At 46.2% G+C, this 71,568-nt stretch overlaps 2 protein-coding genes across 2 annotated transcripts; both read right to left on the reverse strand.

Moving 5' to 3' along the window:
• Positions 1-10,091: 10,091 nt before the first annotated feature.
• Positions 10,092-37,091, reverse strand: LOC142824006 (maestro heat-like repeat-containing protein family member 2B). Its single transcript, XM_075915764.1, has 13 exons — positions 36,961-37,091; positions 36,696-36,791; positions 35,760-35,864; positions 29,997-30,120; positions 28,501-28,610; positions 25,818-25,970; positions 24,432-24,586; positions 22,732-22,894; positions 22,092-22,288; positions 16,615-16,752; positions 16,356-16,406; positions 12,498-12,563; positions 10,092-10,403 (listed from the first exon to the last, which is right to left on the reverse strand). Exons 1-13 carry the CDS (start codon positions 37,003-37,005, stop codon positions 10,382-10,384), a joined length of 1,425 nt encoding a protein of 474 aa, XP_075771879.1. The 5' UTR covers positions 37,006-37,091; the 3' UTR covers positions 10,092-10,381.
• A 161-nt stretch (positions 37,092-37,252) lies between these two features.
• On the reverse strand, positions 37,253-41,555 carry LOC142824008 (maestro heat-like repeat-containing protein family member 2B). The gene is made up of 5 exons (XM_075915766.1): positions 41,378-41,555; positions 40,995-41,117; positions 39,687-39,839; positions 38,050-38,172; positions 37,253-37,635 (listed from the first exon to the last, which is right to left on the reverse strand). The coding sequence occupies exons 1-5, from the start codon at positions 41,516-41,518 to the stop codon at positions 37,552-37,554; spliced, it is 624 nt and encodes a 207-aa protein (XP_075771881.1). The 5' UTR covers positions 41,519-41,555; the 3' UTR covers positions 37,253-37,551.
• Between the last annotated feature and the right edge of the window lie 30,013 nt (positions 41,556-71,568).

Here is a 71,568-nt window from a genome sequence, read left to right on the forward strand (position 1 = left end):
AGTGGGACTATTCAACAAGCATTGTTTCTCATAGAATGATTACTTACCAGCATAAAGATCCTAGGTATGAAGCTTTAGATGGCAAGGTCATGAGGTATTTTTATATAGGATTAAGATGCTTCATTGTGTGGAAAATAAATATTACAAAATAAATATTACAGAACAGCTTTTAGTCTAACATGCTATCGCTTTCAATAACTTTCATCTCCGAGGTTGAAATTTCCCAATTTGGGGCCAGACTTTCTATTGCCCTCAGTTTCCATTAAGTACAGCAGAGTGAGGGGTGCTAGTGAGCTGGTTGTGGCTCCCTGATTCTCTGGTTCAGCTTTGGCCCTTGCCCCTGTAAGAGAATCCTAGATGCTGCTCTAATTAGTGTGGGCTAGTCATGGGCTTCATTGACCTTGGAATTTTTCTGATTTGTATGAGGAACAAGATCATTTCCCTGAATGACATTTCCTCAGAATGACAGAGCACAACGTGGCTTACATCTGTCTTTTAAGTATCACCCATTTTCAGCTGTGCCAAAGCACAGCTCAGCCACAGGCATCTTTGTATTAGCTTCAGTCAGAATAAAATGGGGCCCTAGGGGCCCTCTTCTGCAGTTAAATACACGCTTAACTTTATGCATGTGAGTAGTTCCATGGTGAAATACAACAGATACCTCTTACGCGGTCACAGTGCCAGATACTGCTGGGAGGAGGGCTATTTCTCCTTGTGCTGCAGCTTAGCTCCATTGTCACTAAGCTGTGCACCCAAAATGCAACAGTACGCTGATATTTGGCTGAAGTACCCTATGAAATAAATTCATCCATTGCTTGCTGTAGCATTCCATGGAGCGCAAATGAGGCCTGCTGCTCACTGAAATCCACCATAACTGAGTACGGCTCCTTACTCTTCCGTAGAAGCATCTGGGATTTTTTTCCACATAGGATAATTCTAGCTCCTTTATTTTATACTAAATAATCCTTTTTAAAGACTGATTCATCAGAGCTCATCAGATTTGAGGTCAAAAAACTTTAAGGGACTCCATAATCTTTCCACATATAGAAGTGGCCAGATTCAGAGCTTAGTTAAATCTGGACAAACCTTATTAGCATCACTAAATTTCCTCTGGATTTTCAGAATTTGTACTAGAATGCTTAAATAGAAACTTTCACACGGGCAGGTATTACAAAGCATGTAGTTTTCAGTGATTTCGCTCGCACGGCACTTACACTTATGTAGTCACGTCCTCTGCAGTCAATCAACACATGTAGACTAGATATCAAGCCAGAAGTGTGCTGCAATGTGCATTAATGGCACCAAGGTAATGTTGGAAAGCTGAGATTGGTCAGCAAGCAAATGTGTTGACTGAGGTTAAGAAAACTAACATCCCTCTGCCCCTGTGGTTTTTGCACCTGAATCATATGAAAGGAAGATAAAGAAAGTTGGCTGCTCTTAAATATCTCCAGAGATGGAGATTCCACAACCTCCCTAGGCAATTTATTCCAGTGTTTAACCACCCTGACAGTTAGGAAGTTTTCCTAATGTCTAACCTAAACTTTCCTTGCTGCAGTTTAAGCCCATTGTGTCTTCTCCTAGGCTACGTCTACACTGGCCCCTTTTCCGAAAGGGGCATGGTAATTTCAGAGATCATAATAGGGAAATCCGCGGGGGATTTAAATGTCCCCCGCGGCATTTAAATAAAAATGTCCGCCGCTTTTTTCCGGCTTTTTTTGCCTCATTAGAGACAAACACAAATACAACAGAGCTTCTTTCCACTGTAGTCCAACGCAAGGGGGACTATTTTGGATTACAGTTTTATTTTAGGCTTCCAAGAAGTCTGAAAGGGGGAGAATGTGTGTGTATACGCAGACATGCACATACTTTAGTTCCTCTCTCACTACAACTACAGGGCACCCCTCTTTCACAAAAGCCTATGCAACTGAAGTACTGATTAGCATATTGTCATGCTTCATTTGCATAATTCATTAGTGGCCATTTTTGCGCAAGAGTCTTTGTGCAAAAAAGAGCCATCTACACAGCTCCTTTTTGCACAAAAACACCCTCTTGCGCAAGAGCTATTATTTCTGAAAAAATTGAGAAGAATGGCTCTTGTGAAAGAGGGTGTTTTTGCCCAAAAAGGAGCTGTGTAGAGGGCTACTTTTTGTGCAAAAGCCTCTTGCGCAAAAATGTCCCCTGATTAATTATGCAAATGAAGCAGGGAAATATGCTAATCTGCACTTTGTTTGCATAGGCTTTTGTGCTAAAGAGATGCAGTGTAGACATACAAGTGTTAGTCCTCCTCTTAAGTGCTGTTTACACTAGATTTTTATTTTGATAAAGCTATGTCCCTCGGTCGGCTGTGTGAAAAATCCTGACCCTTGAGAGTCATCTATACTAGCCAGTGTAGACTAGTGCTAGGTCAAGAGGAGACTTCTCCCATTGACCTAGCTACCCCTTCTTGGGGAGGTGATGTACCTCCACCAAGGAGAGAACTCCTATTACTGTGGGCGCTACTTATGCTGAAGTGCTACAGTGGTGCAGCTGTAGCATTCTGAGTGTAGCCAAACCCTTAAAGATTCATCCCCAAACATCCAATAGTACAATAATGTTGTACTGTCTTCCTGGGTTATGAATTTTTGACAACTGTCCTGCAAATCCTTGAATTCCAGCAAGAAATTGTAGCCCTTCTTATAGGCAGAAGAGGAGAGTCAACCTTTTCCATCCAACCTCCAACTGAAGATCCAGACACCTCAGCCACTCTTACGGGAGATTCTAACAGAAGACACATTAAATTAGTTTACTAAATGAGAGGCTCAGTTTTTCAAAGCAGTGGTTCCCTAAAATCATGCACTTGAAGTAGTACAGATAGTGCAGGTAGCATAATCTATCCTTATTATTGCCCAATGCTGTCAATTCTAGGACCTTGCCTTCAGACGCTTATAACTTTGCAAAACTTAAGCCAGACATTTTCTCACTTGGTTTCAGCCTCAGGCTGAAATTTTGGAAAGTTTCAGAGAAGATGATTCAGCCATTGCTGAGAAAATGCCCTCCATAAGACAGAAGTCCATGGGAAAAAATAGTTTGCAATCATGGAATTAAAAACTGGACCATAATGTGCACACACATGGGAGCTGAGTTCATTGAACAGGCAATCTTAAGTGTGACATTTCCTACCTTTTGAATGTTTCACTTTGCAACCTTAACATCATTTTAGTCTCATTTTAATATATTATTATCTACAATGAATAAAAGCAAATTCTAAACTTCAAGATATGTAACTGTGTTTAAAATGAATCATTGTGTTAATTGATGACATATTAATTTCCTTTCCTATGCAGCACACGGCGACCAGTCTCCCTTTGATGGAAGGGGGGGGAGGGAGTACTGGCTCATGCCTTTGCACCAAGCCCAGGGATAGGAGGAGATGCTCATTTTGATGAAGCTGAGAAATGGTCACAAAATCATATAGGTAAAGTATTTCCTGTGCCCTTCGCAACAAATTCAGCTCCTTCTACACAAAGCCCTGGCGTTTTCTTCCTATAACTGTTCGTCCCTCTCTCTTATATATAATGTAACATACTTACCTTTGCCTGCCATAGCATATATATAAGGTCTGTATTCTGTGGAGCTTAAATCACTTTACAAAAGTGGGAGAGCAATATTATCCTGGTGTTTTTGTAAGTTAGACACAACTTTAAGTGATTTGCCTATGGTCAAAAGGTGGGCCATTAACAAAAGGAGAGTCAGGAATAGATTGCAGGTTTCCTGACTTCCCATTCATGGCCTCTGAAAAATTCTTACTAAAACATGGGAGAGCAGATAAACTTAAATTAAACCTATAGGATTTCATCACAATGAAAAGATGTGAATTCTTCTGCTTGTGATTCTCTGTTCCATTGTATGTTAACAATTCTTTTCCTCTTTTTTATATATGAAAAATTTAGGAACAAATTTGTTCCTTGTTGCTGCTCATGAATTTGGCCATTCTTTGGGACTGGGTCATACAAATGTTCAAGGTGCTCTGACGTACCCTATTTATCGCTACTGGGATCCAAACACCTGTAAGCTCCTTTTCCTCCTCCGTGTCTTGGCCAAACCCACATACGGCCAGACCTTCAAATATGTTCAAACCATGTTCATATATGTTATGGACTGTTATAAAAAGAATGTGATCAACTGTTCTCCATGTGGACTGAAAGTAGGAGAAGTAGCAATCAGCTTAATCTGCAGCAAGGGAGATTTAGGTTCAATATTAGGAGAAACTTTCTAAGTAACTATAAAAATAGTTAAGTTACGGAGTAGGCTTCAAAGGGAGGTTCTGGAATCTCCATCACTGGAGGTTTTTAAGAACCAGTTAGACAAAAGTGTGTAGGAATACTTGGTCCTGCCTCAGCACAGGGAGCTGGACTAGGGGGTCTTTCTAGGTCACTTCCACCCTGCATGTCTATGATTCTCTGTAGAGCTTAACTGGTGATCATCACAGCGAAACTGACCCTCCAGCCTTCATCCAGCTCCCGGCCAATGTGAATTATTAACAAATGAGCTGGTCCCAGATATAGAGAAGTCATAAGACCAGTGAGCCTAGCAGCCCTGTCAGTGATATCTCAGGACAACCATTCCCTCATAGAATAGTGGGGGAAGCTAGGGGATCCAATCGTTCCTCCCTGATAAAGGTCTGCAAAGCACAAACAGGGACTTAGCTTAAAAAAGCAGAGATGCCTTCCCTCAATCACTATTACAGGCACCTATCCTAAGTCTGTAAGTAAACACATGGGCTACGTCTACATTGGCCCCTTTTCTGGAAGGGGCATGTTAATTTCAGAGGTCATAATAGGGAAATCCGCGGGGGATTTAAATATCCCCCGCGGCATTTAAATAAAAATGTCCGCCTTTTTTTCCGGCTTTTCTAAAAGCCGGAAAAGAACATCTACACTGGCCCCGATCCTCCGGAAAAAGCACCCTTTTTTGAATAAGTAGGAATAAGATCCTCCAGAAAAGGGCGCTTTTTCCGGAGGATCGGGGCCAGTGTAGACGCCCTTTTCCGGCTTTTCTAAAAGCCGGAAAAAAGCGGCGGACATTTTTATTTAAATGCCGCGGGGGATATTTAAATCCCCCGCGGATTTCCCTATTACGACCTCTGAAATTAACATGCCCCTTCCAGAAAAGGGGCCAATGTAGACGAGCCCATGCAGTTCTCAGATAGCCTTCTGACCCAGAAAGAGGCTAGACAAGAGGGAGGGTAACTCACCTGAACAGTCAATGCCACTTACAGCCCAGAATTCATCAGCAACACTGAATTCCCAGAAAGACAAAGTGAATATGATAAAAAAAACCAGACCCCGTATCACTAGCTATAGGGTTTAGATCTAGCTTGGTGTGTATCACAGAAGAGTGGTTAGAGACCCCCAAGAGGCACTGGACTGAGGGTCTTCTACCATCTTAGTGGAGAAAGGGCAAGGGAGAAAACCCTGCATACTGGTTACTTACAGTGGATCTTCTGGAAACCTCAACTTCTCTGAGGGTATGTCTTCGCAGCAAAGTTATTTTGAAAAAACAGCCATTATTTCGAAATAACTTCACTAGCATCTACACAGCCAAACTGCTATTTCGAAATTCATTTGAAATAGCGGAGCACTTATTCCAAATTTGGTAAACCTCATTCCATGAGGAATAAAGCCAAATTCAAAATAGCTATTTCGAAATAAGTGCTGTGCAAACACATCGAAATAGGGGGCCTCCAGCCTTCCCAGGGTGCCCTGGTGGCCACTCCAGCCTCAACCAAGATCACTCCTCTCCTTCCTCCCTCCCCGGAGCCTTTAGGGGTTGACTCTGGCCACAGTGTCTGTGCCAGTTCCAAGCCTGCCAGGCCAGAGCCAGCAGTCACTACCCCTGACCCAATGGCCCCAAAACATGAGCCAGCAAAGACTGGCAGCCAGCCCTCCACCACTCGCCAGGAGCAGTCTGCCAGCTCCCAGGAGCCTGACAGGGGCTGGAGAAGGCGGGCGCCTTCCTGGTCCAGGGTGGAGATCATGGACCTTATTCAGGTTTGGGGGGATTGCCCCCAATGTCCATGATCTCTGCACTAGAGAGAGGAATGCGGCCATCAATGGCAGGATAGCTGCCAGCGTGGCACTAAAGGCCACATGTGAACCCAGGAGCAAGTTTGCATGAAAATCAAGTTGGTCTGGAGAGCCCCCCAACCCTGAGCCTTGACCTTCCCCTCCCCTTTCTTCCCCTTGCTTCCTCCCCCCAAGTTTCCCCCTCCCCTCTCCCCCCCCTCTCTTCTCCCCTCTCCCGCCTCCTTTCCCCAGTCTCACCAGAGTTTCATTCTCCCTCCTCTCCCCCGGGGTTTTGTTAAATAAAGATAGTTTGTGTTCATGAAAATACGTGTATTTTATTTGACATCAGGAAGGGGGCTTAGGGAGAGGTAAGTGGAAGGACGTGAGGGAGGAATGAGGCACAAGCCCCCAGTGGGGCAGACCAGAGAGGCTCTGAGGGCTCCTCAGGATGGAAGCTCTCCCGCAGGGCCTCCTGGATACTGACAGCCCCCTGATGGACCTCTCAGATGGCAGCCTGCAGAAAGTTCAGACAGGTCCGCAGCAACGCGTCCACGAAAAGCACCAGAGTGCCCAGGGGCAGCTCTGGCTTCAGGTTGCAGAGTGCTGTGATGTCCTGAGTGAAGGCAACCAGAGCACACAGAGACAAAATGGTTTCCTGTCCCTCATGGAGGTAGGCAAGCAAGCAGGGAAACCTGAGAACTGGCTGTCCAGGGGGGTGCCTTTAAGCACAGGCCTCAGACAGCCTCAGGCAGCAGCCACACAAAGTAACTCCTGACCTGATGCCCTGCCGGACCTGGTTCTGTCTGGCCTTAAATGCGATTCACCGTCCACTCAGTGTGGACGCGCTATTTCGAAATAGCAAAACGCTATTTCAAAATGCATTTTGTGTATAGACGCGCTATTTCGAAATAAGATATTTTGAAATAATGCTGTAGTGTAGACATACTCTGAAAGAAGAAATCAGGCCCCTGAGTAATTGAAACAGATACTTCAAAGAGTTTAATTGGAAACATGTGCACAGTAAATACAAACACTATATTATTTACAGGGGAGGGTTATTTACAGGTGACTGTTTGTGAGACACAGCATGGCCAGCACCTGAGAAATAAACTTAAAGAGTCATCAGCATTTGTACAATGCCCCTTAATAAATATAATAACATGGGTTGGGATTAAGCTGCTGGATATGGAATGGAAAACAATGTCCAAAACAGGAAACACCACAAGATTAGGGGAACTCCTATTACCTAATATAGTGAATTATCAGAAAGTGTCAATTCAACAGGGGGTCTCCACTGATCCCCTTCCCATATTCAGCCATCACAGGAAGATTCTCTCCCCATTGAGAACCACAGACAATGATATCCCAGACCCCCTCAGCCTTTTACCCTCCTTTGCTTACTGTTGTCTGGTGACTCCTCATAGGCCCAGAACCCAGGAGGGCAAGAGTAAAGTGCTGAGAGAGACTAGAAACCTAACTATTCAGGAAACTTTTGCTATGAGGTGGAGGATCATAGCCTCTAAATTTGGAGGACGAATGATATCTGCTGAGTACCTTCTTTGAAGCGCAGAGTGTTCTGAACTCCCAACAACATCAGAGGGAGTTTGGGGACACTCAGCAACTTATGGGACTGGACAATACAAGCACAGTTAAAGGCCCTGGATATCTAAAGGAAATCACCCAAATCCACAGTTAGATGCTTAAATGCCAATTAAAGCCACCCTTAGTGAATTCCCCCGGCATGTGTAATCCCCTAAGTAGTACAAGGGCCCTACCATCAATCAAACGTTAGCCCTGCCCCCTGACCCCGGAAGTCCCGCCCCCTGACCGCCAGAATTCCCTTCTCCCCTGTCACCGGAAGTCCGGCCACTGGATGGTAGTACATCCAGGTCAAGAGGGACAGCTGACCGGGTGTCATGTGACCCCCGTTAGGCCCGTCCCCTGTCACCGGAAGTCCCGCCCTTGGGGGTAACACATCCGGGGTCAAGAGGGGCAGGTGAGCGGAAGTAAGGAGTGTCATGTGACCCCTCTAAGGACTCGCCCCGCCTCCCTCAACCAATCAGGAAGGGTTTTTCCCCTGTAGGACCGCCCCGTGAACCGCTTTGACCAAGCGGGGGGGGGGGGGGCAGTTCTGGGATCCGATGACTCGCCCAGCAGTGGGTCGTGTGACCCCTCTAAGAACTTGCCCCGCCACCCTCTACCAATCAGGAGGGGGTTTTTCCCTGTAGGACCGCCCCGCGAACTCCTTTGACCAATTGGGGGGCAGTTTTGGGACCGGATGACCCGCCCAGCAGTGGGTTGTGTGACCCCTCTAAGAACTCGCCCCGCCTCCCTCTACCAATCAGGAGGGTTTTTTCCCTGTAGGACCGTCCCACGAATTGCTTTGACCAATCCGGAGAGTGCAGTTCCGGGACCCGTTGACCATACCGGAGGCGGGTCGTGTGACCCCTCTAAGAGCTTCCTGTGACACCCTTTGCCATTCAGAGCATAGAACTTCCCCGTAAGTTCTAGCACCACACAAAAGAGGCCATCTTGTTCCAAGAGCGCGTGTTTCAGAGAGCGTGCAAACGCTGAGCAGAAACATGGCTTCTTTCACCAACTTTGTTTTGGTGCCGAGAAGAAAGCGCTACATCAGCGACAGTTCCGAGGAGGAAGGAGAAGTTGAAGGGAGCCCTTTGGCCCAGCCGCTGATGGATACTCCAATATCTGACGCCGAAACCCAACCGCTCACGATGCAGCCAGACAAGCTAGATGGCCTGGAGGAAGAAGGTGCCCATGGCTCCCAGGAGTCGGACAAGACGCATGGAAAAGAAGCCAAATAGGTAAATGAAAGATCGAAGTTGGGGCATCATGGGGTTAGGAAACCGGGATTTTGAAAACTTTAAAAAAAAATGACCAGAGCGTCTTACATTATTTTTTTCTGGCAATCTTTTGACAGCTTGATGATGCCTTTCTAGCTGACCGTCAGACCCGGGATAGCATTGCATCGGACGAGGAAGACGAACCGGGCCCACCTTGTTTTTGCTCAACACTGATACAAAGCATTGACGAGAACACCAAGGATGATTCTGGTGTATCCAATAGCAGAGGGGGCAAAGGGCCCCTTTTCGCCTCTCCCTTGTCCTCGGAACTGTTGCTGATGTGGCGCTTTCTTCTCATGTGGTGGAAGGCCCTCGTCACCAAAACAAACTCCAAACTTCTGGTGGGGGTGGTGAAGGAGTCCATGTTTCCGCTCAGCGTTTGCACGCTCCCTGAAACACGCGCTCTTGGAACAAGATGGCCTCTTTTGTGTGGCGCTAGAACTTATGGGGAAGTGCTATGCTCTGATTGACAGAGGGTGTCACGGGAAGCTCTTAGAGGGGTCACACGACCAGCTTCCGGTCTGGTCAACGGGTCCCAGAACTGCACCCCCCGAATGGTGAAAGCGATTTGTGGGGTGGTCCTACAGGGAAAAAAACCCTCCTGATTGGTAGAGGGAGGCAGGGTGAGTTCTTAGAGGGGTCACACAACCCACTGCTGGGCGGGTCATCCGGTCCCGGAACTGCCCCCCGATTGGTCAAAGCAGTTCACGAGGCGGTCCTACAGGGAAAAAACCCCTCCTGATTGGTGGAGGGAGGTGGGGCGAGTTCTTAGAGGGGTCACATGACCCACTTCTGGGCGGGTCATCCGGTCCTGGAATTGCCCCCCCATTGGTCAAAGCGGTTCGCGGGGCGGTCCTACGGGGAAAGCCCTTCCTGATTGGTAGAGGGAGGTGGGGCAAGTCCTTAGAGGGGTCACATGACACCCCTTACTTCCGGTCACCTGCCCCTCTTGACCCCGGATGTATTACCCCCAAGGGCGGGACTTCCGGTGACAGGGGACGGGCCTAACGGGGGTCACATGACATCCTTTTTTACTTCCGGTCACCTGTCCCTCTCGACCCGGATGTACTACCCTCCAGGGGCGGGACTGCCGGTGACAAGGGAGAAGGGACTTCCGGGGAGTCGGGGGGGGGACTTCTGGGGTCAGGGGGCGGGGCTAATGTTTGATTGATGGTAGGGCCCTTATACTACTCCCTTACCCCATAGAGAGCTAGCAGATATAGCATTCATTCACTGTAGCTGGCCGCATACCACCCATGTCTCGCTTCCCACCCGAGTATATGAGGTGCAAGCTGGAAACAGAAGCTGGCACAGACAGAGCACATTGTCCTCCAGCAATCCCCAGTGAAGCAATGGATGTGACAAGGTAGCAGGAGCTCTTTGTTCTATTTGTCTGTGCTTCATTCCCCGAGCACTCATCCAGGTCAGATGTCTCTTAGGACCTGAGTTGCCACCAGCTGGACAATGGGACCTGGGTCATTCTGTAGGACCTGGAGAGCTGGAATTACAGAAAATATGACTCACTTTTCATATAGTCACCTATGCCTGCAGTAGCTGGAGATTTAGTACCAGTGAGTACCAAGCTACAGAAGCTCTCTGTACAAACAAAGCTTTAGGTTCCTCCATTGGGATCCTTCCAAGCTCCAAACTGAGATGGAGGAGGGGGGAGAGGGGAGACCCTGACCCTACCAGAAACTCATCCAATTGGAAGGTGCTCCATTGACTCAATAGCTTCTGCTTTTAAGTTAGTTTACATCTCCTGACAGAAATAAATCTGATGGTGTGGAGTTTGGGGTAGCAAAAAGTGGCTCCCAGGGAGCCGATGGAGCCCAAAGAGTGGATCACACAGGTTGGGAAGAGGCATTGCCAGGATAGCCAGGAGATGCACTGACTTATATCACACTGGCTGCAGTTTCCTCCAGGTACGTCTACACTGCAAAGTTAATTCAAAATAACAGCTGTTATTTTGAATTAACTTTAATAGCATCTATACATGCAAACCGCTATTTCGAAATTAATTCGAAATAGCAGAGCGCTTAATTCAAATTTGGTAAACCTCATTCTATGAGGAGTAACACCAAATTTGAAATAGCTATTTCAAATTAAGTGCTGTGTAGACAATTAATTCAAAATAGGGGGCCTCCAGCCCTTCCCAGGGAGCCCTGGTGGCCACTCTGGGCACAACCAGGAAAACTTCCTCTCCTCTCCCCCTGGCCCCAGAGCCATTAAAGGGATAGACCCTGGCCCGTGCCAGATCCAAGCCTACCAGCCAAGAGCCAGCAGTGGCCACCGGGGCCCCTGAGCCAGTAGCCACAAAACGTGAGCCAGCAAGGCACTGGCAGCCAACCCTCCACTGCTCCTCAGGAGCAGTCTGCCAGCACCCAGGAGCCTGACAGGGGCTGGAGAAGGCGGGTGCCTTCCTGGTCCAGGGTGGAGATCATGGACCTTATTCAGGTTTGGGAGGGATGCCCCAGCATCCATGATCTCCGCACTAGACAGAGGAACACGGCCGTCAATGGCAGGATAGCTGCCAGCCTGGCCACCAAAGGCCACATGCGAACCCAGGAGCAGGTTTGCAGACAATCAAGTTGGTGCGGTGAGACCCCCAACCTTGGGCCCTGATCTTCCCTTCTCCTTTCTTCCCTTTGCTTCTCCCTTCCAACTTCCTCCTCCCAGGTTTCACCCTCCCCTCTCCCACCCACTCTATTCCTCTCTCCCACCTCCTTTTCCCAGTCTCCCCAGAGGTTCACCCTGTTGTTCAATAAACCCAGTTTCTATTTTTGAACATACATGTCTTTTATTTGACATCAGGAAGGGAGGCTAGGGAGGAGTAAGTAGATGGACGTGAGGGAAGAATGGGGCACGAGCCCCTGGTGGGGAGGACCGGGGTGGCTCTGAGGGATCCTCGGGGTGGACACTCTCCTGCAGGGCCTCCTGGATCCTGACAGCCCCCCGATGGACTCCCCGGACGGTAGCCTGCAGCAAGTGCAGCTGTGCTGATGGCAACAACCCTACGAGACCCACCGGTGTGCCCAGGGGCAGCTCTGGCTCCATGTGGCCGAGTGCTGTGGTGTCCCGAGTGCAGACACTCAGGGCACTCCAAGACAGGACTGCTTTGCTGTCCCTCATCGGGGTAGACAAGCGAGCGGGGAACCCTGAGAACTGTCTGTTCGGGGTGGGGGTAGGGTCCCGTGAAGCACGGAACTCAGTTAGCCTGAGGCAGCAGCCCCACACACTATGTCCTAACCCGATGCCCTGCCAGCACTGGTTCCGGCCAGCCTGAACTTCGGTTCAGGGTCCACTCAGTGTGGACACGCTATTTCAAAATAACAAAATGCTATTTTGCAATAGGTTTTGTGTATAGATGCATAATTCGAATTAGCTTAATTCGAATTAACTATTTCGAATTAAGCTAACTTGAATTAACGCTGTAGTGTAGACGTACCTCTTTCAGAGCAGACTAAAGCTGAATCTGTCCTTTGATGTGTGGCTGATGCACTTCACACCTGTGGTATCAGTTACTGCTTGCTTGTCAGCTAAATTTCTTTATAACTCACTAATAAATAGGATTTCACCTGTATTTGTTACTTACAGGTCAACAGATGTTCCATGTCCAGCCATTTCATATTTTTGGTGTCCGTATGTTCCAGGATGATGCCTAAATAAGCAGTGTAAAATAAACATCAATAAAAAACCTTCTCTTGTTAAGTGCAAGGTGATAACATTGGCCCTTTGGCTTCTATTGTGGGTCTAAGGTGAGTTGTAGGCAAGAAAATACTAGAAAAGTTTAGTGTCCACACTGAAGAGAATAAGAGAAAAAAATTAAGAATGTTTACATAAAACCTCATTTGCTTTAAACAATCTATGTTCCTCTTGCCACTGCTGTCAGTTATTGGAGATATACTAGGATAGTGTATTAATCTAGTGGTGTGAACAAAGGGCTGGGGCCAGGAATAAGTGCGTACTAAGCAAGGATCTCACATGGATAAATTAATTAGGCCACAATGCTTGCCTGGCTTGCATGGGTGTGCTAAGGAAAGGATGGCACAGGGCCAAAGGGGAGGAATCTAGTGCTTCCTGGGCAAGGCAATCAGGAACCTGCAACAGCAGGCACTGTGTGGCGGTGGCCTGCCTACCTCCCAGTGATGAAGCACCAGTAAGGAACAGTGAACAACACTGAGCTTAGGTCTATAGTTTGAGTCCACACTAACTCTGACTACTAAAAATAGAGTGCAGGTAAGATGACAGAAGCAGTCGGAGGAGCTAGCCACCTTGAGAACAGACTTTTGGGTTTGGATGGGATCATCCTTGGAATAGTTAACCCCTCCTGCTACTCCTGCCCCAGCTACTCTATTTTTAGCACACTAGTTTGATCGGAGAATAAACATACCCTACGTGACAGTGTGCCAGCCTCTGCTACTAAATGACTGCGCCATCTCAAAGCATTCTATTGCAAATTACAAATTCCTCCTAACACCACACTGGAGAAGTAGGAGAACATTAACATCTCCATTTATGCATGAGAAGTCACAGCACGGAGAGATTAATAGTAGCTCAGTGTTGCACACTGGGACTTTTTCTGTCTACCTCAAAGGGAATACCAAAAGGGACACGGCACACTTTCTCTCACCAGCTAACTTGGCTGCAACATTGGCATGATTTTGCGCAAAAGCAGCTGCCTGTCTACACTGGCGGGGAGTTCTTGCGCAAGAACACTGACATTCTAATGTATAAAATCAGTGCTTCTTGCTCAAAAACTATGATGCTCCCGCTCAGGAAAAAGCCCTCCTGTGCAACTGTTCTTGCGCAAGAGGCCAGTGTAGACAGGCCACATTAATTTCTTGTGCAAGAAAGCCCAATGGCTAAAATGGCCATCGGAGCTTTCTTGCGCAAGAGAGCGTCTACACTGGCACGGATGATTTTGCACAAAAGCGCCTCTTAGCGCAACAGCACATGCCAGTGTAGACACTCTCTTGCGCAAATATTCTAACGCAAAAACTCTTGCGTTAAAAGTATGGGTATGTCTACACTACAAAGTTAATTCGAACTAACAGCCGTTAGTTCGAATTAACTTTAATAGCGGCTATAGATATAAACTGCTAGTTCAAATTTAAATCGAACTAGCGTAGCGCTTAATTCGAACTAGGTAAACCTCATTCTACGAGGAGTAACGCCTCGTTCGAATTAGGTAGTTCAAATTAAGGGCTGTGTAGCCACTAAATTCAAACTAGTGGGAGGCTAACCTTAATCGGGTTGCCCTGATGGCCACTCTGGGCCAAGCCAGGGAAACTTTTCTGCCCCTCTCCTAGCCCCAGAGCCCTTAAAGGGGCACGGTCTGGCTACAATGCCTGTGCCAGTTGTAAGCCTGCCAGCACCCAGCCAGCAGACCCTGCACCTGGCATGGCATGAGCCAGCCACCCGCTGCCACCCAGCCCTCCGCCTCTTCCCAGGACCAGGCTGGCGGCTCCTAGGAGCCTGCCCAGGGCCAGAAGAGGCAGGCGCCCACCTGGTCTAGTGCGGAGATCGTGGACATTATCGAGGTTTGGGGGGGAGGCCTCCAGCGTCCATGACTTCCACACTAGGCACAGGAATGCAGCCGTCTAGGGCAGGATAGCTGCCAGCCTGGCCACCAAAGGCCACATCCAAAACCAGGAGCAGGTTTGCATGAAAATCAAGTTGTTCCAGTGAGACCCCCGACCCTGAGCCCTGCGCTTAGAACATAAGAACATAAGAATGGCCGTACTGAGTCAGACCAAAGGTCCATCTAGTCCAGTAGCCTGTCTGCCGACAGCGGCCAACACCAGGTACCCCAGAGGGGATGGACCGAAGACAATGACCAAGCGATTTGTCTCGTGCCATCCATCTTCAGCCTTCCACAAACAGAGGCCAGGGACACCATTCCTACCCCCTGGCTAATAGCACTCCACGGACCCAACCTCCATGAATTTATCTAACTTCTCTTTAAACTCTGTTATAGTTCTAGGCTTCACAGCCTCCTGTGGCAAGGAGTTCCACAGGTTGACTATAAGAAGAACTTTGTGTGAAGAAGAACTTTCTTTTATTAGTTTTAAACCTGATGTCCATTCATTTCATTTGGTGTCCTCTAGTCCTTATATTATGGGAACTAATGAAGAACTTTTCTTTATGCACCCTCTCCATACCACTCATGATTTTATAGACCTCTATGATATCCCCCCTCAGTCTCCTCTTTTCTAAGCTGAAAAGTCCCAGTCTCTTTAGCCTCTCTTCATATGGGACCTGTTCCAAACCCCTAATCATTGTACTTGCCCTTTTCTGAACCCTTTCCAAGGCCATATCTTTTTTGAGGTGAGAAGACCACATCTGTACACAGTTCTGAAGATATGGCGTACCATAGTTTTATACTTCCCCTCCTCCTTCTTCCCCTGGCTTCCCCCTTCCAGCTCCCTCCTCCCAGGTTTCCACCTCCCCTCTCCCACCCTCTTTCTTCCCTTCTCCCACCTCCTTTTCCCAGTCCCCCAGAGGTTAACTCACCCCTCCCCCGTCCCCAGTTTTGTTAAATAAAGAGAGTTTCTATTTTTGAACACGTGTCCTTTATTTTTTACATCAGGAAGAGGGGGCTCGGGAAGGGTAAGTGGAAGGAGGTGAGGGAGGAATGGGGCACGAGCCCCCGATGGGGAGGACTGGGGTGGCTCTGCGGGCTCCTCGGGGTGGAAGCTTTCCTGTAGGGCCTCCTGGATCCTGACAGCCCCCTGATTGACCTCCCCCGGATGGCAGCCTGCGGCAAGTGCAGCCGGGCTGATGGTCGAGTGCTGTAATGTGCCGAGTGTGGGCATTCAGGGCACTCCAAGACAGGACTGCTTTGCTGTCCCCATCGAGTTAGACAAGCAAGAGGGGAATCCTGAGAACTGTCTTTCCGGGGTGGGGGTCGGGTCCTTTTAAGCACAGCCCTCGGCTAGCCTGAGGAAGCAGCTCCAAACCTTAAGTCCTAACCTGATGCCCTGACGGCACTGGTTCTGGCCAGCCTTAACTTCGGTTCAGGGTCCACTCAATGTGGACATGCTATTTCGAATTAGCAAAATGCTAATTCGAATTAGTTTTTAGGTCTAGATGCACTCATTCAAATTAGCTTATTTTGAATTAACTAATTCGAATTAAGTTAATTTGAATTAGTGCTGTAGGTTAGACATAACTTATTTGCGCAAAATCTTGCCAATGTAGACGTAGCCTATCTATATCTTTCTCACTCTCTCTTAACCAGCAATTAGAATAGGCAGCTAGGAAAGGCTAGTATAGGCCCCAAAAATAACAAAGAGAAAATGATTAAGAAAGGTGTAATGAAGTTCCTTGTGAGATTTCCTTACAAAGGACACATTCTACTATCTAAAATGAATTCCTATGAACTGAACTGTACAACTCCTCAGAGAAAGGTAAACAACAGAAAACAGCCTAATGGTGGAACTGCTCATACCTGAGGCTCTGTATGATCTCCACTGTTATTAGTCCCGATCTTTGCAGAACACTGGAAGACAAAAGGAACCACTTATGGGGCAGACTGTGCACTTCAAAAGCTTAGCTGCTATGACCATACAACTCTAAAACGTAGGCATGGAAGCTCTGTGTTTCTCACCCAGGACACCCCGCACAAAGCTATACCTGAAAGTTCCCTGTCAGTCACTCTATTTGTTGTCGATCCCTGAGGATGAAATGCTGTCTCCTAGATCTCTTACCTCACCAGCAAACACACCCCCTCGTGGTGAGTCTGCGGATTTTCAAGAAGCATCCAAGTTCTCTGCTTCCAGAGTGTTCTTATCAGCTTCTCATTCACAGCCTTGAAAAGCACAGCCTCTAATGCTTCAATAGAAAGCCTGGGGGAAAAGAGGCACAGAACTGTAGTAACCAATAGAAAGGCACAGCCTAAGCAGTCAGGAAACCCCAGTTACTTGTCAGGTCTGTTGTTCATTGACAGTTCATCCATTGACAGTATCCTGGGGACCACTGTTTTTGGAAGGACTTAATCCCAGGAGGTATTTCAGTCTCATACATCTCATATTACTAGTGTTGCTATGGACAACATTTTGCAGTCACTTTCTCCAATCTGCAAGGCGTATGGGCACTAGCACAGTACAGTAATATGGAAAAAATTCACAATCAGACCCCAAAAGCTGGGACACAGAGGGTATGTCTACACTACCCTCCTAGTTCGAACTAGGAGGGTAATGTATGCATACCGCACTTGCTAATGAAGCCCGGGATTTGAATTTCCCGGGCTTCATTAGCATAAGCGGGGAGCCGCCATTTTTAAATCCCCGCTGCTTCGAACCCCGTGTAGCGCGGCTACATGGGGCTCGAACTAGGTAGTTCGGACTAGGGTCCTATTCCGAACTACCGTTACTCCTCGTGAAACGAGGTGTACCGGTAGTTCGGAATAGGCACCCTAGTCCGAACTACCTAGTTCGAGCCCCGTGTAGCCGCGCTACACGGGGTTCGAAGCAGCGGGGATTTAAAAATGGCGGCTCCCCGCTTATGCTAATGAAGCCCGGGAAATTCAAATCCCGGGCTTCATTAGCAAGTGCGGTATGCATACATTACCCTCCTAGTTCGAACTAGGAGGGTAGTGTAGACATACCCAGAGAGATTAGTGATCACTAATGGATATTTTGGGGCCTTATCTCCAGCGAGATGTGACAGGGTGCTGAGAGCTTGTACTTGGGGTCAGCACTCTGGTAACTACTACTACTAATTAGCTTCCCCAGAGAAAGCCTAATTGGATAGAAATGTACCTGATTGCCTGGCTAGAGTGGGGCTATAGAATCAACAAACCTATTATCCCATTAATAAGGAATCTGCCTAAAGGGACACACAGAGGAGTGTTTGAGGGAAACAGAGAGCAAAATGCTAGGAGAGCCTTTCAAAGGGAGTTCTCTGAATGGAAACACTTTCCCTCCATCTGGAGGAGGGACTAGAAAGCTGAGATATAATGTAACGGTAGTTGAAGCAAAATGCAGGACAATGTAGCACTTTAAAGACTAACAAGATGGTTTATTAGATGATGAGCTTTCGTGGGCCAGACCCACTTCCTCAGATCAAATAATTATTTGATCTGAGGAAGTGGGTCTGGCCCACGAAAGCTCATCATCTAATAAACCATCTTGTTAGTCTTTAAAGTGCTACATTGTCCTGCATTTTGCTTCAACTAATGTAACGGTGCTATGCATGGACAGGTGGATTAAAACACTGGAAATAGTCTACACATCGGTAGGTACAGACAAGAAAATCTCAACACGGGCTGTGTTCACGGAACACCTGTGTTTGTGGAAGACCTTTCCACCCTGTCCCAGCTGGGGGGGCTCATCCAGGATTTCCTTTTATCTATGCAAACTGAGAATGTGGCTGAGAAGATGTAGAAGTCTGGGTGCTGGAGAGAACACTGCAAAAGGGTTCTAGAGCAGCAAAGAGAGGTGTAGGACATGGGTTCTCAACCTCTCTTTCTGAGGTCCCCTCCAATATGGTCCCTTCCAGTTCTAGGAGATAGGCAATCTCCATTAATTTAATTTAATACTCCACAGCCCGGTTCCAAGCCTCTGTCATGCTAGGCACTGGGGCTTAGGACTTCCAGCTCCAGTCTGTAACCCCACAGGACATTGGGGCTCAGGATTTACTGCAAGGTGCTGAGCCTCAATGCTCCAGCCCATCTGGGCTCAGAGCTTCAGCTTTCTGCCCTGAGCTGCCGCTAGTCTAATGCCAGCCCTGCTTCTTAGCCCTTGAAATAAACCCAGTTGAAAATTGCAGGAGTAGAAGGCCCTGCAGACCTTCCAACAATCCCACCATGCAGAAAACCAGTCCTTGTTTGCCTGCTAGGCTTAGCAGCAAAAGAACCAGCAGGAATTTATATGGGAACAAGCCCAGGGATGGCAACGACTCCTCCGAAGTTTGGAGAGTTTTATGACAGGAAATGGAAACCAGCCACAGAAGGTAGCGTTCTGCAAAGTGGGGCCTGAAAATAACCCTGATGTAGTTTTGGCTACCCTTAAAAGAGCAGCAGGTGGACCTGCGAGACACAGAGCAATGTGTGCCCTTCAACTGACACCACACAGCAGTGCGGATGGGAGGAGCTGCTGGTGCAGGACACTGGTTCCCAGGCATGACAGGGCCATGCGCCTCTCTGTTGGTCACAATGGCTCTTGGGAGCAGAGCCCTGTGGATGTGCAGAACCCAATGTCTATCTGCAGATCTCCGTGTCCAGGGGTAGATGTTTGTATTCGCGCAGGGCTCTAACCATTTTTTGCCTGTATTCTAACTCATTATCACTGACATCTCTGTTCTTTGATAATATACCAGTTCTTGTTTTCCCTATAAATACATCTAAGTGTTGTATGTTTTCCAGAGCTGAGTTCTAAAGTATAAGTGTAAGCAGGGGCTGAACTACTGCTTGCAATCAGCCAGCGAAAAGGAGAGAATACACCACATTTTGGGGGTGGGCATGCTCACTCAAATTGTTTAGCCCTGTAAGATAATTAACTGTTGATATGTAAATACAGGCCTGTCTGATAATTAACTGCTTCATGCTGGGATGGGGAAGGAATCTGGAGTGTGGTTATATAAATCCAATTCAGCCAGGGCTCATGGAGGACTGGTTGTCAGAATGGAATGTGATGTATTGTAACTAATTTGGCTGTTGTGGGGTCACAAACCATGCTACCCCTAAATGTAGGAACTGTAAAATATGACACCAGTGCTTGCAGGAGAGACACCATCATTGTAAGGGGTCTCAGATAAACAAGCCTCCCCCTTCCAGAGCTGAGTGAACTGAGTTGGGGACAAAGGGCTTGAGCCAGCCTGCTTCATGCCTGCCAGGTGTCAGCTGTAAGGCTGGTTCAACCTGTCTCTCTCCTCCCCCCCCCCTCCTTCTAAGGGTAGACCTAAAGCAGACTCCATTAGGAGTCTTTTTGTTATTCCAGTGGAAGCTAGAATCTTTTTTCCAGCCTAGGTGGTAGCTAAAGAGTTGAAATCACCAAGAGCTGAAGTCACTGGTTTGGCCTGCAGCCAGACCCATTGCGGCCAGCAGAGGGGCTGGTGGGAGAGACCAGAGGGTGGCCAGCAGGGCAGCTGGAGAGGAGCAGTGGCAGGCAGCCAGCAGAGCGGCTGGTGGAGCAGCAGACCACAAGAGCAGCACGAAGGTGGCATGGCCTCAGGCTCAATGGGTGGAGTCATCAGGGTGATGTGTCTGGGACTGTACTGACAGAGCTGTAAGTGGGGCGTTTGAAGTGGGGTATGGAGAAAGTTTGGGTAGGTGAATGGGACCCTTAAATTGTTGGACTAGTGAGCCTGAGGGGCAAAGGACATTGCTCAATCCATTTGAGCTGGGATGGTTACTCGTGGGTTGGTTATGAACTCTGGCTGTGGTATTTTCCCAAGCTAATGCCATGTGACCTCTCTCGCTCTCTTTCATTAAAAGTTTCTTTTCTACACTCAGACTCTGTGCTTGCAAGTGGGGAAGCATTGCCTCTCAGAGGCGTCCAGAGGTGTGTGAATTTCCCAAGCTACTGAGTGGGGGCTCAAGACTGTTGTGTGTGAGATGGATGAAAAGGGAGTGTGTTTGTGTGTGTGTGTGGGGAGGGTTATTTGTTGTGTGCTGAGCTTGTGTTTCTCTGTTTGGTTTAGTTTGGTGTTTGTCTGTTTGTTTGTTTGTTTGTTTGTTTGTTTGTTTGTTTGAAGGAGCTTCTAAAAGGTTTGAAATCTAGAAGCCTATGTTAATTGGCTGAGCCTCAGTCGGGGGAGGGGCTACCAGAGCTATATAAGCCTGTGAGTCCGCGAACAGGGAGCTTGGAGAGGGACTTTGGAGTGGGAGTTTAGAGGGCACTAGTGACTTCTGATCTTCTTTAAACCTAACTTTTATAATAATCTATATTCCAGAGATTTAATAAGCCCAGTTTTTACTTAAATTTATTCATAAAAAAATGGAGACAGAAGCCCAGCAGCAGAGTGGGGGCTATCCTGTTTATTACGTCGAGTGTAACATGTATGATTACCTGCCCTGTGGGCGAGTGGCGTATGTGTGCACCTGTTGCAAGGAGCTCCTGGCCCTCAGAGACCGAGTTCGGGCTTTGGAGGCCAGGGTGGCTGAACTGGAGGAGCTAACAGAGGTAGAGAGCTATGTTGATGAGACTTTCCAGGACACTGTAGTACTGTCCCACCTCCAGTCTGAGAGTCCCAGTGCTCTTAAGGAGGATGAAAGTCTCAAGGGAACAGAGAATTCAATGGGAGCAGAGGGAAACCATCCCGTAGTTGGGACCCTCCTTCCCGAGGATGTTGCGGTATCCTCTCGCACCAACGATACCTCTGAGGGGGAGGGAATGCCAGATGTTAGGAAGAGGCAGGTGTTAGTAGTGGGTGATTCGATCGTTAGAAACATAGATAGTTGGGTTTGTGATGACCAGGAGAACTGTATGGTCACTTGACTGCCTGGTGCAAAGGTTGCAGATCTCTCGAGGTATCTAGATAGACTTATGTCTAGTGCTGGGGAGGAGCCGGTGGTCGTGGTACATGTAGGTATCAATGACATAGGGAAGGGTAGGAGAGATGTCCTGGAGGCCAAATTTAGGTTGCTAGGAAAGAGACTGAAATCCAGGACCTTTATGGTGGCATTCTTGGAAATGCTTCCAGTTCCAGGCGCAGGACCAGGTAGGCAGGCAAAGCTTCAGAGTCTCAATGCGTGGATGAGACGATGGTGTAGGGAAGAGGGGTTTGGATCTATCAGGAACTGGGGACACTTTTGGGAGAGGGGGAGCCTATACAGGAAGGATGGGCTCCACCTAAACCAGGGTGGAACCAGACTACTGGCACTAAACATTAAAAGGCCGTAGAGCAGTTTTTAAACTAAGAGATGGGGGAACGCTGATTGGTGCGGAGATGCACGTACATCGCAGGGAGACTTCTCTTAGAGGAGAATCCGTTGATAGAGATTCTCTAAGCTGTAGTCAGAAAGAGAGGACAAAGAGACTGAGGCCTGAGGAGGCCTAGATAGTAGTGTTTGTGTTGCCAGAGCTTGGTGGTTTCAGGGAACTGACCTATAGCAAGCACAAACAAGACTTTCTCATATTAAAAGCAGGTGATGGTAAGGTGCCTCATAACCCTGAGAACTCCTGGGGAGTGTCACACAAATGGACTGGGATTCTCTTTGTTTTGCTCCCTTTCTTCTAATTACCTGCAAGGGTTGCCCTCACATAGTTGTTGTCCTTTTCTGAATAACCTCCTTCGGCTGCTCATCCTGGGCAAAGGCATCTTTTGTCCTAGGGTTTGGCTGATCTGCTGCAGGAGAACAGTAAACAACTCCGGGAACAGCTCCTGCACAGTTTTGCTCAGCTGCAATGCTGACACCACTTCAAAGATGGCACATGTTGCCTGAAAGGAGAGCATGGTAAAAGAAGAGGTCTCTTCCTAACACTATCACACTCTCTCCCCTTCTGATACCTGCTGGACTAAATTCTCACTCCTGTCACTAACTTGATGAATGACCGAGAGCAATTCACTCCATGTGTGCCTTAGCGTCCCATAGCTGTAAAAATGTGTACGACCTATCAAAGCATGTTGTGAGTTGTACAAAACATCTGCAAAGCACTGTAAGAAATCTGATTCAAAGACTTTCTAATTGCCAGATAGTATTAAGTGAATCAGCCACATACTCTAAATCTGCCATCTGTTGTTCCACAGAAAGCACAGCTGGAATCCAGGAAACAGTACTTCAGAAAAGAAGTGCCCATATGACAATATTATACCACTCATCTAGCTTTCCATCAGCATGTTTGTCACAAGGCAGAGAAATACATGTCTGTCGTCTAACTTACTATGAGAGGTTCAGCAGCTGCTAAATGCAGGTCGGTTTCTGTCTCTGAGGTCATCCTTCCTTCTTGACTTGTTGGAGTCTTTATTCTTTCTATTAGGACCTTCAGGACTTGAGGGGCGAGCAAGGGATCTGTCCCCAGAGATCTCCACAGCTCAGTGGTGTCACTGCAATTTAACATAAGTTATATGTGACCCCTGGAGACTTTTGTGGCTCTGACTATATGCATCATATTCAAGTAAAGAACAAATTTTCTCCTTGACTATGATCAGGGCTCACCAACCGCGCTGTCCGGTGATCTGTGCATGCACAGATCGTTCTGCGCATACAAAGGTCGCCCGAACCTGGCTCTTCCAGGTTACAATCTACACGCCATGGGTGAGTAGATTGTATTATTTGTCAAGCCCTCCCTATGATGAGCAAGTTCAGAGTGCTGTCCTCCTTATATGGTCCTCATGTTTTACATATTGAGTTTCTAGTTACAGAACTAAGTTAAGTTACATTTCAGGTTACATTTCTACAGTGCATGACTGTTTTGGGATCCTGGAGGTATCCCGAAATAGCTACCCCACATTTACACAAGCAGCCCGTTATTTTGAAATATTTTTCAAAATAATGGGCACACTATTTTGCCATCCCAATAAACTTTGTTGCATGAGGGATAAGGGATGGCTTGAAATAGCACATTATTTCGACATTTGGTGCTGTGTAGAAGCGCCACATTTCAAAATAGGCTATGCAAAATATGATACGCAATTTGCGGAGTGCAAATTGTGCATCTTATTTCAAGTTTAGGGTGCTGTATAGACACAACCCTAGTCTTACTGCACCATAACCATTAATGCTAGACTTCAGAAGGAAAGGACACAGAGCTCTAATCACAGTTCCTGTTTTCCTACTTCTCAGTAGATATGGAATCATGAGCATATGATGCCCAAAGATCAGGGCCTGGGAGATAAGTTGAAGAAAGAAAAATGATCTTCCTACTAACTGGATGTACAACTACGAGAACAAATATTTGTGGCTAGCCCATGACCTCTTCACAAATGGCATTCCCTGGCCTCTATTTGCCAGAATGGGCATGTTCTGTTCACTCCCTATGGGGCACCTGGCATTGGCCACTGTCTGAAGACAGGATCCTGGGCTAGATGGACATTTGGTCTGACCCACTACAGCCGTTCTTATGTTCTTAGATTCCAGCACTGATGACTGATAATTCAGCTAGGGATGTTTGAATGAAATGATAGATATGCTTACCGCCCTGTCTTTAAGTACCAAGAATGACAGCTCCATTCCAGCAGCCATACCCTTGCTGATACCAAAAGCCTGGTGCCCTATCCTTGCTAATCAGCCAGGAATTTGGATTTGAAGCTTTCATGCTACCAGAAAACGAACAGTCACTGGCAATTTCCAGGGTGATGTTAGTTCAGGGGTCTGGAGAGGCAAAAATCCACTCCAGTGATGCCAGTAAAGGGAAGTCTTTAGGATGCCAAAGCAACTATTAATTAATGGAAACAGAATGACACTTAATTTCTCCCTGCACCCACCTTGACATGGTCTTGGACCTTTCTGCAGAAAGACCCAAGCTATTAACCTTTAGGAATTATCTCAAACTGTCTGTGGCTTAAATGAAGCCTTACATCTTCCAGTGAAGCCATGGGATCCATGGTTACCAAAATGAACACTGTAAGGAGCAGTATATACCTGTCCATCGGCAGACGTTTGATGAGGAGGCTGAAGATCACTGCCTCTAGGTGATGGTGAGCTAGAATGGACACTGACTCCACCAGGAACTGCCTCAAGCTACCCTGCTCGATGGTAGGCATATGTATATATATTATACTCAGGATATCTGGCACCTGGACAGAATAAAACCAGAAAAAATGTCCTTTTTCCATTCTCTCCATTCATTCTGCAGAACCAAAACGTTTATTTAGTCGTTTAGCAATTTGCTGTTCTTGTAGAAAATCCTCCCTTCAAAAAACAAGTATTTAGACATGGCTGCATAGATTTAACCCACAAAAATTATACATATCACTGCCCATACCTGGCTGCAACACCGGGTTAAAACATGCTGAGGCCCTAAGCTATGTCAAGTTAAAGAGGCCTCACTGCATTTCCAAAACAACATGTATTATTCTAACAGAAATGACAATGAAAATAGAAATAATAAAGTTATCTATCTATCTATCTATCTATCTATCTATCTATCTATCTATCTATCTATCTATCTATCTATCTATCTATCTATCTATCTGTACATAGGCAAAGAGGCAAGTAAAAACTAGCAATTTTGGGGTATTTTTAGAGACCCCTCATTATCTGAGGCCCTAAGATGTAGTTAACTTAGCTTGTCTCTTGGGGCCGGATATTCTCTTTTTGCATTTTACTCGGAGTCTAATTTTTCCAAGCCTTTCATGGCTGGAAACTGTGACAACAAGATAGACAAATAATCAAGCATCTTCCTTTTCACTTGGGGTACGGCTACACTAGCTTGTTAGTTCGAGCTAGGTAGGGTAATGAGGGCAAGCAGAGTTGCAAATGAAGCCCAGGATTTAAATATCCCGGGCTTCATTTGCATGTTCCCGGGTGCTGCCATTTTAAAATCCCCCTTAATCCGAACACCGTGCCCGCGGCTACACAAGGCACGGAGTAGGTAGTTCTAATTAAAGATCCTAATTCCATGAGGGGTAACGGTAGTTCGAATTAGGATCTTTAATTTGAACTACCTAGTCCATGCCGCATGTAGCCGCGGGCACGGAGTTCGGACTAAGGGGGATTTAAAAATGGTGGCGCCAGGGAACATGCAAAGGAAGCCCGGGATATTTAAATCTCGGGCTTCATTTGCAACTCCGCTTGCCCTCATTACCCTACCTAGCTCGAACTAACGAGCTAGTGCAGATGTATCGTTAGATTATCTCTGTCTTCTGCTGTTGATTCCCTCATTGCCTGACTCAGGATAGGAACACAGATGGAATTACCTTCCAATCCCAGGGGGAGAAACAGCAAGACTTGTATTCACTGCAAATGATGGCAAAGACCTGAAAGCCTGCAGGTTAGCCAGAAAAACCTCTCCAGCTTCTATTTTACCTCATCCAGCATGGCACCTCCACACTCCTTCAGGATGATTTTCATCCACAGACCGGCTGCTGTGGCACAGGAGGGGCTAGCAGACAGCATACCATCCAGTATGGCCTCAATAAAATCTGTGGCTTGTTCAGAGGGAAAGTACTTACTAACCACCTGTGGACAGATCAAAAACAGGAAAGATTGCAATGATAGTCGGCTCCAGTACTTTTCAGAAAGGAGGCCTAAGAGCTGTATAGGAAAATAATGTATTCATCAGCAAATTGCTAATTGGGCTCATATCTGGCAAGGCAGTTGCAATTAAAATTTTCTCTGTAATCTTTCTAGCTACCACATCTCTATTCTACACTAATAATATCAGGTTAGATCTTAGGTTATACAGTTAGCACAACATTGTATGGGACAAACAGGATGTAAATTTCCAGTTTATATTCTTTGATGTACATGACATCTTTTCACAAATTATAAAAGTATGCAATGAGATGCATGCACACAAATATAGGTTCAGGTAAACACACAAGGTGCCAAGACTGGTTTCTCAGCTTGATGTCCCGCTCACATATTTTCTCCCTGGATGGATGGATGGATGGATGGATGGATGTGCGCGCGCACTTGCATGGGCATGTTCATGCAACTGTCAGGAATCTGTTTTTTACATGGCATTCATAGCATATACCTATGAAAAGCATGTTACTGATTACCCACGAATGCCTCACTCCCATAGCTCGCTCCAAGTGTGGAAAGACATCACAAAAGCATAAAACAATCATAGAATCATAGAATACTAGGACTGGAAGGGACCTTGAGAGGTCATCGAGTCCAATCCCCTGCCCTCATGGCAGGACCAAATACTGTCTAGACCATCCCTGATAGACATTTATCTAACCTACTCCTAAATATCTCCAGAGATGGAGATTCCACAACCTCCCTGGGCAATTTATTCCAGTGTTTGACTACCCTGACAATTAGGAACTTTTTCCTAATGTCCAATCTAAATCTCCCTTGCTGCAGTTTAAGCCCATTGCTTCTTGTTCTATCCCCATAGGCCAAGATGAACAAGTTTTCTCCCTCCTCCTTATGGCACCCTTTTAGATATCTGAAAACTGCTATCATGTTCCCCCTCGATCTTCTCTTTTCTAAACTAAACAAACCTAATTCCTTCAGCCTTCCCTCATAGGTCATGTTCTCTAGACCTTTAATCATTCTCGTTGCTCTTCTCTGGACCCTCCCCAATTTCTCCACATCTTTCTTGAAATGCGGTGCTCAGAACTGAACACAATACTCCAATTGAGGCCTAACCAGCGCAGAGTAGAGCGGAAGAATGACTTCTCATGTCTTGCTCACAACACCCCTGTTAGTGCATCCCAGAATCATGTTTGCTTTCTTTGCAACGGCATCACACTGCTGACTCATATTCAACTTGTGGTCCAGTATAACCCCTAGATCTCTTTCTGCCGTACTCCTTCCCAGACAGTCGCTTCCCATTCTGTATGTATGAAACTGATTGTTCCTTCCTAAGGCTGTGTCCAGACTCCATGCCTCCTTCGACGGAGGCATGTAGATTAGCCACATCGGAAGAGGGAAATGAAGCCGCGATTAAAATAATCGCGGCTTCATTTAAATTTAAATGGCTGCCCCGATCTGCCGATCAGCTGTTTGTCGGCAGATCGGGAGAGTCTGGACGCGATGCCCCGACAAAGAAGCCTTTCTTCATCGACACAGGTAAGCCTCGTGAAACCAGGTTTACCTGTGTCGATGAAGAAAGGCTTCTTTGTCGGGGCATCGCGTCCAGACTCTCCCGATCTGCCGACAAACAGCTGATCGGCAGATCGGGGCAGCCATTTAAATTTAAATGAAGCCGCGATTATTTTAATCGCGGCTTCATTTCCCTCTTCCGATGTGGCTAATCTACATGCCTCCGTCGAAGGAGGCATGGAGTCTGGACACAGCCTAAGTGGAGAACTTGGCATTTGTCTTAAACTTCATCCTATTTACCTCAGACCATTTCTCCAATTTGTCCAAGTCATTTTGAATTATGACCCTATCCTGCAGATTAGTCGCAACCCCTCCCAGCTTGGTATCGTCTGCAAACTTAATAAGCGTACTTTCTATACCAATATCTAAATTGTTGATGAAGATATTGAACAAAGCCGGTCCCAAAACAGACCCCTGTGGAACCCCACTTGTTATGCCTTTCCAGCAGGATTGTGAACCATTAATAACTACTCTCTGAGTATGGTTATCCAGCCAGTTATGCACCCACCTTATAGTAGCCCCATCTAAGTTGTATTTACCTAGTTTATTGATAAGAATATCATGCGAGACTGTATCAAATGCCTTACTAAAGTCTAGGTATACTATATCCACCACTTCTCCCTTATCCACAAGACTCGTTATCCTATCAAAGAAAACTATCAGATTGGTTTGACATGATTTGTTCTTTACAAATCCAGGCTGGCTGTTCCCTAGCACCTTGCCACTTTCCAAGTGTTTACAGACGATTTCCTTAATTACTTGCTCCATTATCTTCCCAGGCACAGAAGTTAAACTAACTGGTCTGTAGTTTCCTGGGTTGTTCTTATTTCCCTTTTTATAGATGGGCACTATATTTGCCCTTTTCCAGTCCTCTGGACAAGGGAAAATGAATGGTGCACAACCATTAGGACAGTCACCTAGTGTCTGTTACCTTAGCCATTTTGCAAGAGGTTTGAAACAGAGCCTCAGGGTCTGGAGTTGTTAGTGCCTCACGGAGACATCTCAGCTCCTCGTCTGCTGATCCCAGGTTTGTGCACTGACCTAGGATAGAGAAAAGGAGAAAAAGTATGGCAACATTTAATAAAACTGAACCTCTGATCCATAGATAATCATACAGGAGGATCTATGGGGTATGTTATTACCAGCTGTGTGTGAAATTTTGGCCCCACTAAAGCCAATGACGAAATTCTTGTTGACTTTAATGGAGTCAGAATTTTACCGTCAGGCTATGTCTAGACTACATCCCTTTTTCGGAAAAGGGATGTAAATTAGATGTATCGCAATTCCTAATGAAGCGGGGATTTAAATCTCCCCCGCTTCATTAGCATAAAAATGGCTGCAGCTTTTTTCGGCACGGAGCTTTGCCGGAGAAAAGCACCAGTCTAGATGCTGATCTTGCGGAAAATTAAGCCTTTTCCGAAAGATCCCTTATCCCTCCGAAAAAGGGATGTAGTCTAGACGTAGCCCCTATGTCTGAAAGTTAACAGTAATGGCATGTGATTCATTCTGATTCATACAGGGTTAAACAGGCACTGTATTCTGTGTGGAGCCTTTTTCTCTGTATATCTGGTTTCAGTAGCCACTCTGCTCTCAGTATTTAAATCTAATCTCATAGTCAAGCAGAACTCATGTAGATTGATCTGAGGTTCTGATTTGGAGGAGAATTCCTCCACTGAACTCTCATTGTAAAAGAGATGGGGCTGACCAAAAGCTTAGGTAGGAAACCCAGGCTCTTCGCTCACTTCTAAATCATGAACTGTCTCTTTAAGGGAAAGCTGTCCTGCTCTGTCATCTCCCTCTCCCCACCCCACTCTGCAGAGGGGGGGGCATATGGGCATATGGCGGGGAGAGAGTGTGTGTGAGACAATGTGTGTGTGTGTGTGTATGTGAGAGAGAGAGAGAGAGAGGGACATGCTGGCTGCCAGAGAAATCTTAGAAACAGTGCACTGCCTCTTTAGATAGGCACTCTGTTACTCACCTGGAGCAGCACTATTGTATGTGTCCCTCTCCCCAAACTCTGCTCTGCAGAGATGATGACAGGGGCAAAGGAGTCACCCTGACTTCTGCACGCCTCCCTGCTCACCTCCCCTCCACACACCACTAGCAGCAGATAGGATGGAGCAAGGTCGGAGAGGGGCAGCTGAACACATGCTGCTGGCATGCTTGCTAATCAGCTGAGCGCTCCAGACAGAAATTCTGGGGAGAAGGGCAGATCTGGCCTGTGTGCTATATTTTGCCCACCCTCTAATATTTGCAGATTATTTATTATTTGTGCAGTTCTCTTCCAGCAATGTACTTACAAGGCCCCAATCATTCTGTTATATAAGTGTCGCTAACAAGACAGAAAGAATTACAGATGGAAAAAAGGGTCATTACAACAATGAAAGAAAGTGAAGGGTTACTTACACCTGCTCATGGTCTCCTCACCTTGTATATTGAGAAGACAGTTGATACAGTCAACCACCAACTGACGCGATGTTGTTACTGAAGCACAGGTATATGGTGCTAATAGCCCAATCAGATATCCAAACTGATGAAAAGTTTCCTGAGGCTAATTTAAAAAGAATGAAGAATGAAAGTTCTCCGGCTATACTGGACATTATTTGCCTTCCTTATTGTGAACTCCATTACTGTACCTGGGTACGGCACATTGGAAAACATAATCCTTATTGTACATGCAAATTGATGGGGTCTAAATTAGCTGTAGCACTCAAGAAAAATCTCAGAGTCATTGTGGATAGTCCTCTAAAAACATCTGTTCAACACGCAGCTGCAGTTAAAAATGCTAATGGTATGTTAGGAACCACTAGGAAAAGGGATGAATAATAATATGATAAATAATAAGAAATTAGCAGTAGGGATATATTACCGACCACCTGACCAGGACAGCGATACTGACATTGAAATGCTGAGGGAGATTAGAGAGGCTACCAAAATAAAGAACTCTATAATAATGGGGGATTTTAATTACCGCCATATTGACTGGATACATGTCACCTCAGGAAGAGAAGCAGAGATAAAATTTCTCAATGGCTTAAATGACTGCTTCTTGGAACCCACAAGGGGAGAGGCAATTCTCGATTTAGTCCTGAGTGGAGTGCAGGATCAGGTCCAGGATATAACCGTTACCGGACCGCTTGGGAATAGTGACCATAATATAATAACATTCAACATTCCTGTGGTGGGAAGAACACCTCAGCAGTCCAGCACCCTGGCATTTAATTTCAAAAAGGGGAATTACACAAAAATGAGGAGGTTAGTGAAACAGAAATTAAAAGGCACAGTGACTAGAGCAAAGTCCCTGAAAGCTGCATGAAAACTTTTTAAAGACACCATAATAGGGGCCCAACTTAAATGTATACCCCAAATTAAAAAACATAGCAAGAGACCTAAAAAAGAGTCACCGCGGCTTAACCACCATGTAAAAGAAGCAGTGAGGGACAAAAAGGTATCTTTTCAGAAGTGGAAGTCCAGTCCTAGTGAGATAAATAGAAAGGAACATAAACACTGTCAAATCAAGTGTAAAAATGTAATAAGAAAAGCAAAAAAAGATTTTGAGGAACAGCTAGCCAAAAACTCAAAAAGAAATAACAAAATGTTTTTAAGTACATTAGAAGCAGGAAGCCTGCTAAAAAAACTGAGGGTCCCCTAGATCAGGGGTCTCCAAACTTTTCAGCCCGAGGGCCGCATTAACTATCAAACAGCAGTTCGGGGGCCGCTTTCACGACGGGGAATTTCAGTTGCCTATTGCGCCCTCTGTCGCAGCGCGGCCGGTACTCTGACCATGCACTCCCTCCAGTGCTGAAGGGGAGGGAAAGGGGGGCCCGGGCCCACCCTCACTCACGGGCCCCAGCCCAGGGCCCTAAGGACACGGAACCAGCTGGCTCCGGTCCGGCTGACGGGGCTCCTGCCGTAACTTGTCAGCCCGCCAACTCTAACGAGTTCTGCCCTGGGCTGCTTCCTTTCCCTCCTCGTGTGACCCTCTACCTCCCCCCACCGTGGGGCGGTCACCTTTGATTCGTCCGTCAGGCTGACGGTCGTATATCCAGATGCCCACCCCTCCCGCCGGGGCTGGTCCTGCCGTCTGGGTGGCCGTCGGGTCTGGACTCCTGAGAAGGGGGGGGGGCTTTTCCCCCTGCTCTCCCCTTCCTCTGCACGCTGTCCTCCCCTCCTGCTTGCCACCGCTCACTCCTCCCCCCCCCCCCGGGCGGAAGGGGTCACCTTTTTAAAGTTCCCGCCGGGGTTCACGTTCCCCCGCACGTTGCCGGGCGGGCGTTACCACCACCGCCCATCCTGCCCCCTGATTGGCCAGCTGCCCTGTCAGTCTGGGCGGGGGAACGCCGCCCGTGCTAACCCCCGCCCCCTGCGCCGTTTGACGCCGCGCGGCCGCTTGTCAGCGGAGCGGCCCGCTTCTCCTGCCCCGGCGCGGCGTGAGTACACGCCGCACACCCCTGACAGGGCCCCCCCCCGCGGCAAGAAGGGCCCGTTCGGCGGCGCCCCAGGGACGGGCGGGGGTCGCCTCGTCACACCGGCACGCGGAAGGCGGGGCCAGACAAAAAGGTCTCCACGGGCCGGATGAGAGGGCCTCGCGGGCCGCATCCGGCCCGCGGGCCGTAGTTTGGAGACCCCTGCCCTAGATGATTGAGCTATAAAAGAAGCAATCAAGGACGATAAAGCCATTGCGAAGAAACTAAATGATTTCTTTGCTTCAGTCTTCACGGCTGAGGACGTTGGGGAGATTCCTGAATCTGCACCGTCCTTTGTGGGTGATGAATCTGAGGAACTGTCCCGGATTGAAGTGTCATTAGAGGAGGTTTTGGAACAAATAGAAAAACTTAATGTTAACAAATCTCCGGGACCGGATGGCATTCATCCAAGGGTTCTAAAAGAACTCAAATGGGAAATTGGTGAGCTATTATCTGTAGTTTGTAACCTATCCTTTAAATCGGCTTCCGTACCTAATGACTGGAAGCTAGCTAACGTGACACCAATATTTAAAAAGGGCTCTAGAGGCGATCCTGGCAATTACAGACCGGTAAGTCTAACTTCAGTACCGGGCAAATTAGTAGCAACAATAGTAAAGAATAAAATTGTGAAGCATGTAGAAGAGCATAATTTATTGGACAAAAGTCAACATGGTTTCTGTAAAAGGAAATCCTGTCTTACTAATCTGTTAGAGTTCTTTGAAGGGGTCAACAAACATGCAGACAAGGGGGATCCAGTAGATATAGTATACTTGGATTTTCAGAAAGCCTTTGACAAGGTCCCTCACCAAAGGCTCTTGTGTAAATTACATGGCCATGGGATAAGAGGGAAGGCCCTTTCTTGGATTGCGAACTGGTTAAATGACAGGAAACAAAGGGTAGGAATAAATGGTAAATTTTCAGATTGGACAGGGGTAACTAGTGGTGTACCCCAAGGGTCAGTCTTGGGACCAATCCTTTTCAACTTATTCATAAATTATCTGGAGAAAGGGATAAGCAGTGAGGTGGTAAAGTTTGCAGATGATACAAAACTGTTTAGGATAGTCAAGACAGAAGCAGACTGTGAGGGACTCCAAAAAGATCTCACCAAACTGAGTGATTGGGCAACAAAATGGCAAATGAAATTTAATGTGGATAAATGTAAAGTAATGCACATTGGGAAAAATAACCCCAACTATACATACAGTATGATGGGGGCTAATTTGGCTACGACAAATCAGGAAAGGGATCTTGGAGTTATTGTGGACAGTTGTCTGAAAACTTCCACGCAGTGTGCAGCAGGGGTCAAAAAGGCAAATAGGATGCTGGGAATTATTAAGAAAGGGATAGAAAATAAGACCCAGAATATCTTACTACCCCTGTATAAAACTATGGTACGCCCACATCTTGAATACTGTGTACAGATGTGGTCTCCTCACCTCAAAAAAGATATTTTGGCCTTGGAAAGGGTTCAGAAAAGGGCAACTAAAATGATTAGGGGTTTGGAACGGGTCCCATATGAGGAGAGGTTAAAGCGACTGGGACTTTTCAGTTTAGAAAAGAGGAGACTGAGGGGGGATATGATAGAGGTCTATAAAATCATGAGTGGTGTGGAGAGGGCTGATAAAGAAAAGTTATTTATTAGTTCCCTAAATAGAAGAACTAGAGGACACCAAATGAAATTAATGGGTAGCAGGTTTAAAACTAATAAAAGAAAGTTCTTCTTCACACAGCGTGTAGTCAACCTGTGGAACTCCTTGCCAGATCAGGCTGTGAAGGCTAGGACTATAATAGAGTTTAAAGAGAAGCTAGATAATTTCATGGAGGCTAGGTGCATGAAAGGCTATTAGCCAAGGGATAAAATGGTGTCCTTGGCCTCTGTTTGTCAGAGGCTGGAGAGGGATGGCAGGAGACAAATCGCTTGATCACTGTCTTCGGTCCACCCTCTCTGGGGCACCTGGTGCTGGCCACTGTCGGTAGACAGGATACTGGGCTAGATGGACCTTTGGTCTGACCCAGTACGGCCGTTTTTATGTTCTTATGTTCTTATGTTCTTATCATGCCACTGTTTCAAATCCATGGTACACCCACACCTTGAATACTGCAAGCAATTGTAGTCCTCCAACTTAAATAAAGTTAGGTTATAATTGGAAAAAGTTCAGAGAAAAGCAACAAAAATGATATGGGATATGGGATAACTCATACAAGGAGAAGTTAAAAGGACTGGGACCATTCATCTTAGAAAAGAGATGCTTACAGGGGGGTATGATAGAGCCATATAAGATGATCAGAGATGCATGATATGGGTGTCCCTATATCTCTGACTGCCTGGGGCTGGGACTGGACAACAGGGGAGAGATCACTCAACAATTGCCTTGTTCTGTTTGTTCCCTCTGATGCATATAACACCCACCACTGTCAGAAGACAGGATACATGAACCATTTGTCTGGGGGATCCAGAATGGCCATTCATGTTTTATGTTCTTATCTGATTAAATAGAAATAGAAATTCAACTTTAACAGCCTGAGAGTATAAGAAGGCATCTATGACACTGACACAGCCAACCTATGTGTGACCCACAATAACTTAACAAGCAGCACTGCAATTGTATCAAGACAAGTCACTTATATGTTATTTCAAAGGGTGTGTCTAGACTACTGAGTTTTGTCGACAAAACTATACTCAGCAGTTTTGTCGACGCTGGTAAACCTCATTTTACGAGGCATAACACCTTCTGTCGACAGATTTCTGTCGACAGAAGGTGTTATTGCATGTAGGGTTGTGTCTAGACTACAGGGTTTTGTTGACAAAGCAGATGGTATCACCCATTTACCAGTGTATGCATAGGAAATAGAAAATTAACTTCAAAACAAAGCACGACAGGAGATCTGCATGACCTATTCTTTCTCAGGGAGAGATCCTGCTTAGACAATTTCTGTGAGGAGGCTTGCCAACCGGCTAGAATAGCTATAAAAGACAAGTTATGGGACTGATCTTCTCTCTCCAGTCTGCTTAAACTTTGAACAGGGGACGTGTAAGCCATAGGACATAGATCTTCCAAATAATTATTTGGAATAGTCTGGGAAATGCATGGAAAAACTAACAGCCTTTGCATCTAAACTGGCTTTGGATGTTGACCGGTTAGCATGATTCCGGAGAGACTTTTACAAGCCAGCCGTTTATTCCACCATGGTTGTGATCCTGATCTATGAAAAGTGAAAGTCATTTTAACAAATATCTATCACTTAGCCATTTGTAACTCTCTTCCTTTTCCTTTTAACAACAAATCTGATATTCAGTTATTAAGGATTGGCTGATATTTTAGGGAAGACCTGATTCATATTAACCTAAGGATAAGTGTCTAGTCCTTTGTGATTGGTGATTATATTAGACTTAGTTGTCTAGATGGGAACCAAGATCTGGAATGCCTAAAGGGTACTATTGTTTGGTATTTTGTTAACCAGAGTAGAAGCTCTTTTCTTACTGGTTTGGTGAATCTAATTATAAAATCACTCGTCTGGGGAACTGCCTGCCCTGTTTCTTACAGTCTGGCCTGAGTGCTGTCACAGCACTCTTATGGAAACCTTTCTCTTATGGAAGCAGAGGGATCTTACTCACTTTGAGGCCCAACTGCAGGCCTAGTAGAATTTCTCATGCATTCACGTTGAATGTCAGATTTGATTTAAGTGGGGAAGTCAGCTCAAGGAAGAGTAGAACTATACTCACTGTGCTATTAACTATCTCCTGATAGGCAGTTAGCAGCCAGACGCTGGCCTGCAAGGCCCTTTCTCTCTCCCACTCCTTCTCTGAACTGAGCCAGGTCTCTAGTAGCTGTTGGCAAAGCAGGAGAATGGACAAAGTTAGTACCAAAAAACCCTTCCAAACGTTTCTTTTAAATAGGTTTGATTGTCACTAAAATCCCTCTCCAAAGCATTTAACTTCCATATAGCAAAAGATTTATATGTCTCCAAAAAGAGACCCAGGGACCAGATTCACCTCTGGTGTACGTAACTCCATCAAAGCCAAAGGAGTTACATGAGAGATGAGTCTGGCGCTGTGTATGTGAGGGCTTCTGTAGACTGTCTGATGGCAGCTGTCTAGCACATTGCATGCAGTTTGGGGTCCGGTGCTGTGTTCTCTTTCCTGGACAGCTTCTCCCATGCTGAGTGGCAAATGACAGAGAGGAGCAGAGAAGTCTCCCCAGGCCAGCTCCTTTTATAACTTTATTTTCATACCAACGTTGCACCTAAGTCCCCTCCCCTCAGCTCTTCAAACTATTCTGTTTATGTCTGAAGAGCAGGAAGTCTTTGGTGAATGAGTTTCCATACACAGAGCTTAACTCAATACTAATTCATTCCTTTTACAAGAGGTGATCAGTTCTCACTGGTCCTCTTGAATTTGGTTACTGCACTGATGAATTTCTTTCCTGTCCATGTAGTGTTAACTATACTGGAAAAACTAGATCTCAGTCCACCACTGGCATAAAATGGAACAGCTCCCATGGATTTCAATGGGACACATTCCCATTTACTTCAGGAAAAAATTGATGCTTTCTCCCTAAAATTCACCCGCTGCGGAAAATTCCTCCACAACAGAAGCTTGAGCATCATCCCTGCTATAACACAAGAAACAATTATCACCCTGGTCCTATGGGCTACTCACATGAAACATTTCCTGGAACCAGTCTGGGGTTGGTTCTTCCTCAAGCAGGATCTTCATTAGCTCACTAAGGGCTTCTAAGGAGCACTCATACATCAACTGAAACCAGAAGAGAAGGAGTGAGGCTCAACACCAGATAATTTCTGCAGGAGGTGGAGGTGAAGTTAGCCATGACTTTGCAGGGAGGTCATGTGTGGCTGCTATCACCCAGTGCTTGCTGGGCAGAGATCTCAGTGGAGTCTGCCAGAGGGGAATTGGTGTCATATACCTCTATGTGCAGAGTATCCTCTAGTTTCTTGCCTTCCTCTTTCATCTTCTCCAAGGGAGGAAGGGGAAATACACTTTTAAAACACAGATCAAGGATCTCACGGTTTTCCTCCAGGGTCAGAGATGGTTTGAGTTTGCTGTCCGAAGACAGAAAGAGAAGTCACGTGTTAGATTCAATACCATAGCCAAGTAAAAAATGGGTTAAATGAATAAAGATTATCCCAATCTAGAACCCCAAATGCAAACAGCCCTTCACTTTGCAGCTGTGCACCTCTTTGTACCTCTGTTAATTATTTGCTCATCTAGAAGTAAAGCTAAAACTTCAATTCCCTTTTTAGAGGAATCCACCAGCTTCCTTCCCCCTGCCAGCTAGCCAGACACCTCCATCCCCACCTGAACTCTTCTCCGTAGTATGGCATGCCCCACAACCTCCACTCTTGTGCCTTTCAAGCACAAATCTCCAAACAGACATGACGCATTCAAACCCTCAAAACAAAAACACCATGTGAGCATCAGCCTGCTCCCAACCTGACACTCATGAATTAACAAATGAGAAGACATCACAGTGCCAAGAAATATGGCATAGAATATCCTACCACAGTTGTCCAATCGCAAACATTGCCTCGTAACGAACTGGAGACACCAGGGAATCCAATGGTTCCTTTTTAATGAAGTCCTGAAATGGATGAACAGAGACATAAAAATAGGAAGTGGGTTTGAAAGGCAGAGAAGCCTCCCCCTCACCTTCTGAAACAGGGCTTTATGCCAGACCTGTAAGAAACAGACACTGTTTCAGTGGCTCTCTGCCTCAGAAATGGACCGTAGAGACATCTGCTATACACAGGTCAGCAAGCTGTATCCTGGTAACTCATCAGACACTATCCATTCCTTCCAGTTACAGCCCACAATATGCCAGCATCCCGGCCAAGCACAATGGACCCAGCATTCTGGGTGCCAGGCAGGTAAATCATGACACTGAAGTAGTATAGCTACTGCCAATGGAAAGAATAACATCTACCCGGACAATCAGTCTCATTACATAATAACAAAATCCCTTGTAGCTCAGGCTTCAAAGTTCCTAATCACTCACCATCATGTAATCAAGGAGCTCCAGTTTGTAAGAGAATTCAAATGCCTGGGAGTCTCCAGTCTTCAAAACTGCACAGCTAATCTCTGTTGCATTCTGGATGAGGGTTGATTTCAGGTCCATGTCCTACATTTCCAGGAAAAACAAGAGGATGTGGGTGAGAAACTGAGAGAATCAGATTCCAGAAGAGTAGAAATTAGATCTAGTCTCAGGAGAAGTGTCTGCAGACCCCAGAAGACAGAGAACCCCAGCTCTACACCCATCTCAGAAAAAGAAAAGGCCCAGGTTGATCAAGTAAACCCAGGTCCATTTACACAAAGTAGTCATGACTCCTGCTTGATGTGGGAGGGAAAACAAATTTTATGCAATTTAAACAAGAAACTTGTGCCTAGTAAATGCACAAGATACGAGGGCAGATTATTTAGAATTTAACTTGTTCGCAACATTGATCCCCAACACCTGAAAAACAAAATGTAAAACCGCTACTAGCAATTTCTATTGTGCCACATTATGCACATTCTACAAATATCCTGGTTAATGAACATGAAGTAGAGAGAAATCACTATTACTGACTCTTCCAAAAAAGCAGGAAATGTGCCCAGTCTGGGTGTGTTGCAGTGGACAATATCAGGGGCCATAGTTCTTAATATTTGTATTTGTGAACTACTGGAAAATGTCAACTTGGTTCATTTGTGATCAACTTTTTTTGACAATGAGAGTCTCAGTTAGGCTAAGTCTAGACTGCAAAGTCTGAAAAAGATACGCAAAGTATGAATCTTTCTCTGCTTTTCTTTCAAAAAAGGCTTTTTCGAAATTTGGAAAAACCTGCTCTTTCAAGCCATCCCTTCCTTCCTCATAAATCAAGGTTTACAGGGATGGTGAAAGAACGCATCCACTTTTCCAAAAAGTGGATGCGGTATTGCTTTTCTGGGATACCTCTGGGATCCCGGAAAAGTACTGCAGCCTAGACATAGACTTAGACAGAGTAGAATGGAATGGCAAAGTGATGTGGAGAGATTAGAACTATGCACTGAGACCAGAATCAGGGCTGGCAAGTGGACAGCCATATATCTAAGGAGCAGAAATAATGAGCAGGCAGACAAATAGGAAGACAGATATGGGGAAAGGGAAGTAGATAGTCCAAGAAACAGTGATAGCAAATAAACTAAATACAAGCACTATTCCAAAAAGTCCCTTAACCCTCGTGGAACAAGGTTTACAGGGATGTTGGGATAGTGAGCCCGTTAGATTTCAAAATAACGGGCGCACTCAAAAGATGCGGAATAGCTATTTCAGGATACTTCTGATACCCTGAAATAGGTTCACAGTGTAAACATAGCCTTAGAGTGTTATGCTGCACAGCCTGAGTGTGACTGCATCTGAAATACTATGTAACTATGACCTAGAGAATTTCAGAAGAACACAGAAAAACTAGAGAAAATACAAACAACAGCAACAAATAAGATATTTGTTACAGCTCACACTCCATCCATGAAGGTTTTAGATTTGATGCACATGACAAACGGTTGTTCAAAGGAGATTTTTAGAAAAATAAGCCCTCTCTTAGTAAACTCAGGTCCAGTGGAGGCACTGATCTAAGTTCAGAGTAATATCCCCAACACTTATGCAAGAACTCTTACTTGGCAACCGGTTCTATAATGGTGTAGGATGTTCTCTGTGATGTCTGCCTCCACCCGAGACAGAAGTTGCTCTTTTGGAGCATGCATAGCCACTTTGCTGTATGTCAGCATCAGCGTGCTGCGGGTCTTGGCTCTTTTCCCATGATGGTAGTCCTGGACAATTGGAAATGTCACAAGAGACAATTACTTCTGATTCATTTTGCCTTGAAATTCTGATCTGTTGCTGACTGAGGAATTGCTTTTGGCAGCGATAATAGCTTGTACTTGAAAAATGTATTTAAGCCAAACCATAACTGCGTGAGGCACAGAGGTATTGGTGTCTCAAACATACTGATTGGATAATTCTGACACAGAGAGCCCAAAGTTTTGACCCTACCCCAGTGAAATAAATGGGAGATTTGTCATTGACACTGATAGGCACAGAATTAGGTGCAAAATGATATGCCTAGATCTGCACAGTGAGTAAACAGCAAATCTGGCAATGGTGGCCAAGAGACCTAATATGCTGTTTTATCCTCTGGATAAATGGTTCTCAACGAAAGGTACGCAGAAGTTTTCGAGGGGGACAGATCAGATCATTTCGATATTTCCCTAGTTTTAGAGCAGGCTACCTAAAAAGCACTAGCAAAGTTACAAACTAAAATTTCATACACACAATGACCTATTTACACTGCTCTATATACTGTACATTGAAATGTAAGGAACATATTTATATTTAAATTCATTTATTATAATTGGTATGGCATATGAAAATGGGAAATTAAGCAATTTTTCAGTAATAGTGTGTTGTGACACTTTTTTGTATTTTTATGCCTGATTTTCTAAGAAAGAAGGTTTAAAATGAGGTGAAACTTGGGGCACACTAGACAAATCAGATTTCTAAAATGGGTATATTAGTGTGGAAAGTTTTAGAACCGCTGCTCTAGAGCACAGGGTCCATAACAGTTGTCCAGAGAGCAGGTTGGTTAGTCACATGTTGCTTGCAACACCTCCTCCTTTACAGCTACTAACCTGGATTTAAAAAACAGCTACAAATACATTCAACACTTTTCCATATAATTAACTGGTATAGTTCCTACACACTGTGCATAGGAGAGGCATTCAAGCCATGAAACATCACATGCTAAAAATCAGTTGAGAGAGCCACGGATCCAGACTGTGCTCCTCTCTGCTTAAATGTAAGCATCACACAGAGCACATCCATTGGGGGACAGTGTTAGCTGACCAATGAGACTCTACCGGGGGCAGGAGATACTGTCTCTAGTTTAGAGGGAGAGGAAGTTTGAGAGAACCCCCTGGCTCCTTTACCTTCAGGCAACCAATAAACCCAGAAATCGTAAGTTTGTTCATTGCTGCCCCAAACTCCTGAAGTGTGTTCAAGATGAGGTCCAAGTGGCTCTCGGCAGAGAATGCAAGGATGGAAATGACTCCCTGTTACTCAAGAAAAATATTGGTTAGTGAATCTGACCAGGTGCCCAATAGACCCCCACAAGTCAATTCCTTTCACCCAAAGTAGTGTAAAGTGCCAATTAGGCCTGAGACCCATGGGAGGGGGAGCAAAGGGTGAGTGAAATAGCAACAAAGAGGACATGAAGCAAAATGGCATCTGTCCCGGGACAACTGAGAGCTGAGTTGCCCAGGGGACATTCAGAGGGTACATGATAAGGTAGGGAAAGGGACAGGGTCCTTACCAGTCTATCAGGGGCTTCCATGTAATCTGTTTTCTTCAGAAACTTCTGAATCTGTGATTTAATATGGACCGGGTCCTGACAAACTGCCAAGCAAATTCCTAGTGCCTTATAGAGGAAACACTGAAAGAAAGAGGCCAGCATTGAGATATCAAGAACACCACATGCTTGTCAGTATAGAACCAACCCAGCAACACACACTGACACAGGAAAAAAAAACCGAGCCAAGACCAAGCACCCCTGCTGCAGACACATCCCATCATCTTCCGCCACCCAGTTAGGGAACAATTCAGTACCAATAGCTGCTCCAAGCAAATGCCAGCAGGGGAAGAGCAGGGAACAAGCAAACACAAATTTTATACACAAAAAAACCAATGAAGCAGAGAGAAGTCTCATGCAGCCCTCCAACAAGAATTCCAAGAGCAATTAACTAGAAACTAAACCTTAACAGAGAACAAACCTTCTCTTTGGAGGGGCTGGCATAGCCGGCCATCTGCTGGCTCAACTCAGAGCTTAGCTGGCTGCTCCAGGCATTGTCATTTATCTGCTCCAGAGATGTTCTGAGGAACTGTGTGTAAAACAAGAGCTGGTTTATTGAAAGAATTTTTGGTTGGGGATTGAGAGTTTTTTCCCTTCCTTGTTCTCTGTTGTAACCATTCCAATATTCAGGTGTCATAGGAAGATTATTTCCCTATTGAGAACTATGAGCATTGACAACCCAGACTTCCTCTGCCGGTTGTTCTTTAACCTTTGCCTTATGATTCTGCTCAGTCTCCAAACTCAGATGCACAGCAAATTGGAGAATGAGAACTGACCATTGATTTTATAGCAGACAGAGGATAGGTCTAGTGAACTTTGATCAATGGGCCATCATTAACAAAGAGCCAAGCACCTTCTCTGAAGTGCTACAGACTCTTCATAACACTTTCTGCGGGTATGCAGGGTTGTGAGGTATCTCACTACCACCTGCCCTTGGCATGAGGAAGCATTCTTTATGCCTGCCAGGTGTCAGCTCCTGACTCTGCCAGACACAGGAAATGCAAGCACACCCTTCTCACCCGGACCCAGCTTTGCTGTCCTGCAGATAAGCAATAGGCATGCTTCAATCATCACACCCTCTACATATTCCCAGAAGGTCCAGCCCCTGTTCCACTGGACACTCCCAGAATTCACAGGTTTACTACTTACCACCTTACTATTTTCACCTCAGCATCACTGATCCATTTAACACACCGCTCTTAGGTGCATATACAGTGAAAATAAGTAGAGTTTCATTCACAAAGAATGGAAATTTGAGAAGCAGCAAGCAGAATTAATGTAAACAAAGATTACATAAAAGTAAAATCACCACACACTTCCTAAAGGTTAAACTTAGATAACCAAACATTCCTCTGTCTCACAAAGGATAGCTCTCCCAGCTTGAAGCACCCAGAACAAATGTGATCCTCCTAAGTCAAGCAAGTTGGCAGCTTATTCCCTAGATGAAGGATAACTGGTACAGGATACCTCTGGACCTCCCAAAATAGTTTCAAGCATCTCACTAGTAAACAGGTATCCCCTATTGTTTGGTTTTCTTGGATAGAGTCTCCTCTGGAGACTTTGCAATCACTTAATTAGAATTTTCTCAGTCGATTAACATCCATTGTGAATAATTACTCAGTCTACATATAGCCAGACAAAGTTGCTTTTCACCTTCTGGTGACCAGCCTCAACTCATAGACCTCAAAAGCATAAATTTTCAGTATACATCCAGAAGTAGTATTCCCTCTAAGGCTACGTCTAGACTGCAAGCCTCTTTCGAAAGAGAACATCTAGACTGCAACCACTTATTTCAAAAAAGCGAGCCGTTTTTTTGAAAGAGAGCACCCAGGCAATCTGGATGCTCTCTTTCAAAAAAGCTCCATTTGCATTCAATAAAGCCTTTTTTCGAAAAAGCCCCATTTGCATTCAATAACACCTCTTTTCAAAAAAAAGGCATTATTCCTTGTAAAATGAGGTTTACCGTGGTCGAAAAAACAGCTGCATTCTTTCAATTTAATTTCAAAAGAATGCAGTGGCAGTCTATATGCAGAGGAAGTTTTTCAAAAAAAAGGCCACTTTTTTCGAAAAAACCCTGTAGTCTAGACACACCCTGAGATTTCCGATCCATGAACGGAATGAGTTTTGGCTTGTGCGCTGCTGTGGCACCTACCAGTTATTAACATACATATATATACTGTATATATATGCAGTCTTTTTCTTTCTTCAGACTGCCATCATATTCTCTCAAATCATAACTTTTTAAAAAGTGTGCAGAAAAGAAATGTCTGTTCTTTTTAAAGTTTGCAAAACATTATGGTGATACTTAAAATAGTGTGCATTCTAACCTACTTGAAAAAGCACATTTGTACAATTTAAAAAAAACCTCTTAAAACCCCCAAAGTAGTTGAAATTTTAAAAATTCAGGTTTTTTCAGAGAGCTGTAGTTGTGAAGACTCTTTAAAATGTGAAGCAAGTGCAACTAAGAGACATGGTGATAGCTGCACGTATTTTCAGAGAATCATAAAAAATAGCTCTGCTACACATGAATTGCCTTATTTGGGTCAATCATGAATTAAGTTGGATGCCCAATGATGATATTTAAATGTATTCATTGGTTATTGTGTTGCTCATACAAAGCATGTAATATAGTGAGGACATCATTCATAGCATATTCTGAAAGGCACTTCACTTTGGTCTAATGAGTGAGTGGCAGCTGGTTACCATAATTTATGTCTTCAATTTGACCTGTAAAGCCATCAAACCAGAAAGAAGGAACAGAGCCTGAGGGACTCTTGATCCCTACCAAGAGAAGCCAATCCCTCAGGGCCCAACAGAACTGACGAAACTGGGTTTCTGTGCCCAAAGTATCCAGTACAAGCCAATTCAGGAGCCAAGCTTGAGTAGCTCAGCAGAGCCCATACGTCTCAACATGAGGAAATTAAACCCAAGATGCTTGCCAGATCCCACTGCAGTATCCAAACTCCACTGAAGGGATAGCAGAGGACTGAGGTATTTGTGATGTTACTTGTTAGTGATGAAGGTGATCGGTCCTGCCTCAGCTTATTACTGGAAAGTTAGGAGGGCGGCCAAAGCCACCCAAACAGCCGCTGCTGGCAGCCACCACTGGCCACGCGGCTCGAGCCCCGGCCGTCCAAGCAGCTACCCCTGGCCACCTGGCCCCACCAACGGGGCCATGGTGGCCTGTCCACTCCAGCTGGAACTGGAGCAGCGAAAGCCTCACCATGCCCTGGCTCCAGCCGGAGCAAACAGGGGCAGGGCAGCCTGCTTGCCATCATGCGGCCCTGCTAAACTGCCTCTGTCACCACTCACCTTCCGATCCAGCAGGACAGTGAGAGGAGAGTGCTGCTGCGTGGCTCTGCAGGCGAGGTGTGTGGGCTTAAAATTTGTTGTGCGTAGCCATGCAGACACGCAGCTTGTAAGGCCTGTCCAGAAGGCCTTATATATTATCCATCCAGACATTTTGCAATGATTATGATGATCAGTGTGGCCAGCAGAGGCTTTACATGATACTCTTTGATGAACTGAAATGTAGAGATCAGCTCTAGAGGATCCTGGTAATTCTATGCACCCCGCAACCTCTGTCAGTTTCCAAAGTCATACCCTCAACTCCCATTGAAGTCAGCAGGAGATCCAAATTTTGAACAGCAGCCAGGTTATACTGGAAACCTCACAAGAGAGCCTTCATGGAGACATATATAGGTCCCTGCTGACCTACCGTCCATCCAGTTCCTTCATGCCAGCCTACTCTGACAGTGGGGAGGGGTGGGATTTGGAAAGGACATGACCACACATCTCGAACAGCAGTTACAAAAAGGTAGGTAACTGGTTTGTTTCTTTTTCGAGGGCTTGCTCATGTCTATTCTGATAGATGACACCCAAGCAGTTCCCATGGAGGAGGGGGCCAGAATTAATTGAAACATCACATCACCCCTTACCTGTTGGGTGATGGTGTGGTGTGACATGACGGTGCAAATAGAGGAACACGTTGCTGCCCTGCAAATATCCTCAATGGGAATCTGTAGGAGGAACGCTGCCAAAGATGCCTGTGCTCTGGTGGAGTGAGCTGATGGCGCTGGAATTTTGGCAAAATAATAACAGGAAATATCCACAATGAAATATACTGGGATGAGATGAGAAGTCCCTTCATTCCTTCAGCCATGACAATAAAGAGCTGTGGTGATTTACAAAATGGCTTTGTGCATTCAGCGTAGAAGGCTAGGGTAGGGTCTGTCTGACACATGGTTGGCATGATGTTTTGGGAAGAAAACCAAGAGGAAAATGTCCTGGTTTAGATGGAAGAGGGAGACAACCTTGGGTAGGAACACCAGATGCGGACAGAGCTGCACTTTGTCCTTACAAATGACAGTGTATGGAAACTCATAGGTAAAGGCCCGGAGCTCTGAGACCTAACTAGCCAAGGTTATAGCCACCACAAAGACCACCTTCCAAGAGAGGCAAGCTAGAGGGCAGATTGCTAGGAGCTCAGACAGCAGTCCCATAAGTCTAGAGAGGACCAGGTTAAGGTCCCACTGTGAAATGGGGATGTCTGACCTGGGGATACAGCCTCTCCAAACCCTTAAGGAAACATCCCAGCATAGCATTGCTGAACAGAGATCTTTCCCCAGCCCCAGGATGGAAGGCAAATAACCACTACGTGGACGTTAATGGATGACAGTGTCAGTCCCTGGCACTGGTTAAGGTATAAAAAGTAGTCAAGCACAAGGGAGATGGAGGTTTCTTGTAGGGGGATGTACTTTTGGAGGGACCAAACTGAAAATCACTTCCAGATTGTTAGGTATGTTGCCCAAGGGGAGGGTTGCCTCCTGCCCAACAGAACCTTTCTAATGGAGTCTGAGCACTGTAGCTCGAGCTGGTTTAACCATGGAGTTTCTGCACCATGAAATGGAGGTGCCCCAGGTGAGGGTGCTGTAACTGGTGATGGTCCTCGGTGATGAAATCAGGATATGGAGCAGAAGGATTATCGGTCTGTCTACAAATTGGTTCACCAGGCTGCTGAGCCTATGCTGCTGCAGCTACACTGCTGCTATGAGGATGAGTTCCGCCTTGTCCTGCCAGATCTTGAGGAGAACCTTGTGTACTAGAGGAAAGAGCAGAGACATGTACACCAGGTGACTGGACCACGATATCTTGATTGCATCTGCTACCGATCCACAACTGTGGGTCTGGAAGGAACAGAACTGGATGCACTTATTGTTGCTCCTTGTGGCAACCAGGCCCATTTAGGGATAACACCAACTTTGGAAGACAGAAAGGACAATACAACATACAACAACTACAGCAACAGATGCCTTGCAAAACATGAAATCAAATTCTCCAAAGACCATCACTGGCGGTAGGAAGGACCTGGACGGCTGATCAGCTCAGGAGGGATCAACATACATTGCTCACCCTGAAAGCGCCACTCTAGAAGTTTCCAAATCTGATCCAACAGTACTGCTAGTAAAAAAAAAAAAAATCTACGTCTATACTGGCATGATTTTCCGGAAATGCTTTTAACAGAAAAGTTTTCCGTTAAAAGCATTTTTGGAAAAGAACGTCTAGATTGGCACGGACGCTTTTCCGCAAAATCACTTTTTGTGGAAAAGTGTCTGTGGCAAATCTAGACGTGCTTTTCTGCAAAAAAGCCCCAATCACCATTTTCGCGATTGGGGCTTTTTTGCGGAAAACAAATCTCTGCTGTCTACACTGGCCCTTTTGAGCAAAAGTTTTTCGGAAAAAGACTTTTGCCCGAACGGGAGCAGCATAGTATTTCCGCAAAAGACCTGACAATCTTACATGAGTTCGTCAGTGCTTTTGCGGAAATTCAAGCGGCCAGTGTAAACAGCTGGCAAGTTTTTCCCCAAAAGCAGATGATTTTGCGGAAAAACTTGCCAGTCTAGACACAGCCCTAGTGATTATGTGCATGGAACATGCACACATGTATTGGAATGGACAGGAGCAAGCACTTGAAGAAGAATGGAAAATTCTGGTGAGTAATCCAGAATTTCCCCAGACCGTCTCAGGCTTATCTGTCACTAAGGGTATGTCTACACTACAGCGCTAATTCGAATTAAGCTAATTCGAACTAGCGCATCTAGAACTAAAAACTAGTTCGAATTAGCATTTTGCTAATTCGAACTAGCGCGTCCACACTGATTTGACGCAGGGGGGCATTTAAGGGCAGCTGAAACTGGTTCTGGCAGGGCATCAGGTCAGTAGTTGTTTTGTGTGGCTGCTGTCTGAGGCTATCTGAGGCTCGAGCTTAAAGGGACCCCCCTGGACAGCCGGTTCTCAGCTTTTCCTGCTTCCTTGCCAACCTCGCCGAGGGACAGCAAAGCGTTGGTCTCTGTGCCCATCTGTGTCGGTGCTTCCCTTCGGGGGGGCCGCCGCAGGTGGCAACATGGAGCCACAGCTCGCCCTGCACCTTCTGGTGCACTTTCTGGACTTGCTGCTGCAAGCCTGCCACCAATGGCTCGAGGCTGCCTGGCACCACCTGGTGCACATCAGCCCCCTGCCTCTCCGCCTGGCCGCCCTGGGGGCCGTGGAGGAGCTGCGGCGGCGCCCCGGCACCGGCGTGCCCCGCCGCGTCTGGTGTCTGGACACCAGCACCGACTGGTGGGACCGCATCGTCCTGGAGCACTGGGAGGACCGACAGTGGACCCAGAACTTCAGGATGAGGAGGGACACCTTCCTGGAGCTCTGCGAGTGGCTCGCCCCTGCCCTGGGCAGAAGGGACACTCGCATGAGGCCTGCCACCCCCCTCCAGAAGCGTGTGGCCATCGCCCTCTGGAAGCTCTCCACGCCGGACAGCTACCGATCCATCGGGAACCAGTTCGGCGTGGGGAGATCCACCGTCGGAGCGGTGCTCATGCAGGTATGGCACTCATCGGCCACCGAGCCGGGGAGGACGGGGGCTGCGAGGAGGGGATGGGCTGCCACAGGGACAAAGGGGGGGCGGGAGGAGGTGAAAGCGCCCCGCACCGGAGGGGTTGGTCTGTCCCGGCCGTACTACACGCCGCCAGGGGGGTTGCTACCGGGAGTGGGGCGCAGGGCACTGCCAGGGCACGAACGCTCCAAGCCACCCGGGTGCCCCACTGATTGGCGCTTTGTTGTGTCTCTCTCCGCAGGTGGTCAAGGCCATCAACCGGGTGCTGCTCCGCAGGGTGGTCCGCCTCGCCAACCCGGACGCCGTCTTCCGGGGCTTCGGCGCCCTCGGCTTCCCCAACTACGGGGGGGCCATCGACAGGACGCACATCCCCATCCGTGCCCCGGAACACCAGGCGTCCCGGTACGTCAACCGCAAGGGGTACTTCTGCTTGATCCTGCAGGCCGTGTGTGACCACTGGGGCCAGTTCACGGACATTAATGTGGGATGGTCCGGCAAAGTACACGACACCCGGGTGTACTGCAACTCCTCTGTGTGCCAGCGGCTGCAGGCTGGGACCTTCTTCCCCGACCGCCACATCAGGGTCAGGGACGTGGACATGCCCGTGTGCCTGGTGGGGGATGCCGCCTACCCACTGCAGTCGTGGCTGATGAAGCCCTACACGGGGCACCTCAATCCCTTCTGCCAGGCCTTCAATGCCAGGCTGACCAGGGCCCGCATCGTGGTGGAGGGGGCCTTTGGGCGACTGAAAGCCCGCTTTCGATGCCTCCTCACCCGTCTGGACCTGGCCGAGCACAACATCCCTCCCGTGGTGGCAGCATGTTGTGTGCTCCACAATTTGTGTGAGCGGAAGGGGGAGGCTTTCCTGCCAGTCTGGATGGCTGAGGCTGACCGCATGGCTGGACACTACGGTCAGCCCTGCACTGCCGCCATCCGGGAAGCCCAGCGGGGGGCCGTCCGGATCCGGGAAGCCCTGCGGGAGAGCTTCCTGGTGGAGGAGGAGGAGGAGGAGGACTGACCTCTCCCTGCATGCCCCACTGGGGCCTTCTTCCACCCTACCCCCCCTTCCCCTTTCCCCTCCCTACCTACTGTAACATAAAGACACCTGTTTTTCAAACAAAAATGTCTGTTTATTTAACATACGTGGGGTGGGGGGAAGGAGGGGGGAGGGTGGGAGAGGGGAGGGGGAAACCTGGGACAAGGGAGCTGGAAGGGGAGGGAAGGGAGGAAGGGAAAGGAAAGCTCAGTGGTGGGAGTCCGGCTGCCTCTCCCGTCTCGCCACACTGCGGGTCCGGGTGCGTCGGTGGGAAATGGTTGTGGAGGGGGGGCAGGAGGGACGGGGGTGTGGAGGAAGCAGGAGCGGAAGCAGGAGCGGGAGCATGAGGGGGAGCAGGGGCAGCAGGGGGAGAAGGGGGAACAGGGGGAGCAGGAGGAGCAGGGGGAGGAGGAAATAGGAAGCGGTCGAGCAGGCTCTGGAGGTGGCCTCGCAGGGCACGGTCCTGCTCCTCCAAGGCCTCCAGACTCCTCCAGTGCAGCCTCAGGTCCTCCTGGACCCAGTGGTCCTGGGTGCGGAGCTGGTTGTCCATGAACTGGAGGTGCCGCCTTTGGTACTCCTCCTTATTCCTGGCTCTCCTGCTTGCCCGGGTACAGGCAGCTGCTGCAGGCGGTGTGGTGCGCCCTGCAGGCCCAGGTGCTGCAGCTGTGGTGCAACAAGACCAGCGGTCAATTACCCCAGGGGCCCAGGTGTGTGAAACCCAGCTCCCCTCTGCAAGGCCAGGGCCCCTGCAGGATCCCCGGCTGCTGCTCCTTGGTGGTCAGGGCCCAGGCGCACGATCCCGGGGCTCCCTCTCGCCCCAGCCCCCCGTACACATAAGGGGAACACGATGGTACTCACATGTGGACGCCTCCCCGGCCTCGGACGACACAGGCGAACGGCTCTGTGGGGTGCCTCGGGGGTCCCGGGTCCTGGGCAGGCTGGCGGCAGGCTCCTGGCTCTCAGAGCTCTCCGCCTCCTCCTCCGTCTCCTGGAGCGGGCCCTCTGCCCCGGGGTCTATCATGTCCCGGGGGGCAGGGACGGCATGAGACCCCAGGAGGCGGTCCAGGGCATGGAAGTGGGGGCAGGCCTCCGGGTCGGCCCCTGGCTGGCAGGCCCGGGAGTAGGACTGCCGCAGGTCCTTAATTTTGCACCGGACCTGCTCCCGGCTGCGCTGGTGGCCCCTGGCGGCCAGGCTGGCAGCCATGCGGCCGTAGACGGCCGCATTCCTGTGGCTAGTGCGGAGATCGTGGACATTGGAGGCTTCCCCCCAAACCTCGACGAGGTCCACGATCTCTGCACTTGACCAAGTGGCGCCCGCCTTTTGCGCCCCCGGGCAGGCTCCTGGGACCCGCCAGGCTGGTCCTGGGGAGCACTGGAGGGCTGAGTGTCCTCGGGTGGCTGGCTCATGGTGTGGCAGGTGCAGGGTCTGCTGGCACGGGTGCTGGCAGCCTTGCAACTGGCACAAACTGTGTAGCCAGTCCGTGGCCCTTTAAGGGCTCCGGGGCCGGGAGGGGGGCAATAGAGTTTCCCTGGTGTTAGCCAGAGTGGCCACCAGGGAAACCCGGGAAGCCTTAGCCTCCCACTAGTTCGAATTAAGGGTCTACACGGCCCTTAATTCGAACTAGCTAGTTCGAACTAGGCTTAATCCTCGTAAAATGAGGTTTACCTAGTTCAAACTAGCGAAGCGCTAGTGTAGCACCTATTAAAGTTAGTTCGAACTAATGTCCGTTAGTTCAAATTAACTTTGTAGTGTAGACATACCCTAAGTTCTTTCATTTCATTTTCAGCACTTGCCACAAAAATGTTCCTTGTCTCGATTTACACGAGACTGTAAAGAGCTCTAACTAGAAAAAGATACATGAGAAAGTCACCAAACCTTGTCTTGTCTTTGCTGCTTTTTAGGTTTTCACATCATAGATTTTCTTTTGAATGTCAAAAAGTAAGAAAGACTCCTTTACAAGTACCCCAGTGATGCAATACGATCATTAGCATGCTGGTTTTCAGGTTAAGTTCTGTGTCATTCCCAGTGGTACTATGAAGCTATTTATAATTAGAGCAGTCTGAAAAATGGTAAGTCTGTTTCGCAAAACAGGTGGAATTTTTTGTTTGTTTGTTTTCTTGATTTTCAATGCCACAAACAAAAAGTGAAAAACTAAAACCATTTTTCAGTTCTTTGTTTTCTCCTTTTCTTACCCCTCATCACCATCCCTTTTTTCCCTCTTCCATTTTCTGATTGAAAAGAGGATAAAAAAAGAAATAAATAGGAAAACAACTGAAAAAAAAAACCCATCCGTTTAAAAAAACCTAAATATTTTCTGTTTGGGTTGGGGTTGTTTTGTTTTTGGTCGAAAGATAATACAAAATAAAAAGTTTCCATGAAAATGTTTTTGAAAAAAAAAAAAACGTTTTTCATCAAACAAACATTGCAAATAAAATGATTTGTCCCACTCTGCTAATAATGAATAATTTATAATTAATTCTTTCCCAGCTGATACATTTGGGTGCGGGGATGTATGCTAATACATCTGAAAGTCATCCTGTACCTGAAGCAGCATGTGCTCCCACTGTTCGTGGTTCAGAGAATTCTCTGTGTTTCCTATAAAGCAGGAGGCAAAACAACAGTGTAATTTACAACAGCAAGAATAGCTGTCCCCAATATACCCTCTGCAGTCAATCTTCTTAAAACTACCTGAGCTTTCAATGCTAAAAGGGACCGATGCCAATGTAACATACGTGGGATTTCAATGATAAAAAGGACCGATGCCAAAGTTCTCTACTGGGCTAAGAACAAGTATCATTTTTATTCAGTGTCAGTCAACCCACGAGGAGCGAGATGCTGGACACTCATAGGATACTTTGGGGTTGCCACCCCAGCTCCTACTTTGGGAGAGCCCATGGTGGCCACCTCAGTTGTCCTATGGATGGGTCCAAGAGAGACCCAGCAGCCTGCTCTGCCCTGCCTCACCCTGCCACACTGCCCTCTCCCAGCCTGCTGTGTGCATTGTATCTGTGGCAGTAGGAAGCAAAGTGCCCTGGTTCCAAGGCAATGAGCTTCCCATGGCCACAGCGATGCTGGGATAGGGCTGTGGGGCAAAGCGCAGAAAAGCAGGCTGCCGAGCCATTGTCACTCCTGTTGCTTTGGTGATTGCGAAGGCAGGAGCCCATCCTACTGCCATCCTGCACCAGGACCCCCCAGTAATCCCTCAGCTCAGAAGAGGGGGCTTCAGCAGCAGGGCAGAGCAGGGGCAGGAAGGGATAGGGTAGGGCAAAACAGGGGCAGAGTTTGGAGAAAAGGTGAAGCAGAGGCAAGAGTCGCAGCATCTGGGATGGAGCACAAGTCAGGAATAAGCTGATTTCCGGCTCGCATCCAGTACCCGCTACTACCCTGTCTCCTGCGGAGATGGTGCTTGGGGGAAACCAGCTTTTAAGCCGGCTCTCCCCAGCACTGGCTCCTGCTCCCCCCACTTGCTGTCGCTGCTAGATGCAGCAAGAGGGGGGGAAGCAACTGGTCAAGGAACTAGTCATCTATCCAATAAGCTTTTGCTTATCAGATAGTCAACTAGTTACTTACATTCCTATTTAGAACATCAGAAAACTGGACTTAAATATGCATGCACATTTTTCCTGCATAATACAAGATTCTGACTTGATCCTAAACTGGTGTAGCTTTACTGAAGTCAGTGGAATTATACTGATTTACATCGACTAAGAATCTGGCCCTGTTTCTGAACAGCCGGCTCTAACTTACCCTTCTTTAATGTCTGCAGAACATAGTGCTGTGGACTCTGTACAGAAACAGCAGCCAGGGAAGATACAGCTCTTTTTTTTTTAATAGCAAGCCCACTTGAAAATTGTAGGGTCCAATATATATCAGAAACACATTGGGATTGTGCGTCACTTAGGGTATACCTACACTAACCACTGGATCAACAGGCAGCGATTGATCCAGAAAGGGTCAATTTATTGCCTCTAGTATATATGCGATATATTGACCACCAAGTACTCTCCTGTCAACTCCAGAATTCCACCAGAATGAGGACAGTAGGTAGAGTTGACAGGAAAGTATCTGGTAAGTAGATCTAAGTGTATCGATTTCAGATACATTATTCACATAACTGAAGTTGTGCAACTTAGCTTGCTGGCTCACAGTTACATAGTGCAGAGACTATATTGTCCTAGCTTTGTCACTATAACCATATTGACATAACCCCGTAGTATAGACACAACCAACGCTAAATTTTTTCCCACTGATGTCAATAGTTTCATACGACTGTAAAATTGGTGAAAGACATCAGGCCTACAACACGTAGATTACACATTATATGTAGGGCACCCACTTGGTCAACGTAGCTTTGTTGTGACAGGCATGGATTCTATCGCTAATATATGGATTAAGTTTCCTTACAGAAAGAAAAACTGTGGGATTTTAAATTGAACTAATCTTGACAATAAACATAGGCTGAGTCTAGACTGGCAAGTTTTTCTGCAAAATCATCTGCTCTTGCGGAAAAACTTGCCAGCTGTCTACACTGGCCGCTTGAATTTCCGCAAGAACACTGATGATCTCATGTAAGATTATCAGTGTTCTTGTGGAAATGCTATGCTGCTCCTGTTCAGGCAAAAGCCCTCTTGCGCAAATGCTTTTGCGCAAGAGGGCCAATGTAGACAATGCGGTATTGTTTTGCGCAAAGAAGCCCTGATCACGAAAATGGCCATCGGGGCTTTCATGCGCAAAACCGCGTCTGGATTGGCACGGATGCTTTTCTACAAAAAGTGCTTTTGCGGAAAAGCATCCGTGCCAATCTAGACGCTCTTTTCCGCAAATGCTTTTAATGGAAAAATGTTTCCATTAAAAGCATTTGCGGAAAATCATGCCAGTCTAGACGTAGCCCTAGGGTTTAATTTTTCAGAAAAATTCAGTTTGCAAAAATCAGACTGTACTTGTGACCACAAAAACAGTGCATAAGAGTTTCACAAACCTCCAGTTTCATGTGTATTGACCTTCCTAAATAACCACCTAGCTAAGATCAGGAAGATACCGCTGTAAAATGGTCATTCAACTGAAACCTTCCTGGCCTGATTCCATCCTAAGTGGTTGGCACCCGGTTTGACACTGGAGTTAGTTCACTGGTTCACAATTGTAGAAAAATTTTGTGAGGTGTCTAGAACCCCAGTTTCAATTCCACACTATTCCCACGGACTGCAACATGCATGGCACCAAACATGTCAATAGGAATCTGCATTTTCTGCTTTCTCTTCTATCCTCCATGGACCACGTCACTCCCAACTAGCACTTTACCTTCAAGGTGCTGCAGCAGAGCTGGAATCTTTACTCCCCACATCTCACCCACTGCTGCATGGATATTTTGGTGCAAGGCTTTTAGCAGCTGCAAGACAGAATATCCGTGTCCTTCTCTTTCATAAGGAGATGAGGCTACAACCTGTCAATGAGGGAGAAAGCACAGGCTAAGTTCTGCAGCAAGATACCAGCTTGTTCCTGAAGGAGGAAATATTTCAGATTCTCTCACTGTGGAGACTACACACTGTAGAGCTGCTGCTTCTACTGCAGTGACTTCCTAAAGAAGAAAATATTCTAACTAGCATGAGGGTGTAGAACAGTGTGTCTCTGTCTGATCGGGGAGGGTGGAGAGAGACCCAATCATACACATTCTTCAGCCTAAAGCATTTAGCTGGAAAACTGATTTTTATATTTAACTGTTCCACTTCACATTTCTCAGAAAACCTGTTCTCTGTGGTCTACTTACCAGGAGTCGTGCCAGCAATCCCTGAGGTGTAGGGAGTTTCCCTGGGAAAAGAAATAGAAGATCATTAATTATGCCAGACTTTGGAGAATCCCGCTGATGTTGTTCACCTAGCCATTTCCAATGTGCCCACCAATGTTGCATGCAGCTGATAATATTTGCATTTCCATAGTGTTTTCAGGCGGAGCATCTCAAAAGTGTTTTACAAACATGAGTTAATTCCTCCTCATAGCACCTCTAAGAAACTGGCATTAACTAGTCCTCAATTTCACAAGTGGGAAAGCTGAGAGAGAGCAAGTGATTTCCCCAATGTTATATCAGAATTTTGGTGGTGATCTGGAACCAGAACCCCCAATTTCTAGCTCCCTTCCATTGCCATGTTTTAATCCCAAGATCATCCTGCATTCCTTTTAGTCTCTTGACTGAAGATGAGAGAATTGGAACAGGCTGAATCTGGTCATTTCATAGTGGCTGGTGAGAATAAATGAAAGAGTTTCTGTTATAAACCTTGTCTACTGTAGTCAAGGCAAGCAGCTTCTCCTCCTTCTTGCATCTTTTTCTCAGCCATTTCCTGGAGGCATCTGCAGAGAGGCTTCAAAGTGCCAGTGTACTGAGTTGGCACCACATACGTTAGAAGCCTTGGCCATAACACCTGCACAGAAGAGCAAGATAGTTCAACACTTGGCTATTTTCATTCCCCCACCTCCTACTGGCTGAATCCTTCTGTCATGCACCTTCTCCTTTTAGTCATCACTGACCCTTCCCTATCTCGTTACCTTATCTCGATCTCACTTTCTCCTCCCCTCCGCCATCATCTCACACTACCTGTCCCAGTGATCCCTCTCTCTACATTTTAAGTATACTGCCTTGTTTGGAGAGCATTAGCAATCTGGTTCTCATCCGGAGATGAATCATCTTTCCCTGCATTATAAAGCTACTTAGACAGCACCATAAATTCATCCTGCACTTTTCAGACATACAGAAGGCACAATCACGGCCCCAATAACTGTTTAAATACAGGATCACCAAGTCTACATTTCCAAGGGATTCATGGGGAATCTAAGGAGACGTTGCACTCAGGCAATCGTGGTAATTAACAGAAGACCACTGCATTATGGTTCCTTCCAGTGAAGTTCCTTTTTATCTTGTCTGTACTGTGAATCGCTTCCTCCATGATACAGAGGTCCCATCATCTCTGACATGAACTTGACATGCTGTACCTCCATTATCCTGACTGGCAAGAAGCTTCCTTATGGACAGGTACAGTAGATATACGGAAGAATGCCTTTATTTCACGAAGCAGTAGCAACATGTCACTTACTTGGGTCATTCCAGTCACTGATATGTCCAGGCCTTGCAGGATGTGAATGCACATAGTTTGGATAGTGCTTTCTTCCTGAACATCCTGGGAGGGAAGTTTTGTCCCCTGCTATGAGATAGATACATAGAATTTACTAGCTAGTGGGAAAACACTGGCTGTAGAATCGGTGTCTATTTCTTACAAAGCCTTTCTGAATATTGACCTATGAGAGCTTTTCCATTGCATTAGGAGTGCACAAATCATAAAATCATGGATTAAGGATGGAAGGGACCTCAGGAGGTCATATAGTCCAACCCCCTGCTCAAAGCAGGGCCAGCCCCAACTAAATTATTCCAGCCATGGCTTTGCCAAGCCTGGCATTAAAAACCTCGAATGATGGAGATTCTTAAGGGAAGAGAATAACAGAAACACCTAACTGGTGGGTCAGAACCCAGGCTTAGGAAAACCCCAGCACAAGGGGACACAAAGAAGATGGAGAGAGGCTGTTCTCAGTAGTGACAGATGACAGAACAAGAAGCAGTGGTCTCAAGTTGTGTGTGGGGGGTGGATCTTAGGGAAAACGATTTCACGAGGAGGGTGGTGAAGCACTGGAATGGGTTACTGAGGGAGGTGGTGAGATCTCCATCCCTAGAGGTTTTTCAGTCCCAGCTTGACAGAGCCCTGGCTGAGATGATTTAGTTGGAATTGGTTCTGCTTTTAGCAGGGGGTTGGACTCGATGACTTCCTGAATTCTCTTCAAGCCCTATCGTTCTATGATTCTATAAAAGAGTTCCCTGAACAGTATTCACTTTTTGAAAAATTTTCAAAAAAGAACATTTCTTCTTTTTATCTCTGAGGAGAGCCACTCAGACTCTGCCCAGTGGAAATAAATATGCAGAACCTAGAGGGAGCCATTCTGTTTGTTCTGATGCCCCAAGCAGCTTGATCATTCTGTGCATAGTGAATGTGAGTCTATCTATAGGCTAAATTCTGTTCTTCCTTACACCAAACTAAATATTGATCAGCTCTACTGATTTCAGTTTAAATAAGAGCAAATGTGGCCTGATGAGAAAGAGTTGCCTCCTACTTTCTTTGAGATGGGTAGCATGAAAAAGAGGCAGTTGGTGAGTACTGCCATAAGCTCCCACTTCGTAGCTAAAGGGCCAGGCAGAGCTAAGATCCTCAACAACTTACTGTAAAGTTAATGTATATCATGGATCCCATCATGGAACTCTGTGTCTGGAGTCCATGACTCTGCCCATAGCTGGAAATACCCATTGAAAAGATTTTGAACTAGTACACATAGAACAGAGTATGAAGTGTGCAGCAAACTTTTCCAGGTTCTAGACAGCTTGATGTAGGCTGCATAACTTCAGTGTTTTGCTAATAGTTTATGTATGCTTCAGCAGCCACAGGATTGGGCACCAGTGTGTTCTTTGGAGAGTCTATTTATAAAAAAGATGTGCTTCCTTATACAAGAGCATTTCACTGAAAGATTGTGTTGTCAGAATTTTCACTGACTTGCCCGAGGTCTAAGGAATGTAGGTCGCACTGTCAGATGTAAATATCCAGAATCAGATTCTGGTCTCTGTTACACTTGTGTAAATCCAAAATAATGCCACTGAAGTCAGGGTCTTTACCCTGGCTTTACACGAATATCACTGATCAGATTCTAGCTCTAATCCTTCAGTCCAGCTGCATCCTTGAGCATCCAAAGCTCCCACTGAAGTCAAGGGGAACAATCAGCATGCCAGAATGGCAGAACTGAGTCCTAAGTGTTAAGAACTCTCCTTACCAGATTTCTGGTGGACACATCGAACTCTCTGAAAATGTATGCAACCATATCCCCTGCTGCACAATTCTCCACACTTCCTGAACTGAGCAGCTTCTTGACAAAATGGAGAGCTGCCATCTTCACCTGCAAGGGTAGAGATTATGCACGAGTTATTATTATCCCTTGTGACAGGGCGCCTGCCCTGCACTGGCCCTTTAATACCAGGACTCCGGCCCGGAGCCGGGGCTAGCAGAGAGGAGGCCAGTGGGAGCTAGTTAGGGCTAGAGAGGGCCCAGCTGGCAAAGACCCAGGACTGCCCGAGTGGCTGGTAGAAGCCAGCTGAACCTATTAGGGCGTGGGAGAGCCCAGCTGGCAAAGATCCAGTACTGCCCGAGTGGCTGGGAGAAGCCAGCTGAACCCATTAGGGTGAGTATGAGGACAGCTGGCTCGTATATATAGAGAAGCCCAGGTTGCTCAAGGGAGGAGAGAGGCCAGTGAGGGGCTGGCTGTGGAGGAAGCAGGAGCTCCCAGGAGGGAGACCTGCTGGGGTTAGCCAGCTAGAGCTGGGAGAAGGCCAGCTAAGGCTACCCTGATGAGGGGCCGGAGGAAAGGCCCGGGTGTGGAGACAGGTTACAGCCTGGCTTAGGTAAGCGGGGCCACGGAGATAAGCCCAAATGCCTATGATGAGCAACCCATACAGACTGTATTCTGCCCTGAGATGGGCTATATGAAGAGAGTCAGGGAGCACTGAGGCGCACTGGGGTGTGAACCCCTGACATCCCTTCTGCATGCAATATGAGACAGGATATGAGAGTCCTTTTGCTTTTGCTTTTGCTTTTATCTCTTTGGAATGGTGGCTGAAGTACAAATGATTAACACATCCGTTATGTAAATTCCTTGCAACACTGGCTACAGAAGTACCATGCAAATGCCAGTTTTCACTTTCAGGTGACACTGTAATTAGGAAAAAGGCAGCATTTTCTCCTATAAATGTAAACAAACTTGTTTGTCTTAGTGTCTGGCTGAAAAAGAAGTAGGTCTGAATGGACTTGTAGACTCTAAAGTTTTACATTGTTTTGTTACAGTTAACAAAAAATATCTACATTTGTAAGTTGCATTTTCATGCTAAAGAGATTGCTCTACATCACTTGTATAAGATGAATTGAAAAATATTATTTCTTTTGTCATTTTTACAATGCAAATGTTTGTTATAAAAATAATATAAAGTGCATAGTACACACTTGTCATTGTGTTGTAATTGAAATCAATATATTTGAAAATGTAAAAAAACACAAAAATATTTTTAATCCCATTAATTTTTAGTTAACTGTGATTAATTGAAACCCTATTAATAATCTCAGCCTAAAAATGTGTCTCATTGCCAGACTCTCCACTGAGTGAAATACTTCCCAGATATTAACAGCAATACCACTATTCCAACCACAATCTGACCTTAGCACTCTGATCACTGAGAGCAGATTTCACTGCCTTCACAATGCGAAACTTTCTAACTCTTGTCTCAGGCACTGAAAGATAAGGAGAAGTGTGCAATATAGTATATCTTTGTTCCAAACACTCATGCTCCACATTAGAATGTGTCCTGGGCCCTATTTAAGAGTACTACCAAGCTTCACTCATATACAGAATCAGCGGGGAAAATATAGGACCAGGCTCTGATCTCAGTTACACCAGTCTAAGTCTGAAGTATTTCCACTTCTGTAAATAGCGCCATCATACTATCCTGATGGAAATATTGTAAGAGAGTTAGACAAATGGAGGTCAGTGAAGTTAGTCTGTGTTTACCACCAGTATAGCAGAATTCGGAGTCTATTCTAGAGTGTCTAATACTTATTCAGTCAGGAGTACTATTTTGTTTTTATCTCATTATTATTAACATGCATCCGCCACAAGATTACCTTTGTATTTGAACCTTGAAAATATCTTAGGCTACATTCAGCACTTAATTAACCCTGTTGATTTCTGTGTGACCACATGGGAGTAACTTAGAGCAGCACTGGGTCCCTTTAGTGAATATCCAACCCTCTGGTGAGCATGCAGCTAAAAGGGTGTCGCAAGGAGAAGGGAGAAAAATTGTTCTCTTTGGCCTCTGATGATAGGACAAGAAACAATGGGCTTAAATTGCAACAAGGGAGGTTTAGGTTGGACATTAGGAAAAACGTCCCAACTGTTAGGTTGGTTAAACACTGTGAAAAATTGCCAAGGGAAGTTGTGGAATCTCCACCACTGGAGATATTTAAGAGCAGATTGGATAGACACCTATTAGGGATGATCTAGACAGTGCTTGGTCCTGCCATGAGGGCAGGGGACTGGACTTGATGACCTCTCAAGGTCCCTTCCAGTTCTAATAATCTATGACTCTAATAATTCTATGTGTTACAGCAGGGGCAGATGACCATTTTGCAGGGCCCCGGGAAGCATAATTCCACGGGCCCCACCCCTTTGCCACGGTGCATGCACAGTGACGCCATGCGCAGGTGAGGGGATTTTGAAGCGCAGGACCCGGGGCGGCCGCCCCGCTCGCCCTGCCCTATATCCGCCCCTGTGTTACAGATCCTCTGTGCCCCATTTGCAGAGATGATGAGTATGTTATAGCCCTACCATGCCTGCAAAGCCTTGGTTCTTTAGATCAACCTATAGCAGCTCATGCTTTTAGCTCTGGATGTCCCCAACTCAACCCCCAGCACGATGGCGATGATCGCAGCAGTCGCAGTTACTCCTGTGTTACTTACAGTCAGCACCAATAATATCTGTGAGCAGATTCAGGGATTCCACACGAACAGTCTCCTTCTTAATCTTCAGCTGCGAGTGCAGAAATGCTATGAGGTCATCAGGAGAAGAACGGGCTGCAAAGGAAGAAATCACATCCTCACTAACAACTGAAAGCTCATTCTTACCACACCTACAAAAGAAGGAAGTTACAAGGAAACTACTGTGTAATTTGGAGTCTCTTCCCCTACCTAGCAGTAGGATACAATAGAATAGCTCCATATGATTTTCCATGATGAGCTGCTGAGTTTGAGAACAGATCTGTGGGAAGAAGAGAAGTGATCAAAGGAAAACTAATCAGAACAAGCAACTGAAAAGAAGATGCTCAATTAATTTCTAAGCACTCACTTCCTACCTTTCCAAATAGAGATCTGAACCCAAAATAAATGGTACTGACTGCACAACAAGAATCAGAAACAATGACTGATACATTGGATAACAGAAGTTCCTGCTTTCAAAGTGTTTTTAGCAGCAGAGCTAATTGAATCAAGACTTGACCCTTGGTAACTGGTTCAAATGGTTAATTATTCCACCATAAAAATGTAGGCCTTATTTCCAGTCTGAATTTGTCCAGCTTCATTTTCTAGTTATTGGCTCACGTTATGCCTTTCTCTGCTAGATTATTACATATGTTTCCCCACATAGATATTATAGACTGCAATTAAGTCACCCTGTCACAGGATAGGTCCTCCCCATTTGGATGGGATCAGTTTTTACTATATAACTCTAACTCCCTCTAATAACTGGCTTATGCTAAAATTGCTTTACAAACTGAGCTGGATTTTAGCTAATAAAATGAGACCACTATCTGCTTATTCTTAAGCCAGCAGAAACCAATAAGGCATAAGAAGGTCTCCGGGCTCTTCACTAGCATTCAAAAGATGTTTATTGTTAATATGCTTCAGATCTGCTGTGCTTAAGCTCAAGTGATACAAGAAGAAGTTCCCCTCACCCGGTTGTGCAGAGCACTGCAGATGGCTTGAAATTTCCTTTTAGGTAGAAGGATCTTATATTCACCAGAGACTTCCAAGAGCTGCCTCAGACTCTACAACAGAAGGTGAAAGTTAGAAGGTGGGCATACAAAGGAGCAATATGCAATGACTGAAGCAGGTTCATGGAATTCATAGATTCCAAGGCCAAAAGGGATGATTGTCATCAACTAGTCAGGCCTTCTGTATGACACAGGCCTTAGAAATTGCCAAAATAATTCCTAAAGCAGAACTTTGATTTTAAAATGATCACCTTGACTCTTGGAAAATGGTTTGAATGGCTAATATCCCACCACTGAAAAGGTAGACCTTATTTCCCATCTGCATGTATCCTGTTTCAGTTTGTAGCCACTGGATCATGTCATGCCTTTCTCTGCTAGGTCATTACATATATTTCCCCATGCAGATATTATAGACTGTAAGTAAGTCACCTGTCACAGGGTAGGTCCACCCTGTTTGGATGGTATCAGGTTGTGGAGGACTTAAAGAACTAAGGCAGCCCAAGTGGCCTAGTCTCCCCAACCACCATAGCAGGCCTGGTTCTTAGAGCAGCATTGCCTAATAGTCAGGGTCAGTGCAGCAGCCCTTTAATGAGGCTCTTCAGCTCAATGACCCAAGCCCTTCTAGGTACGACCGTGCAACCTAGTGCTCAACCACCCTTTGGGGCAAACCAGTGTTGCCTAGTGGCCAGCCCTTCTCCACCAGGCTCTACCTACTCCACAGGGTCCCAGCCCAGGGTCTTGTCTTGCAGCTCAATGGGGTTTCTTCCAAAACATGCAGAGTCAAAGCCTAATACCTCAACTCAATAATGCTTAGTTCACATAGATTACTTCCCACCATTCTTCTGCAGCAGATCATCTCAGTAACTCCGTGGTCTCTCCTCCATCTGTGGCATTGGATGGTTGTGGGGAGGGGGGGTCAACTGGAACCACAGGCTGGCTGGTTTCTGCATCCTAGGGCACTGGCAGTCCCTCCACAAAAGCCTGCAAAGCACCTCTACTCCCTTCAGCTGTCAGCCTAGACAGAACTGAGCTGCTCTCTTTTATATCCTGGTTCCAGTTGGAGCATTCCCAGCAAGTATGAAGGGGCACAGCCCACAGATCATGATTAGCCCCCGCTGAACCATGCATGGTGGGTATCCTCTGTCACAAACACTCCCCCTTAAGAGGGTGTCCATTGGTGGACCTTCCTCTTCATCGTCTCCTTCCACTTGGGAGAAGTCCGTGTTTGCATGAGCCTTCCCTGGCCCAGTATAACATACAGAAGTCATAGGGTTGGAGCGGGAAGTACTACCTCATTATTCAGGCACTGGTGTCCTTCATGTTATTAATCCATCTGAGGGGTGCATGGTTGGTGACCAGTTGAAAGGGCTTCCCCAGTACAGAATACCCCAGGGTATGTCTACACTACAGCGCTAATTCGAACTAAGCTAATTCAAACTAACGGATCCAGACTAAAAAACTAGTTCGAATTAGCGTTTTGCTAATTCGAACTAGCATGTCCACATTAAGTGGACCCTGAACCGGTGTTAAGGATGGCCGGAAGCAGTGCCGGCAGGGCATCAGATGAGGACTTAGAGCGTGGAGCTGCTGCCTCAGGCTAGCCGAGGGCTGTGCTTAAAGGGACCCGACCCCCACCCCGGACAGAGAGTTCTCAGGGGTGCCCCGCTTGTAAAGCAGTCCTGGCTTGGAGTGCCCTGAGTGCCCACACTGGGCACATCACAGTACTCGGCCATCAGCCCGGCTGTACTTGCCACAGGCTGCCATCTGGGGAGAGGGAGCAATTGGGGGGCTGCAGGAGAGCTTCCACCCCCAGAAGCCCGCAGAGCCAGCCCAGTCCTCCCCATCGGGGGCTCATACCCCATTCCTCCCTCACCTCCTTCCACTTACCCTTCCCTAGCCCCCCTTCCTGATGTACAAAATAAAGAAAATGTGTGGTCAAAAATAGAATCTCTCTTTATTGAACAAAACTCGGGAAGACTGGGAAAAGGAGGTGGGAGAGGGGAAGAGAGAGGGTGGGAGAGGGGAGGGCAACTACAATGATCAGAGGTTTGGAACAGGTCCCATATGAAGAGAGGCTAAAGAGACTGGGACTTCTCAGCTTAGAAAAGAGGAGACTGAGGGGGGATAGGATAGAGGTCTATAAAAGCATGAGTGGGGTGGAGAGGGTGCATCAAGAAAAGTTCTCCATTAGTTCCTATAATAGAAGGACTAGAGGACACCAAAGAAAAGGAATGGGTAGCAGGCTTCAAACTAGAAACAGAAAGTTGCTCTTCACAAAGCAAAGAGTCAACCTGTGGAACTCCTTTCTGCAGGAGGCTGTGAAGGCTACAACTAGAACAGAGTTTAAAGAGAAGTGAGATAAAGTGATGGAGGTTGGGTCTGTGGAGTGCTATTAGCCAGGGGGTAGGAGTGGTGTCCCTGCCCAAAGTTTGTGGAAGGCTGGAGAGGGATGGCACGAGACAAATGGCTTGGTCACTGTCTTCGGTCCATCCCCTCCAGAGTCCCTAGGGTTGGCCGCTGTCGGCAGACAGGCTACTGGCCTAGATGGACCTTTGGTATGACCCAGTACGGCCATTGTAAGCTCAGGGCTCAGGGTCGGGGGTCTCAGTGGACCACCTTCATTTTCATGCACACCTGCTCCTCGGTGGCCAGGCTGGCAGCTCTCCTGCCCTAGACGGCCATTTTCCTGTGCCTAGTGCGGAGGTCGTGGACAAGGTCCACGATGTCCGCACTAGACCAGGCCGGTGCCCGCCTCTTGCGGTCCTGGGCAGGCTCCCGAGAGCTGCCAGCCTGGTCCCAGGAAGAGGGGGAGGGCTGGGTGGCAGCGGGTGGCTGGCTCGAGCCGTGCCAGGTGCAGGGTCTGCTAGCTGGGTGCTGGCAGGCTTGCACCTGGCATGGGCACCGTAGCCAGCCCGTGTCCCTTTAAGGGATCCGGGGCCGGGAGGGGGGCAGACGAGTTTCCCTGATGTTGGCCAGAGTGGCCACCACGGAAAGCTGGGGAGGGCTAGCCTCCCACTAGTTCGAATTAAGGGGCTACACAACCCTTAATTCGAACTAGTAAGTTCGAACAAGGCTTAGTCCTCGTACAACGAGGTTTACCTAGTTCAAACTAAGCGCTCCGCTAGTTCGAATTAAGTTCGAACTAGCGGAGTGCTAGTGTAGTGCCTATCAAAGTTAATTCGAACTAACATCCGTTAGTTCGAATTAACTTTATAGTGTAGACATACCCCCAGGGTGTAGATCACCCACTTGATGACCAGGGCCTCCCTTGCTATAGTACTGCGGCAGGTCTCTCAGGAGAACAGCTTGCAGCTGAGATAAAGGATCTGGTGCTCCTTCCCACCTATTTCTTGAGATAGTACCACTCCTGGTCCTACCTCCGAGACCTCCATTTGAAGGATAGAAGGCTTTGTGAAGTTGGATGGGATAGGACCAGCTCTTGGTTCAGCTGCTTTCACAGGGCCTGGAAGGCTTCCTAACAGTTTTCTGATTACTGGACTTTCTGTGATTGGGTGTTCTTCATCAGGTCCAATAATAGGGTGGCCAGTGTGATGAAGTTGGGTACTAAGCAGCAGAAATAGCCACTGTGTCTGAAGTATTGTGGCACCTGTTTCTTTGTCATGGAGGTGGGGCAGTCACACAAGCCTTAGACCTTATTTATCAAGGAGCTATAGTTTTCCCCTTCCTACTGTGTTCACTAAGATGGCACTTGGCTGGATTCACAGTGAGTCCTGCATCTATTGGGGCTTACAATACACTGCTAAGATGTCACAGGTGTTCCCCCCAGCTGGTGCTGTGGATGACAATATTCTTAATGCACACGGCTGTATATTGCATATATGTTTGCAATATTTGGTTCATGAGCTGCTGAAAAGTGGCTGAGGCTCTGTGCAGCCCAAATGGCATCCTGCTGAATTGCTATAAGCCAGGCAGGGTGTGGAAGGCACTCTTCTCACAGGAAGCCGGTATCAGGGGTATCTACCAATATCTGTTGGTCAGTTCTAGTGTGGAAATGAACTTTGCATTTCCCACTGTATTCCTACTTAAGATTTCCCCATGTATGCATCCCAGTATCACTTCAGCTTTTTTGGCCACAGCATCACATTTGTAGGTCATGTTCAGCTGATTATTCACCAAGTTTCCCAAAATATTTTTCAGAGATACTGCTTCTCAGGAAGTATCCCTCAACATGTATGTATCACCTAGATGAATATATTTACATTCAGCCATATTTAAATGCACATTTATTGTTAGCACCCAGTTTACCAAATGATCTATATCACTCTGAATCAGTGAGTTGTCCTTTCCATTATTTACCACTCCCCAATTTTTATTTCAAATGCCAATTGTATCAATGATGATTTTATGTTCTCTTCCAGGCTATTGATAATGAGATGACAGTCTAACTCCTTCCTGTACCTACACACTTTTCTTCTTTGCTGCTTGAAGCTTCCAGGATATCTCTGATGAAATCTACATATTTTACTACATTTAGGCTCTTGTGTAGTCCTCTGATACTTTTAGTCAAGTCCATGAGCCCTCAAAGTCATGGGCTTTCCAATCCCAAAAGCAACCACATATTCTGGACCAGAAAGCCAACATAGATTGGGAGTAAACCATGGGGGAAGTGGGGAGGGGGGAAGAGCAGCAGGTTTGTGGCCCTGGCTTTGCTGCTTGGCTTGTACTGAGCCAGCTCACATAGACTGAGCATGCTCAATCATACTACTGAAGCCAACTGCCCACACTCCATCCTCTCACTATCAGCAGACAAGAGTTACCTTGGTCATGTGATACTGAAGGTAGATGAAATAAGAGAGACAAGGTGGGTGAAAAAATATCTTTAATTATATTATCTCACCCACCTTGTCTCTCTAATATCCTTGAACCAACACAGCTACAACATCCTTATACACAACTGTAGATGAAATAGACAGTGATTTTATATCTATCTAGTTATATAATCTAAAGCAATGCACTTCAGGCCTTCTTAGTATTAATTTTCAGCTACTGGCCGTTTACTTAATACTGCCCAGAGACAACACACAGCAGCCTCTGCTCTGAGGAGTTTATTTATAATCTAAAAGAGAGACACAGAGTTGATAGGATGTACCAGTAAATCACAAGGATGGAGTATCTTATGGGGGGGAGGGGCAGGTGTTTTGTTTCTTACCTCCTTATCATCTCCAGAAACAGAAGATACTTTTCATGAGAGGCTTTTACCTACAAAACTTGTCACCTGGGTCACCATGTCTATAAAATCAAGACTTGTGTGTTTATCTATTATCTAACAAGTCACTATGTAGACCAGGAAATGCCACTGGTAGTAGCTAGTGCAGTTCACCTATGCGCACACATTGATAGTTATTTTAATAAGTATCTCACCTTGGTGGCATGAAAAACATTAACATCCTCTTTATATTGCTTAAGGAGCCATGGGATCTGTTTGAACACCTTATCTTGATACTCTTCTTTATGCAGGAGGAGGCTCATCATGGGACCAAGGGCTTTGATGATGGCCTGCTTGAGCTACACAGAGACACAGAATTTATGTTCCTACAAATTCATTCAATATCATGCAATGGGCCCATCTTTTCTACTTCTGACGAGTGCAATTTCCCTTTTCCACTGTTGAAATAGCCCTATCTCAATATTTCCTGGTAAAGAATTAAGACTCATGGGCTACATCTACACTGGCATGATTTTCCAAAAATGCTTTTAATGGAAAAGTTTTCCGTTAAAAGCATTTTCGGAAAAGCACGTCTAGATTGGCAGGATGCTTTTCCGCAAAAGCACTTTTTGCGGAAAAGCGTCCGTGGCCAATCTAGACACGCTTTTCCGCAAAAAAGCCCCAATCGCCATTTTCGCGATCGGGGCTTTTTTGCGGAAAACACTACTGTGCTGTCTACACTGGCCCTTTTGCGCAAAAGTCTTTCGGAAAAGGACTTTTGCCTGAACGGGAGCAGCATAGTATTTCCGGAAAAGCACTGAAGATCTTACATGAGATCGTCAGTGCTTTTCCGGAAATTCAAGCAGCCAGTGTACACAGCTGGCAAGCTTTCCAATCTAGACACAGCTATGGTGTTGGTTTCAGAATTATATTCTACTGCACCTCACAAGTTTCCCAAGTGGGATATTTCCCAAGATTAGTATGCACACTAAACCAACTCATTCCTGCTGTAACTCTACTGGAACTGAATAGACATCTGCCAGGAATGAATTTAGCCCATTCTCCTATATTCATCTGCATGTCAGGTGACAAAACTGGAATCTATGTACACTATGTACAGACAGAATTTCCATGAGCTTGTGACATTATAATCTTTTTTAAATGTTTTACATCATACTCTGTTCCATCCCAAAGAACCTGCCATTGAACTCCATCATCACAAAGAGTGCCATACACAGAGAATTTAACAATACAATTTCTCATCAAGGTTTAGAAAGCCTACAATTCTCACCTCCAAATCTTCACATGTGGTCCATTTGCTTGTCACATGACGATAGAGGGGAAGAATTTGATCACAGAATTGAGATTTACCCATTCTGGGAAATGGGCACTTTTCCCAGTTACTAAAATATACATTTACTGCCCTTGACCATTTTTCCAGAACTGCATGGAAGGAAAAAAGACAGGCAATATGAAAAGGATGCAATAGTAATAAGGATACGTTGCTTCATCAGTGTATACACCCAGGCTTGTAGTTTATTACAATTCCATGCCCAATTCAGGAACAGCTGATGAAATCTAATAAGAGTTTTGAATTATTTCTCTTCCCTCCTTTCCCTTTCTTGTTTCTCAAAAGGCTTTCTTCTCTTTCGTCTCTCTACATCTCTTTTTAATTCCCATCATTTGAAAACATATTTTTTCTCCCTTGTTACCTCTTAATTAGAGCTGATTGAAAAGGTAGTTTAAATTAAATTAAAAGTGTTTACTCTTGTTTTTTTCAAAATTTCAAATTACAAAGATCATTCACATGTTTCAAAAATCAACAAATTTCAGCCACCTTTTTAGCTTCACAAAAACACTGAACACATCCTGATTAAAACTGTCATTGACATTTTTCAGTTTAATATTCCATCAAATTGGAAACAAATATGAAAAATATAATAAAAAAACAAAATATTTTGACCAGCTGTTTTCTGAATGATTCATGTCCTCTGCAGTTATTGCTTATTTAGCCCTAAAACTGTATGATTTCCTATTGGGTTACAGTTTGTCTGAAAGATGTTCAGTGCCCCTAACTCCTATTAGCTATACTGAGATTTGACAGCATTTTGCCCTAAAATTAGATGCACCCCCTGCCCTTGAAAGGAAAATTAAGGCTCAATCCCATGTTCTATGAAGCTGATGGCAAAATTCCCATTTATCTCAAAGGTGCAGGATTAGTCCCTTAGGCCTGATCTACATTAAAGGGGAAAGTTGACTTAAGGTACGCAACTCCAGCTATGATAATTATGTAGCTGGAGTTGACGTATCTTAAATCGTGTTTTCAGACTGTCCACACAGTGGAAGGTTGACAGGAGTGTTATTCCTCATGAGAAGCAGGACTACCGGTGCCAACGGGAGCACCCACTCAGTTCGAATTAGTGGGTCTTCACTAGACCTGCTTATTTGGACCCTGGTGATCAACTGCAGCAGCGTTGATCTTCTGCATAGTGTAGACGTGGCCTTACTTGAGCATCAACCAAAACGCAAAGGAAGAGAGAAGTGGAGAAGACCAGAGGACAGAGAAAGAGGGTGAAAGGAGATGATAATTAAGAAACTAAAGAGGAGGAATGGGTGGAAGGGTGGAAAACGGGAAATTTTTAAATGTAATTCAATCTGTTGCCTGCACATTTTCCCCCAGGAGTTTCCTGGCACATGGGCAGCATCAGCTTTTGTTTATTTTTAAAATATCCACAAGTCATAAAGGGCCTGAACTTACAAATGCTCAGCACCTCCAGCAAAGTAAGGAGCACTCTCAACTCCACTGAGTGCCACAGGAGCATGAGGACTCAGCCCCTGGTACAATCCATTTCAGAGCCTGTTTGTAAACGATCAGTCACTTAACTCTGTACCAAGGCCCCTAAATATCCATTTTGGACATCTACAATAAGTGCTGGCACTTACCACCACAAAATGCTTGTCTCAGCCTGCTCTCGTCGACTAACATCCGCATGGAGCTCATGCTGTACATGGTCATTCCCACAAAAGGAATGCACTTGAGTGCTGAAAAGAAGGACCAGAAGAAAAGGAAGACAGACAATTGACTGTTATCTGCCTTCTTACTATCGCATTTAGAAACACCGCTGGGTCGGATGCTATGGGCTCCTAGGTCATTTTGTGCTGCGTATACAAATGATAAGGCAGAAGTAAAAAATCAGTGGGGGATTTACCCTGAGGAGGAGCATTCTCCACCAATGTGCAGCTGTGCCAGATGCCCAATCCTCTCCCAGAGTAGGAGAGAGAGCACTGGGGAGGGATGAGAAATGGAATGGAGAAGAGCTCCACTAGACCTGATTTTCCTCAATCCTGTCCTTTAAGAACTTCAAATGGGGCATAAGAGCTTGCACCTTGGTGTGGATAGCTCATGGTCTAGCAACTAGAACCAGCCACAGCAGTTCATCTCATGCCCCCCAAATAGCACTTTGTGTAGCTGTACAGAGCGTGAACCTCTGTCCTTAAATGGAAGACAATAACTTTGAAACAAAAGATGGAAGTTGACATACTATGGGTTGATGATAGGTTGCCCAGTGTAATCAAAGTGAACTCATCAGGCAGCTCCAGTGGTTTCAGATGACATTGAAGCTCATTAACCACCTCACTGAAATAGCAGCGTGCCAGAGCCACTAATGTGTTGCTCGCTGCCACTTTTAGTTCATTTGTTGCTTCCTTAAAAAATACAAAAAGAGAGAGAATGAAGTGATTAAAGCCAACTACACCAGCCAATGCTGCTCAAATGAATCAAGTTTTTATTTCTGTTTTCCACCCAACTTTCTGTGAACAGAATCATGAGTCATAAATAATCATTGAATCGTTTGGCTAAACACTTGTCAGCCTTTCAGTTGTTTGCAAGCTGCTTAGACTATTCGCTATTAGCTATTTGTGGTGGATGATTGGCTATCATAGTGACATGATATTTTTCCCTCAGAGGAGGTGGGCAGCTTCAAGATATTCAGAGAATTTTCCTGAATAAACTATCCCCTAAATCCAAATACTGCTTCTTTTGGAAGTAGCTCAGATTCTGTTTTAAGGTTTCCGCCTGCTGCTTAACACCATAGTATCAGAGCACCTTCCACAGAAAATCAGTATCAATAATGAAATCCCTAGTAGACTTCACAAAAAACTTGCTTGTTAAGAAACGGTAGGCCTCTCTGCATCTGATATATGTCACAATATCCTGACCTTACAAAGCACTTAAGCATATGTGTAACTTGAACAAGATGAAACTAGTCACATGCTGCTTAGGACCTGGGATTTCTGGAGGACGGTGTGGGGATCTGTGGGCCCCTAGCAGTCATTAATCCTGGAGTTTCAGTATATAGTTTACAAAAAATGTTTTAATTAGTTTAAGCTTTCATTCCTGTCATTAGCATATAGGGAAAACTAACTTACCTGAGTATCAGAGGGGTAGCC

Source organism: Pelodiscus sinensis, unplaced genomic scaffold (genome assembly GCF_049634645.1).
Source record: "Pelodiscus sinensis isolate JC-2024 unplaced genomic scaffold, ASM4963464v1 ctg129, whole genome shotgun sequence".
Classification (NCBI taxonomy): Eukaryota; Metazoa; Chordata; order Testudines; family Trionychidae; genus Pelodiscus; species Pelodiscus sinensis.

Coding starts and splice junctions, on each gene's coding strand:
- LOC142824006 (XM_075915764.1), bottom strand. CDS start 37,005: ATGAAAGAGGAAGGCAAGAAACTAGAGGATACTCTGCACATAGAG. Junction 16,753..22,091: donor TGTGAGGGCAACCCTTGCAG/GTAATTAGAAGA, acceptor CTTTTCCCCCAG/GCTTTCTATTGAAGCATTAG. Junction 16,407..16,614: donor GGGGTGTGTTTGCTGGTGAG/GTAAGAGATCTA, acceptor TTTGTCTTCCAG/TGTTCTGCAAAGATCGGGAC.
- LOC142824008 (XM_075915766.1), bottom strand. CDS start 41,518: ATGCTGGCCTCTTTCTTTCAGTGTTTCCTCTATAAGGCACTAGGAATT. Junction 39,840..40,994: donor GGTTTATTGGTTGCCTGAAG/GTAAAGGAGCCA, acceptor CCAATTGTCCAG/GACTACCATCATGGGAAAAG. Junction 37,636..38,049: donor AGCTCCTTGATTACATGATG/GTGAGTGATTAG, acceptor CATCCATTTCAG/GACTTCATTAAAAAGGAACC.